Source organism: Pleurodeles waltl, chromosome 3_1 (assembly GCF_031143425.1).
Source record: "Pleurodeles waltl isolate 20211129_DDA chromosome 3_1, aPleWal1.hap1.20221129, whole genome shotgun sequence".
Lineage (NCBI taxonomy): Eukaryota > Metazoa > Chordata > Amphibia > Caudata > Salamandridae > Pleurodeles > Pleurodeles waltl.
Window position 1 is genome coordinate 1417224074 of NC_090440.1, and position 72089 is coordinate 1417296162.

Here is a 72089-nt window from a genome sequence, read left to right on the forward strand (position 1 = left end):
TGCTCAATGATCCTCCTTGTTCACTCATGTGCCTCATTGTAATGTTCCTCTGTCCTTGTCCTGGCATTCCTCACTGGGGTCAGTAGCCATGAAAGGCTGGGATAGCCGGAGTCACCTGCAAATATCGAGGGATACCTGTTAGCCACACACTCACCCTTAGGGCCAAACCCACCCCCATATACCAACATCAACTGGGTGGGGACCATGGGCTCACCTTTTAGCCAAACCCGGTTCCTCTGGAGTTGAGATATCACATATGGGATGCTGCCATTCATCAAGATAAACGCATCATGCACAGAGCCAGGATACTTGGCATTAACATAGGAGATGTACTGGTCCATCAAACACACCATTTGCACATTCAGAGAGTGAAAGCTTTTTCTATTTCTGAACACTTGTTCATTTCTGCGAGGGGGGGGGACAAATGCAATATGTGTACCATCAATGGCACCAATGATGTTGGGGATATGTCCCAGTGCATATAAGTCAGATTTCACTGTGGCCAAATCCTCCACCTGGGGGAATACGATGTAGCTGTGTATGTGTTTCAGCAGGGCAGACAACACTCTGGGCACCACGTTTGAGAACTTAGGCTGTGACATCCCTGATGCCATGGCCACTGTCGCTTGGAAGGAACCACTTGCCAGGAAATGGAGCACTGACAGGACCTGCACTAGAGAGGGGATACCAGTGGTGTGGCGGATAGTTGAGATCAGGTCTGGCTCCAATTGGGCACACAGTTCTTCGATTGTGGCCCTATCAAGTGTGTAGGTCAGGATAATATGCCTGTCCTTCATTGTCGCTAGGTCCACCAAGGGTCTGTACAAGGGGGAATGTCTCCAGCTCCTATTCATCCTTAGTGGTTCAACTCTAGGGTGAAAAAAGTGAGAAGAAGGTCATATTCACACATATTTCGACATTAATATGCAATTTTTGCATTACAGAAACAGTATGTGAACTCGTAAGTCAGTTGATGTGCCAATGGCTGCTGTAATGCAGTTAGGTGCCATTGCCTGTGCCCCCTTGAAGTGGCGTCTGCCTGACCTGTGAGGAGGGCCAAATGGAAAATTAGGTCATTCCGCTGACGTTGTGCGTGTTTCAGTCATCAGACCAGCAATCACCCAAATGAACACACAGAAGTGGCTTAGGCAAACACAAGCACCACACGTCATCTCACAGGCACTCACACAAGCACCATCCACATGCAGACACACCAACATCCACTGCCTCCATATGTCCCCCTCCTCCTCCTCGTCCACCTCCCTCCCAGTAGCGTCTCCACTCACACCTGGATGCACTACATCCTCATCCACTACCTCCATCACCAGCACGCCTATCACTACACGCCCCTCACTGGCAGTCACCATCCCCACATCCATGCACACGTCCCCTGTGTCCTCTCCCACTGTGTCTGTGACCCCTCTTCCCAAAGTACACAAACGCAAGCACTCAGACACTCAACAGGCATCCACCTCACAACAGCATCCAGCCCATGCACCTGCACCCAAACACAGCAGACTTACACCTCCTACAACCACTCCCTCTTCCTCCACACCCAAACCTTCACCCTCTTCCGGCCCCCGTCTCCCTAAGAAGCTTTTCCTCACCAACATTGACCTATTCCCTCCCCCCACCCCCGTCCTTCACCTCGGGCCAGGGTGGCCAGAACCCGCCCTGCACCTCAGCCACCCAGTCCACTGCCACTGTGGTTTCTGCAGCAACTGCAGGTGTGAGAGGCCCCAAGGAGTCACCCGTCTGCCCAGCCAGTGTGCCAGCACCTCCTGCCAAGGCCAAGAAGGATCCGTCACCTAGAAAGGGCAAGAAGGGGACAACAGCCAGCAAGGGGAAGGAGACACCACCAGCCAGCAAGGGCAAGAAAAAGATACCAGCTGGCAGAAGCAAGGAGGCACCACAATCTGCCAAGGGCAGGAAGGGGCACACAACACCAGCCATGGCACTTTAGCCGTCTGAGGCTGCAGGTGAAGGCCTAGAGGCTACCACCACCACTGCCAGCACCGCCACCTGCACAGTGGCCAGCACCGCCACCAGTACCGTGGGCAGCACCGCCACCTGCACCGCGGCCAGCACGTCACATGCACCACTGCCATCAGCACCACTGCCAGCAGCAGCAGCCCCTGTGGGCAGCCGCCGGGGCTGCAAGTGAAGGCCTGAAGGCTACCACCACCACTGCCAGCACCGCCACCTGCACCACGGCCAGCAATGCCACCTGCACCGCCGGCAGCACCACCACATGCGCTGCCGCCAGAACCGCCACATGCACCGCTGCCAGCAGCACCACTGCCAGCAGCAGCAGCCCCAGTGGGCAGCCGTCTGAGGCTGCCGGTGAAGGACTGGAGGCTACCACCACCACTGCCAGCAGCGCCACCTGCAGCGCAACTGGCGTCCACTGAGCAGCCATCACCGTAAGCGAGCAGCGTGTAGTGGTGACTACATTGGCTTCAGTGCATCCTGGCCCCTGCAACACCTGTCGGTCTAACACACAGATGAGAGACTGTGACCTTGCCCCATCCAGGATGAAGCACACTGGGCACAAGGCCTCCTCCAGAACCAGTGGAAAAAGGCATCCACTCAGCCCCTCCTTGCCAGGATGAAGCACACTGGGCACAAGGCCCCCTCCAGAACCAGTGGAAGAAGGCATCCACTCAGCCCCTCCTTGCCAGGATGAAGCACAATGGGCACAACCCCCCTCCAGAACCAGTGGAGAAGCCACTCACTTGAGAGACTGTGGCTTTGCACTCCCCAGGACTAAGCAGTGGGCAAACCACCCACTTGAGAGACTGTGGCTTTGCAGTCCCCAGGACCATGAAGTGGGCAAACCACCCACTTGAGAGACTGTGCCTTTGCACTCCCCAGGAGCAAGCAGTGGGCATGGAGCCCCCTCCAGGCCACTGGCATTGTACCATCTTCCGGCTGAGGTGACCCCCATTCCCTGTCCACCTGAGATACCTGTGTGTTTTCCACCTGATGCCCCTGCAGTTTTCTGTTCTCTCCATATTGAGGTAGGAGTCAAGTGTGGCCTTGGCCTATGTTTTATGGACCAGTGGGCCACGGACATTTTAGAGTGGGCATTGTCAAGACTTATTTATCTAAAATTGTACTATTACACTCATTTTAATCCGTTCCTATTGTCCTTGCATTATTCCTGAGGGTTATGGGGTGTATATGTAATGTTGTTGCACCTGTTTGTGTGTATGGTGTTGGTGGTGGGGGCGGGGTGCTGCGTATTGCATATGTGTGTCACTCTCTTTTTACTTCCCCCTCCCTTTTGTACTAGGTGCAGTACTCACCGTGGTCATCTTCGCTGGCGTTTGTGTTCCTGGTGTATGAGAAGGTACACCAGCATTGGGAAAAAGTGCAGCTCGGGCTCCATGGTGTTGTGGTTCTTCCTTGAGTGTTGAGAGGCGAGTCGTTTCCCTTCAGTGTTCTGTTTCCGCCGTGCTTTTGATGGCGTTGGTACCGCCCCAGAAAAGCTGGTGAATAGGCGTGTTGTAATGCTGTGGGCAGTACATTGTCTTTCGCCTGCCTGTTGGCGGTTACCGCCGATGTGTTTGTTGCTACCGCCATGGCTGTCGGAGTGTTAAAGTGGCTGTTGGTGTTGACGGTTTCCGCTGTGGTCATGATTCAATTTTTTTTTACTGGCGGCCTGTTGGCCGTGTTACCGCCACTTTATCACTGACTGCCAGGGTTGTAATGAGGGCCATAGTGTTTTATTCAATGATTCACGTTTGCAGGGTATTCCGGGTAAGAAAACTTTGGGGGATCCACTCAAGTGATGCCACCTTGAACACCCCTTGATGCCTACTTTTCAGAAATGTATGGGGTTGACAGGTTTTCATACGTGGCAGATGATCTCAGGACTAATTAGTACACCCAACTTTGTTATTTTTTAAATCCACAATGAGTTTTGTGCCTTTCCCTGGCAATGGCACTTGGCCGACCCACATAAGTGAGGCACTGTTTGACACTTGGGGGAATGCTTGGTGCTACGAAATTTGTGACTTCCTGCACATTCAGGAACTTTCCATCACAGTGTAAAGGAAATGTGTTTTTTTTGTCAAAGTTTGAAGTTTGCAAGGGATTCTGGGTAAAACATGTGGTAAGAGCCACGCAGGTCAGCTCACACTGGATACCCCAGCAGTCTAGTTGTAAAAAATGCACAGTTTGGGTAGATTTCCCTTGGTGCCAGCTGAACTAGGGTCCAAAACCTTGACCTCCCTCATTGGAAAAAATGGTTCAGTTTTCGGTGAAAACATTTTATGTGCCCATGTTGTGTTTTGGGCTGTTTCCTGTGCTGGGCACTAGGTCTACCCACACAAGTGGAGTAGCATTTTATTGAGAGACCTGGAGGAATGCTGGATGGAAGGAAGTTTGAGGCTCCCCATAGATTCCAGAACTTTCCATCATAGAAATGTTAGGAAAATTATTATTTTTTTCAAAGTTTGAAGTTTGCAAGGGATTCTGGGTAAAACGATGTGGAGAGAGCCCCACAAGTCAGCTCACCCTGGATGCACCTAGGTGTCTAGTTTTCAAAAATGTACAGGTTGGCTAGGTTTCCTTTTGTTCCAGCTGAGCTAGGGTCCAAAATCTTGAGCTACCCACAACGGGAAAAAAAGGGTCAGTGTTCGGTGAAAAAATTAGATGTGTGCATGTTGCATTTTAGGTTGTTTCCTGTCACGGGGATTAGGTCTACCCACACAAGTGAGGTACCATTTTTATTGGAAGACTTCTGAGAGCACTGAATAGTAGAACATTATACCTATTAGATTTCACTGCATTTGTACTTTTCGATGTAAGCCAGCATATAAGAAAGATGACATTTTGAAAAATATCCATCAAATCATATATTAGTATGGGTGCTCAAAAATTCAGATATGTGGAAATGACCACTGCTCCTAAACTCCATATCTTGCGCCCATTTCAGAAATACATATGTTTCCTTGATACCATTTTTCCCTTTGCTATTTCGCTATAAAAATTTGTCTATACTCAGTACTCAATGAAAGACCATTTACAGCGCAGCACAGTTTTTAGCTCTGGGTAACTTGGATTCTTGGAGAACCTACTGTCAAGTAGGCTCTCATTATTCTAATGAGACTACTGGATTTGAGTGGCAGAATCGCCTGCGCTGTGGGGGACTGAGTCTAACCCACTACAGGTGACACCTGTCGGCCTAATCCGGGTTTTGCTCCGGCTAACTAGCAGTGCCTCATCTCCACCCAAGAACTGGGATGATTTGGCAGCTGAGCGCATGACACAATTGAATCCTCAGGGAAATCGTGGTCACTCAGATTGCATACGTTTCCCTCAATTACATTAGTCTCACATATGCAAGGACAGTCAGAGGCAGTATACGTTTCAATAAGGTTTTAATGAAGCAACTGTATCTTAAATAATAAAGCATGTACTGCAATAACAAGGACGATAAAGCATGATAGGATTAGAATTGTGACAAGGAGAGTGAAGCATAAAAAAAACGCTACCCTATTGTCACTAAAATCAGTAAAATAGTTCCTACCTAGGCTTTGTTACAGCACAGCATGTTAAGCTCTAATTCTGCTCTTCAGGTTCCCCTGGGAAAACATCATCCCCCATACCCGAGCAAGAGGACTATAGCCTACAGAAGCAGCTGTAGCAAAGCCTTCAACAATCACGTTACAGTCATGGTCATCTGGCTGGAATCTCCCTCTAACGTGTATGGGACAGGGAAGTGTTTTTATAATAAAACAGCTGATGTTCTGAGAAAATGTTCCTATGTAAGGATATGCATGTTTCTATGAATACCAGGGACAAAGCATTACCATGTTTACTGGCAACCTATCTTACCGCAGCCTTGAGAAAACCACAGAGTGAAAGAAATGTCTTGTTTGAGAACGCAGTGCAGGCCTAGGCAAAGAACAGCTAGATAGAGGGAAATAAAACAAGACCGCAAATGTGGCTATTGCTAAAATAATAAACAAAGCTGAATAAAACATATCTTCGTTAAAGTGCACAGCGGCAGGCAGGGGTTTGCTAAAATAAAGTACATGGAGCTACAGTATAACTAAAAAGGCTACACAACACTACACACCTTTTTTTATCCCTGTAACCACAAGCATCTAGCGGATGTAATGGTATATAGCTTTTGTCAATCAGCTATGGACCTAAAAGTTACAGATGAAAATTTTGTTCCTAAATGCCCATTTGTTTCTACTCATTTTAAAAATGTATTTATTTTAACAGTCCTTTTCCTTGACACAACCTTGAAGGATCTACACATATGAGCCTTTGCTGAATTTGGAATTTTGCCTGCTTTTTTTAAATCTATAGTTTTTCTGGATCACCCTGGGTTCCATACTGATTTTCACCACAAACTAAGTAGGTTGAGAGCAAAACAAAATGGATAAATACTCAACCTCTTAGAAAAATGGCAAAACTGTGGTACAAAATTAGGTTTTTGGATTCAGCTCTGCATGTTCCTGAAAGCTGGGGCGATGATGAATTTAGTACAGCAAACCTTTTGTGGATGACGCTCTTAGGGAAAAAAACAGGAACTCTGTTTCCCTATTTTCTCCAAAAACTCAAATTTTGTATATTCTGCCTATTTGCCTAGTCCCCTCTAGGGGAAACCACAAACCAATGATGTTGAAAAAAAGGACACAAATTTGGCATGGATACCTTATGTGGAAAAAAATATATGAGACCCTATGTGCAAACTACCCCTAATAGCCAAAAAATTGGTCATTAATGGGGCATTTTGGGGGAGGTGGCAGGGAGGCCCAGCAGCTAACATTGGTTTCTGTGCTAATGTTTGAATGAACATTATTTGTTCTCCGCCAGTGGTTGCAGACAAGATAGTTTATTGTGCTACTCCTCCCTGTTCCTCTGAGCACAGGCATGGGGAGCAAGAACTGCCACACAACAGTGATCCCGAGGCCCTGACCCTCCCTAGGAGCTGTATGGTGTGAGTGTGTGTTACCGTCGGGGCCTATTCGCTGCCAGGGTAATACACCACTGGGGAGAACATTAGGCACTCACTGATGTTCAGACTTCCCTGAGGGTAAATCTGGAACCCTGGAGGGGTCCTTACAGTTATGTGCATACAACCATCCATTTTTGTCTTGCTGCCCCTGCAGCTCTAGTCCGCATGGAGTTTTAACTATGAAACTGCCTGAGTTGGTATGCATTTCATTAGCCTCATGGAACTTGGGGTCTGACAGGCATCATTTTCAACTTGGGGAAGCAACCAGGTGCATTTCTACAGCTTTACTGAGGCTATTTTGATGGGCCTTTACATTTTTACAAACTCTAGGTGTTGATTTTTACAGCTGCACTTCCTCCAATGAAGAAGACGACAGGGCCTGCCCTCCTGCCCTTTAAGTTCTTCAGAGCCAAGACTTGTACTCTGTCTGAGGTATAAATTCTCCTTGACTTGGGGTCTTCCTTAGCAATCCCCCAACCTTTTTTGCCTGACCTCCCCAGAATTCATGCCTGACTGGTAACTTGTAGGCTGCCAATGTGTCAATCAGGAATCGGAGAGCCACCTTTGGAAGCCACCGACCTACTGGACCAGTCCACGGAAAATCCAGACCTTAATGGTTCCCACAGTAAGTCTACCCTTTACTGTACCCAGAGGGAGTAGGAAGACAGGTGAAACTGGCACTGAGAGGTAGATCCACAGTGTCTAAATAAATTCAAGGCAAGAGTGTCCCACCACTCCAAACTCCAGGCCATCCATGCGTGGCCCATCCATCACTGGTGTCCTGCAGAATCCAGTTCTTCTCAAAGTTGAACCCTTGTGCATGGGTTTTTAAGGGTGAGGGGAAATTTACATAACTCCACCACAGTCCTAATGCTCCTGTGCAGCTTCTTGTGACTTTTCACATTATGGTTTCCACTGATCTCTTCTCATGGTCCTGAAAGGGCTCTAAGCCCTGCCCCTAACAGCCACTGCCAAACTGGTTCCTTCCTCTGAAAAATTGATAGCACCTACTGGAAAGATTGGAGACAGAAGTATGCCATCGCCCCTATTGTTTGCCTGGAAGGCATGCCCACACCCAGCTTTAACAGGCAAGGTGACATGTAATTATCTTATGCAGATCCTGCCTAACCCTTGTCTTCTCCCAGGAACAGGCTTAGTGCCTGATTTAGATTTCGGCAGACAGGTTACTCCATCTCAAACGTGACGGATATCCCAACCGCCAAAATATAAATCCCATTATTTCTTATGGGATTTATTTTTCGGTGGACAGGATATCCATCAAAGTTGTGACAGAGTAACCTCTCCGCCATACTTTAATTCGGGCCCTGAATCTCTTCCAAATGGTTCTATTGAGTGACTTGTTCTCCCTTATAGCCAGCAATGAAATTCCTTTGGCCCAACATGGTAGCTAAAAGCGCAAATCTAGTTAAGAACGGACTCAGAGAAAAAAGATCAAACTCAAACTAAATGAAGAAGTGCAAACATGGCCAAAATTGTTTTATGTTTGTACTCTGGGCATTTGTTTACATTCAGAAATAGATATCATTTTTTTTTCTGTAGGCCTAGCAACACCAAGTAATTATTTGGTGTTGCATTCACATAAAGTATAGATACTGATAAGCAACTCAGAGAACAGCAACAGGTAAATGGAGTAGAGCACCCTCCTGGTCATCCAGCACACCAAAAGCTACCCACAGGGTCAATACTGTATTATAACATTCTTCCAATAAAGCCATTCCTATGGGGTAGAGTGCAATGTTTCTGCCTATGCAGGGCCATGAATCGCTAAATAAATGTGACTATACTACAATACAATCAGCACATTCAGCAAAGCTTCCATGTACTCAATGGCATATGTCTAATTCCATATTTGTATGAAAACGGAATTATTCCACAGAATTTTCAAATCAAAGGTTTATCAGAAGGACGTAACAAAAAGTTTTATTCTTAAGATCAATGAAAAACAAAACAAACAACGAAAATGGGAAAACAGGCATTAATATGGGCAATATACAGAGAAGTGAGGTCAAGGGTACATAGAAACACTAATAAAACCCTTCACACTTTAATCTTGTCACCCAAATCAAAAAAGTTCTTATTTAAATGTCATTGAATAATCTATGTGGCGTTCACTCTCCTCATAAGTGACAAAAGTCCTCAATTTGTATCCAACAGTTTAAGGATCCAGTCCTAAGCAAATGAGAGGTGGAATAGCATTGACATTGCTGCCTGTGGCTGATGGTAAAAAAGTGACATGTGTGGTCAATGGTGGGGTCTTCTTGCAACATTGCCTGCCTTTACTTGGAGGTTTACAAGTTCTGTTTGTGGCTGATGGTGTATGAGTGTCCCTTGTGGCTGATGGTGTGTGGGAGGCTGGCCTGGTTTGTAGTGGGTACCCATGATGCCTTGCACCTTATACCAAGTCCAGTTATCCCTTATTAGTGAAATGTAGGCAGTGTCTAGAAGCCAGGCTCTAGAGGTAGCTGTAGCTGAGCAGCCAAGGCTAATTTAGGAGACATTCAAAGCTCATGCAATACCACTGTAGTCACACAGTACTCACACACATGAAAGAAAATACTCAGTTTTACAAAACTAAAGGTACTTTATTTTGGTGACACAAATGCTAACATACCATAGAGACTATACTCCTGTAGGAGGTAAGTAATACACAAATTATATACATTAGTATACAAAAACAGGTGTAAAAACAGTTAGAAAACAGTGAAAATAGTGAAAATCACAATAGTTAGGAGTGGGTCTAGGGGGAAACACAAACCAAATACTAAGAAAGTGGAATGCGTATGTCAGTTTCCCACCTAGGCAAGTGAAGTGTGTAGAGGGGTGTTGGGAGTATTAGAAAACACCAAAGTTAAGTAATAAAACCCACCCCAGAGCAACGCTCCCTGTAAGGAGCGCGCGCGGGCGCGCACGGACCCTTCCCTCCCCCACCGCGCAGGCCCCTTTCTCAAGCGCGCACGTTTTTGCAACGTTACGTCGCTGCCTGCATCATGTGGGAGAGAGGACATCAGCGCTGCGTTTAAAAAACAGAAGCAGCGCGAAAAAAGGGTCACTTCGTAGCCGAGCAGGACAGAAAAAACTGGATTAAACAGGTACGTGTATTTTCTGCAAGTATTTTCTGTGATTTTCTGCAAGTTCTGTGCTTCGACAGTGCAGGAAGACAGCGCGATCCCGCCAGATCTGGCAGCTATGTTTGTGCCAAACCCGGGTTCTGGGGCCGGTGTCCCAGTGGGTGCCGGCTGTAAGTAATGCGATGGAGAGCGGAGGGGACAGGTGCATTTATCCTATCCATTGCTCCCCTCCCCTCGCTGAAGTGGGGTAACGGGAGGAGAGGAGGAATAGTGCCCTCGTGCGCGAGTATGATATGTTGTTGTGAGAAACTCTGCATGAGCCTTCTTGCCCATGGGCATCTAATTACTCTGCACTTCCAGTGTGGCAAAATTTGTGGCCAGTGAAGCCCAGGTTAGGGAACTACAGATTGTAATTGTCTTGCGTGTACATGCATGCCTGTACCTGCTTAATGCTGCTGTTAAAGGTTGAGGTGGTCCTTACATCAGTATGTCCTCTACACTACGGTGACGCTCACGCCACCTTCCTTTGAGAACTGCAGATTCTAGTCAGCGGCGTGGTACTGATGTACTGCTGTTTTGTGACATGCACACTTTTTGGAAGCAGCAGATCAGTGACACACACACACTATTATTAGCAGCATGTTTTTACCAACAGCTGGTCTAACAGTGACACACACACTAAGGGAAAACTATTTATTGTGTGCTTGCCAGCGTACCATATCTCTGTCAGTCAGTGACAGGCACACTTTGTTTAAATTTATTTCTGGTGTGTCATTGATAGTAGCACGTCAAACAGTGACATGCACACTAATTGAAAAGATTTCTCGTGTGTAATTGAGAACAGGCTTTCTGCCAGTGATGTGCACATTGTTTACTAACTTATAAATGGACATGCACTGAATTATCAGATAGTTTAGGGGATTGTTATAATCCTAGTGACACGCGCTCTAGTAAAAAATAATATTATCTTTGAATTTTATTGAATTATAATCTAGTCGTCGTACCTTGAACTCCTCAGGGATATGCATACTTTGAGGTACATGTTGAGAGGCCTGTAGCGATTTGGACTTCACATATCTTGAGTGTCTTATTGGATACTGGTGCATTCAGGTGTCTCATCAGGCACCGGTGACATTGAGCATTTAGGTAAGCACCCATTGTTTAGTTGTAGGGGATCTAGAAAATTTTAGACTTATGAGTGAATATGTAGAATATACCTCCTCCCCCATTTGTTAATGTGACTGGGAGAACTAGCTTTGAAATGGGGCTTATGGAAAAAAGTATTTGCACATTATGCACAAGTTTGTGGGGCAACCTTAAGTGTAGGAAGGAAAACGTCTTTACTTCTTCATTGCTTAGGACTGGAAGGACAGGACACCCGTCACACCTGTACACCAGTCACACCTGAACACCTTCCAGACCTAAGTGATGAGGAGATGGGGGGTATAAATGAATTTGAGGCGTGCATAATGAAATTGGGCAAATATTATTTGCCAACAGTTCATATGATATTGGAGCGTTATCACTTTGTGAAGGATTTAACATGCACAAGAGTCAGTGGAGAATTATGTTACGCATTTAAGAAAATTATTGTCATCATGCAAATTCGAAGGGAATGTGGCAGAGCGGATCAGAGACCATTTCATGTTGGGCTGCAAAATATAGAAAATAAGGGATAAATATGGCAAAAATATGACTCCAAATTAGATGATGTACTTTTAGTAGCCAAGAAAATAGAGCATTCCTTAGCATGTGTGGACAAAAATAAAGAAAGCGAACCACGTTCACAGTATAAGTAAAAAGGGTGAAACCATTCCAAAGAATGAGTTAAAAAATTTACAGAAAAATGCTTCAGGTGTGGTGTAGTGGGTCACATGGCAAATGATAAGAAGTGTCCTGCTTGGAGTAGGGTGTATCTGTTAATCTTTTGTTTATGCAATTCAGGCCAACATAACATCCTAATTACACTGATCACTTTGGGGTGACCCTTCTAGTTTATTTCTCAATTCTGTGCAGGCTTGTCTTTTTGGGAATTGTTAGCCAGCAACTCTACTGGCAGAGTGGTAAAAGTGGTATTTTCTCGGAAATAAAGATGGTAGGCTTCACTTAGGATGCTAAATGACAACATTTTAATTTGTCCTGCAGATTAAGGAAGTCAAATCCAAGTGCTTTAGTTATTTGCAGGTTCCCTGCAATTATGTGGTGGGAAAGTACCATATTATGAGGCAGAGTTGACCAATTTGTGACAAGTCCAATTATGCGTTTACAACACCAGTAGCTAACTCACAAACAAAGACCTACTGGATGGCAAATTGTTTATTTAGGTTAAGCACTCGAATGCCAGTTGCAGCTGTCCCTTTCTAGCTGTGCTTTGTTGCTCTCACCTGTGATATCTCTGGGCCATTTTGTGCCCTTGTATGCTTCTCCCCTGTTGCTTTTTCATTGGTGTGCTTCTCCCTGGACAGTTTCCCCCTGCTCTCCTTTGCTAGATTTTTTTCTGATCACTTAGGGGGTGATTCTGACCGCGGCGGATGGCGGTCGCCGCCCGCCAAGCGGTTCCCGCCGAAAGACCGCTCCGCGGTCAAAAGACCGCGGCGGTCATTCTGGCTTTCCCACTGGGCTGGCGGGCGACCGCCGAAAGTCCGCCCGCCAGCCCAGCGGGAAACACCCTTCCCACGAGGAAACCGGCTCAGAATGGAGCCAGCGGAGTGGGAAGGTGCGACGGGTGCAGTTGCACCCGTCGCGAATTTCAGTGTCTGCAAAGCAGACACTGAAATTCTTTGTGGGGCCCTCTTACGGAGGCCCCTGCAGTGCCCATGCCATTGGCATGGGCACTGCAGGGGCCCCCAGGGGCCCCACGACACCCCATACCGCCATCCTGTTCCTGGCGGGTGAACCGCCAGGAACAGGATGGCGGTATGGGCTGTAAGAATCCCCATGGCGGCGCAGCAAGCTGCGCCGCCATGGCGGATTCCCATGGGCAACGGAAAGTCGTCGGTACACCGCCGGCTTTCCGCTTCTGGCCGCGGCTGTACCGCCGCGGTCAGAATGCCCGGCAGAGCACCGCCAGCCTGTTGGCGGTGCTACCGCCAACCTCCGCCATGGTGGTAATTACCGCCAGGGTCAGAATGACCCCCTTAGACTCCAACTGTGGTAGTGCAGGCTGAGCAGCATGGTTATGAGGTAAAGGTGCTAAAAGACACCACCAACTTTGACAGTGCTAGTTATAAATATGTACAACTCTCCCCTGCAATTTCGCTCATGGAGAAAATGGGTGCATATGTGGCCTTCCTGTTGCTTGCTGGCAAAAATGACCCTGGTGGCAACAGGTTTATATAGTGACTGCTACCGGGTGCAAAACCAGAGTGTATGATGGAGATATTAGATGTTGGCTGTTAAGACACCTCAACCGTGAGTCTTTCTGTGAAGACCACATTTTTGGATTGCCACGATCCGAAAGCTGACTGTGCATATCATGTTGAGTCCACTGCCTAAGTGATTGCGCCCTCTGCACAGGTAAGCAACCAGATTTCCCATCCTGGGAAGGCAAGGCATAGTCAGCCTCCCTGTATGCACGGTTAAGGAAAGCAGTGTCCAATACTGTAAATGGCATGCTGTCATCTTTTTCATTGACTGGCTTATTTTGCTTTAAAGGGGGCTGGTATGACCAAAGTCAGTTTTTGAACTGGAAAATGTTAAGTTATGGCTTTGAACACAAACAAATAAATTGCACAATACTGAGGGAACATCTGATGTGAAAGTACTAAATGCTTAGCCATGCACAATGTGCCTCTGATATGTGCAACACCATCAGCCTACCAACCATTGGCAAAGCCAGTAGGTTATACATATGCAAAATCGATTGGCTCTGACAATGTTTTACCCATGTGCACTAGCATGGCTGCATTTCAACGTGGCTAGAAAGTTGGTATTGTGGAATTGAGTGGCAGTGTTGTATATTGGAGTGGCATAGTGCATTATAGTGTTGAATTAAGTGGAGTACAATGCAGTGTTGTAGAATTCAGTGTCAGTATATTAAAGTGGAGAACAGTGGAATGGTGTATAGTGCAGGGGTGTAGTGGAGTTGTGCAGAGTGGTGTGGTCGGGACTGATGTAGTGGTGAAGAGAGCATTGGCAAATGTGTAGCATGTAGTGTTGTGGATTGGTATGCAGTGGTGTGAAGTGCCAATAGTCAACACGTTTTCATTTGAAATTGCCATTCAATTAGCACATTTTTTGAATCTGTACAGCGAAGTGTAACCTGCCTCACCTAGTATAATGGTTTGTTTTGATCATATAAAGTGTTTTCACTGCACTTCAGAAATAACCATGTGCTACATTTGTGTTCCTAATGCAAGTATTTTGAAATACTTGCAAGATTCATTTAAAAAGTTGCTGTGCTAAAAAAAACCTTTCTGTACGCAAGTATCTAGCAAGAATAGCAGTGTAAATCCTCACTTTGAAGCCAAAGAGAGAAGTTAACAAGCATCCTTGAAAGACAATTCATTGACCTCTTTGAATGCACAGCAAATGTGATGAGACACATAGGGGGTCATTCTAACCCTGGCGGTCGGTGATAAAGCGGCGGCCAACCCGCCAACAGGCAGGCGGTCCAAAAAATGGAATTCTGACCCTGGCGGGAACCGCCAACACAGACCGCCACATTAACACTCCGACCGCCACGGCGAGACCGACAAACAGCGCGGCGGTCACCGCCAACAGGCAGGCGGCAGACAATGTACCGCCCACCCTATCACAACTCACCAATCCGCCACCTTTTCCGGGGTGGGAGCCCCGCCGATAAAAACACGGCAGAAACAGACTACGAACGGGAAAACGCTCACCTATACACACTCCACCAGGAAGGAGGACAGCATGGAGCCCGAATTACACATCCTACCGGCTATTGTCTACCTGCTCATCTACCAGGAGTACGAACGCCGGCGCAGACGACAACGGTGAGTACTGCACCTACGACACAGGGGAGGGGGGAGGAGGAAAGCTTACGGGCACACACATACGCGATACACCCACCCCCCCAACCCACCCCCCCAATACCTACACACCAATGCAGAGCAACAAGTCAGAGTGACACCCCCCAAACCCCCCGGAAGAATGCAAAGACATAATTCAAACGAAGTTTTAAATTTATCGATAAAATAGGTTCATTTAAGTCATGGTTAATATGCCATATGAAATATACAAAAGAAATAATGAACATAGTGCAAAGTATAAACATAGTCAATAAGTCCTGCACAGTCCGTTCAATATCCATAGTCCGTGGGCCAATGTGTACAAACACATGGGCAAAGCCCACACAGGAGACCGGAAACCATTGGAGAGAACACTGCTGGGGCATCAGATGAGAAAACAACAGGCACCTCAGGGGGAAGGGAAAGGGGGGCACCTCAGCCACATGAGTCCACGACGCCAGATCCACGAGGGGCCTCCATGCCCACTGTACCATCCTGGGGAGTGCAAAGCCACAGTCCATCAGATGGATAACCGACTCCACTGGTATTGGAGGAGGCATGGTGCCCAGAGTGCTTCGTGAACACCTGCTCGACACAGAACCGGCATTGTCAATGGACCAGCGATGCTTGAGACGGCGGTGCCCAGCGGAGCGGTGCTTGACAGGAAGGCCCCAGTGGAGCGGTGCTTGACAGGAAGGACCCAGCGGAGCGGTGCTTGACAGGAAGGCCCCAGCGGAGCGGTGCTTGACAGGAAGGGCCCAGCGGAGCGGTGCTTGACAGGAAGGCCCCAGCGGAGCGGTGCTTGACAGGAAGGCCCCAGCGGAGCGGTGCTTGACAGGAAGGGCCCAGCGGAGCAGTGCTTGACAGGAAGGGCCCAGCGGAGCGGTGCTTGAGATGAAGGGCCCAGCGGAGCGGTGCTTGCCAGGAAGGGCCCAGCGGAGCGGTGCTTGAGATGAAGGGCCCAGCGGAGCGGTGCTTGAGATGAAGGGCCCAGCGTAGCGGTGCTTGAGGTGAAGGGCCCAGCAGAGCGGTGCTTGACAGGAAGGGCCCAGCGGAGCGGTGCTTGAGATGAAGGGCCCAGCGGAGCGGTGCTTGCCAGGAAGGGCCCAGCGGAGCGGTGCTTGACAGGAAGGGCCCAGCGGAGCGGTGCTTGAGACGGCGGGCCCTGTTCAGCGGTGCTCCTCACGGCGGGGCCCTGTTCAGCAGTGCCTGTCTTGGCGGGGCCCTGTTCAGTGGTGCTCCTCACGGCAGGGCCCTGTTCAGCGGTGCTCTTCACGGCGGGGCCCTGTTCAGCGGTGCCTGTCTTGGCGTGGCCCTGTTCAGCGGTGGCTGTCTTGGCGGGGCCCTGTTCAGCGGTGCTCCTCACGGCGGGGCCCTGTTCAGCAGTGCTCTTCACGGCGGGGCCCTGTTCAGCAGTGCTCCTCACGGCGGGGCACTGTTCAGCGGTGCTCCTCACGGCGGGGCCCTGTTCAGCGGTGCTCCTCACGGCGGGGCCCTGTTCAGTGGTGCCTGTTTTGGCGGGGCCCTCTTCAGCGGTGCTCCTCACGGCGGGGCCCTGTTCAGCGGTGCCTGTCTTGGCGGGGCCCTGTTCAGCGGTGCCTGTTTTGGCGGGGCCCTCTTCAGCGGTGCTCCTCACGGCGGGGCCCTGTTCAGCGGTGCCTGTTTTGGCGGGGCCCTCTTCAGCGGTGCTCCTCACGGCGGGGCCCTGTTCCGCGGTGCCTGTCTTGGTGGGGCCCTGTTCAGCGGTGCCTGTTTTGGCGGGCCCTCTTCAGCGGTGCTCCTCACGGCGGGGCCCTGTTCAGCGGTGCCTGTCTTGGCGGGGCCCTGTTCAGCGGTGCCTGTCTTGGCGGGGCCCTGTTCAGCGGTGCTCTTCATGGCGGGGCCCTGTTCAGCAGTGCTCCTCACGGCGGGGCCCTGTTCAGCGGTGCTCTTCACGGCGGGGCCCTGTTCAGCGGTGCTCTTCACGGCGGGGCCCTGTTCAGCGGTGCCTGTCTTGGCGGGGCCCTCTTCAGCGGTGCTTGTCCTGTCTTTCAAGGGAGCCAGACCTGGCCAAGACTCCCCGCTTAGTCGCCCTCCGACCTTGCGGTAGCGGGGCCCTCCTGTGATGGAGTCTTCTGCCCATGGGTGTCATCCGTCACACCCGGTATGGGGCTGGTGGGGCCCTCCTGGTGCGCTCGGCTGCTGCATGTCTTCCCCGCCCTGCTGCCCTTGCCCTCCTTCGCTGCAGCTCTCGGGCCCTTGCCTCCCTTAGATGATGTGGCAGGTGACGTGGCAAGGCCACTCTCCGTGGTGGCAGCCGTCTCAGGCTTTTCGCGCTGGCCCTTAAGTTTTCTTGTCCTCTTCCCATGGGGTGGGCTGGCTGTCCCCTTGCTGCTGGCCGATGTTCCTTCCCTAGGAGCTGGTGGACTCCAATAGCCCTGCACTATGGTGATACTAGATGCAGGGCTGGTGGTGGCTGAGGTGCTCTTTGGACTCTTACCAGATGGAGGGGGTGGGTCAGGTGATGCAAAGAAGTTAATTTGGGAGAGGAAAAGTTTTTTAGGAGCAATGGGAACGGTAGGTGCAGTGGGTATGGGAGTGGAGGAAGAGGATGTGGTTGTAGGAGAGTCAAGTGTGCTGTCTTTGGGTGCAGGTGCTTGGGCAGGAGGCTGTTGTGAGGTGGATGGCTGTTGGGTGGGTGGCTGCCTGCGTTTGTGTGGTTTGGAAGAGGGGTTGACAGACACAGTGGGAGAGGACACAGGGGACGTGTAAATGGCAGTGGGGGTGGAGACTGCATGTGTGCTGACTGTAATGGAGGGTGTGCTGGTGATGGAAGTACTGGCTGATGGTGGTGTGCATGCAGGTGTGAGTGGAGATGTCACAGGGAGGGAGGAGGGAGACGAGGAGTAGGGGGACACAGAGGTGGTAGTGACTGTTGGCATGTCTGCATCTGGATGTTGTTTGTGTGAATGCTTGTGGGATCTGTGCTGCTTATGTCTGGATGAGCTGCCCTTGGGTGTTGAGGTGTGTGCAGGCTGGTCTGATGGTGTGGATGGGATAGGCTGAGGAACAGGAGACTGGGACTGGGTGGAGGGAGTTAGAAGAGGGAGGATGGAGACAGGGACAATGGCTGCCGTCAGTGCTGAGGCCAGAGCGTTGAACGATCGCTGATGGACAGCCTGACCCGAATGAATGCCCTCCAGGTATGCATTGCTCATATGCACCTCCCTTTCCACCCCATGGATGGCATTCAAAAGGGTAGACTGCCCAACAATGAGCGTCCGGAGGAGGTCAATGACCTCCTCACTGAGGGCAGCAGGGGTAACTGGGGCAGGGCCTGAGGTGCCTGGGGCGAAGGAGATGCCCGCCTTGGTGTGCGAGTGGGCACGGGGCGAACGCTGAGGGGCTGCTTGGAGGGCGGAGCTGGTGCGCTGGGTGGCGGCTGTACCTGTAGTTGCGGTGGGCACGGATGTTGCCGCCACCGCAAGGGAGCTCCCTTCCGAGGATGTGTCGGTGTCGCTGACGTCTCCACGGGTCCCCGTTGTGGAGCTCCCCTCGCCCTCCGTCTCACTGCTGAACTCGGAGTCCGTTGTATGGCCCTCCGGGGCCATGTGAGATGCAGCTCCCTCGTGCGCCGATGCCACTTCTCCTCCGCCTGATGATGCTAATGCATACATGCACAGGAAGAAAAAGAAAATGGATGGGGGGGAAAATGAAGAAAGGTTGAGTGCATGCATTGGCAACACCGTTGGCGGAGAGGACAGACACAGAAGCCCCCTGAACTACGCTGCACAACCGGGGTACACTACTCAGTTCTTGTGACTAGGCCTACAGGTCTATGGACGACAAATGCACACATGGGTGATGCAGGACCATGGATAGCTGTACTTGGCACCCTACAGAGGTGGGGGGCGGGGGCACAGGGCCATGGCTAACGGAGGGGACTAGCCTACAGAAAGCGCCCTGGCCTTGAGTTACCCACAGCCCTCCTCCCCCACCCAGACACCTCCACTGCGCGCAAAGATAGCAGAATGTGCTGATACTCACCCCCTTGTGTCTGCTGTGATGTCCTCACGCGCCCATCCAAATCGGGGTAGGCCACCGCCAGGATCCGGGACATCAGGGGGGTCAATTGGCAGCTGGCACCCCTCCTACGTTGGGAGACCATCCCCAGCAGAGACTCGGCGGTCTTTCTGGTCCCGCGGCGGATGTCCTCCCACCTCTTTTGGCAGTGGGTGCCCCGTCTGTTGTGGACCCCCAGGGCCCGGACGTCCTTGGCGATGGCACGCCAAATGTCAACCTTCTGATGGGCGCTGAACTATTTGACATGTACAGGGTGGGAAAGGAAATATCATCACTTTTCAGCATGGTAGATGTGAGTGGCCCCCCCTCCCCAACCTTGCCATGTGGCACATGTTCCCATCTGTCGTGCGTTGCACTCCTCATTCGCTCCCCTCCCCACCATCTTACATACACCCCACTCAACACAGGCATGCACCCTGTGTACTAACCTGTTGGTCTGGAGGACCGTAGAGTAGCGCATACTGGGGGAGGACCCCATCAACAAGTTTCTCCAATTCTTCGGAAGTGAAGGCAGGGGCCCTTTCCCCAGTCGCAGCAGCCATTGTATCTCCCAGACCGAGGTCACAGCAGCACTTGCAGTATAGGTTCTCTCCTGTGGATGGTCAGGTCTCGAGTGATTAATCAGATAGAAAATGGCGGTCACGCCCGCGGCGGTGCGTACCGCGGCGGTGCATACCGCGACCGCCGGCGCACATCGTCATTGGCTCCTGAGACCCATAGGGTTCAATGTTAACCAATGCTGCTTTGCGCCGCGGTCTTCGACCGCCTACCGCCACGGTGTGCCACGCCAGCGCAGTGACCTCACATCCCACTGTCACACTTCACAGGTCAGGCAGCCGCCATTTCAAGGGCCCACATGGCATGATTTCTACTGCGTCACACAGGCCTAGGCCTCGCATTGCCACTCATACAAGCCGTTCCATGCATAGCGATTTGTGTACTGTGCAAGCTGTGTGAACGAACCTGTGGGTTGCTTGACTGTGTGCTCCATGTTGTCCTTCCTAGGCACCGTCCGCTGGGACTTGCGAGGAGAAGGATGAATCCTCCCGTGTACCGACCGCTGGTGGACCTGTCGACAATGGAAGAACGACATATCATACTTACATACCGGCTTGACAGAGCAACTATACATGAACTATGTGCCCAGCTGGAGCCAGACCTGATGTCCCCCATCCGCCAACCCACAAGGATTCCCCCTCTGGTGCAGGTTCTGTCAGTACTCCATTTTTTGGCAAGTGGGTCGTTTCAGACAACAGTGGCCATATCATCTGGGATGTCTCAGCCTATGTTTTCAAAGGTTTTGTCCAGAGTGTTGACTGCCCTGATGAAATACATGCGGAGCTACATTATTTTCCCTGAGGTGGGCGAATTGGCTACAGTGAAGGGTGATTTCTATGCCCTTGGACATATCCCCAACATCATTGGGGCCATTGATGGGACCCATGTGGCTTTGGTTCCCCCCAAAGACAGTGAGCAGGTGTACCGAAACAGAAAAAGTTATCATTCGATGAATGTCCAGGTGGTCTGTTTGACTGACCAGTACATCTCCCATGTAAATGCCAAGTTCCCTGGGTCAGTGCATGACGCGTATGTCATGCGAAATAGCAGCATCCCTTATGTGATGGAACAGCTACAGAGACACCGTGTGTGGCTAATTGGTGACTCTGGTTACCCCAACCTGTCATGGCTACTGACCCCAGTGAGGAATCCCAGGACAAGGGCAGAGGAACGCTACAATGAGGCCCATGGGCGAACTAGGAGGATCATAGAAAGTACCTTCGGGGTCCTGAAGGCCAGGTTTAGGTGCCTGCATATGACAGGGGGATCCCTCAAGTACTCACCAAAGAAGGTGTGCCAGATCATCGTGGCCTGCTGTATGCTTCACAATCTTGCATTGCGACACCAGGTGCCTTTTCTGCAGGAGGATGGTCCAGATGGTAGTGTTGTTGCAGCTGTGGAGCCTGTGGAGAGTGAAGAAGAGGAAGACGACGGGGACGACACGGACAACAGGGATACAGTCATACAACAATACTTTCAGTAGCACACAGGTAAGAAACAGCCACCCCAATTTACATTTACTTGAGGCCTCATGCGTCTCCACTGTCTGTGTTTCCCCCAGTTCCTGTAAACTGATTTGTGACTTTCCCTCCCCTTTTCAGAGCTGTATGACCCACTGCCTGACTTCAGCTTTGTTTGCCCATGGACTAAAGCTCATTGAAATTGGTATGTTGTCATCACAAAGTAACTGGACATTATTGAACCGTTATGTGTAATACATTTGTTAAGAATACAAGCAGACTCCTGTTTATTTAAGTGAAATAAGTGATTTATTTAAAGTGCTAGATATTGGTAAATGATTGGGAAGCGGGGATGGGTGGGGGTGGAGTAATGTCCATGGCAGAGTCCAGTTCTCAGTCGCACAGGTGCATTGTCCATATGCCTGTGGAAGGATGGAGCAGGGGCAGTTCAAGGTTGGACAGGGTGAGAATGTGGGACAGTGGGATGACATCAGGGGGTATCTTAGGCTGGCGGGGGTCTTGAAATCCTACTCTGTCTTCTTGTGAGATCTCAGCTTCCGCTTGCGGGGTGGTTCTTCTTCTGCAGGAGGTGGGGTTCTGGTGGCCTGTTGTTGTGTGGGGGCCTCCTGTCCACTGGCGCCGGCGGAGGTGGTTGGCTGTTCCTGGCTTGGGCTAATGACAGGGGCCCTTTGGGGTGCCACATGGTCCCGCAATGTGGTGACGATCTGGGTAAGGGCCAGGACGATGGTCCCCATTGCGGAACCGATGTTCCTCAGTTCCTCCCTGAACCCCATGTACTGTTCCTCCTGCAGTTCCTGGATCTCCTGGAACCGGGCCAGTACCGTCGCCATCGTCTCCTGGGAGCGGTGGTATGCTCCCATGATGGTGGAGAGGGCCTCTTGGAGAGTCGGTTCCCTGGGCCTGTCCCCCCCCTGTCGCACAGCAGCCCTCCCAGTTACCCTGTGTCCCTGGGCCTCTGTCCCCTGGCCGGTGTGCCCACTACCACTGCCCCCAGGTCCCTGTTGGTGTTGGGGTGGTGGGTCAACCTGGGTGCCCTGTAGTGGTGGACACACCGCTGATTGACGTGCCCTGGAGACAGAGGCATGGGCCCACTGGGTGGGAGCTGTGCTGGTGTTCCCAGAGGGGGTTGGGTCTGGTGTAGCCTGTGGCTGTCTGTGGGGAACGGACTGTCCAGAGGTCCCCGATGGGCCGGGCTGGTCGTCTGGCTCCAGGGAGACAGAGCTGCTGTCATTGCTGGGGGCCTCTTCTGGGGGTGGGATGGGCATCTCTGGACCCTCCGTGGCGGTGTGCTGGCGTTCGGGTCCTGCAGGGGTATAAAGGTATGGTTATTGCTTCTGTGTGTGGCATTTCATGTGATGAGTGGGTGTCCGTGTACCCAAGTGCAGGCATTCCCTTGTGGGGGCTTTGGTGAGGGTGGCTTGTGGGGGTGATGTGTGTGTGCAGTGGGCATGCTTTGGTGATGGGTGTCCATGCTTTGGGGTCGCATGCAGGGCTTGGTGTTGGGATGGGTGGGTTGTGATGGTGAGGCTTTTGCTAGGGGTTGGTGTGAGGGGGGAGGGGGTGAGGGTGGGGTTATGATTTGGCATGCAGGTGGGGTAGGGGTGGGAAGCAGTAGTGAAGATTTGCCTTACCAGAGTCCATTCCTCCGCCTACTCCAGCGAGGCCCTCAGGATGCAAGATGTGCAAGACTTCCTCCTCCCACGTGGTAAATTCTGGGGGAGTAGGTGGGGGTCCGCCGCCAGTCTTCTGCACCGCTATGTTGTGCCTTGATACCATGGAACGCACCTTCCCCCGTAGGTCGTTCCATCTCTTCCTGATGTCCTCCCGATTGCGTGGATGCTGTCCCACCGCGTTGACCCTGTCCAATATCCTTTGCCATAGCTCCATCTTCCTGGCAATTGTGGTGTGCTGCACCTGTGCCCCGAAGAGCTGGGGCTCTACACGGACTATTTCCTCCACCATGACCCTGAGTTCGGCGTCACTGAACCTGGGGTGTCTTTGGGGTGCCATGGGGTGGTGTGGTTGAGGTGTGGGGTGGCGTTTGTGGTGATGAGTGTGGTGCGTGTGGGGGTGTGTGGTGTTTGGTGCGTGGATTCTCTGTGGGTGATGGTGTTGTGTGCCTCTGTGTTGTGGGATTCTCTATTCTGTGCTCTGTCTCTGGCCTTCGTCAATGATTTCGGGTGGTAGGGGCTTGTGGGTGATGTGGGTGTGTGTTTTATATTTTGTTGGGTGTGTGGGAGTGGTGTTAGTATGTGTATCAGGTGTGTGTATTTCGAAGTGACCAATGTGGCTGAGTTTTCTATGGGTGTGTGTATTTTGACTGCGGCGGTGTGTACCGCCAATGGAATACCGCATTTGAAAGACCGCCGCGTGGATTTGTGGGTCGGAATGGTATGGGCGTATTTCTGTTGGCGTGACGGTGGAGGTTTGGTCAGCGCCATTTTTTCGCTGACCTTTGGTGTGGCGGATTATAGAGGATGTCGGGTTTTCGGCGGTTTGGCAGTTGCGGGTCAGAATGACCGTGGCGGTTTACCGCGGCCGCGGCGGTGTTATGGCGGTCTTCTGGCCGGCGGTAAGCGCCTTTTACCGCCGAGGTCAGAATGACCCCCATAGTATTAACATGTTGATGCATTCAAAAGCTATCTACAGGAATAGTTTTACAGTCCTTTTCATGGTGTAATGCTCTGCCTAATTTGCCCCCTTGCAATCTGAACTCCACAGCACACTTTATTAAATCCTCTTACTTTGCAGTCAGAGCATAAAAGTAACCAATAATTTTCAGGATAAAATAAGCAGCAAATTGTAAGGAGACATAAGCTGGCACTGGACTTCTGTTGTTGAACCCACAGCAAATGTGACAAGACAACAACAAGACGTAAAGGCACCTTCATTGCTCATTCACTGTCCGAATGAACAGAAAACGTTTCTTTTGTCAGCTTGCCAGAACGAGCCAGTAGGCCTAAAAATGGCTCACCCTTATCAATCCGAAAAGTCATAGTGAGTGGCCAAACAGATAACTTGAGGACTGTAAAGGCTGCATCATCGAATGTCTAACGCATGATGTAGGTTTCCAAACGGATGATAATAAGGAACCAGAGTTCATCTAAACTGAAAGCCCAGGTAACTACTCACTTGCTCTGGAACTGTCATGTATAATGTTTTTGTAACTCCTATAACCTGTGCTAAATATCTTCTTTCCAATTACAGCTGGTCAACATTTGGATTTGAACGGGCAGGTGTGAGTACCAAGGAAGACCAGGTAATTCTGTAGACGTTCCAGGTGGGATTAAGGGTCTCTACATAAATCACGTTCATGATCCACACCTTTGCTTCTATTACAGGTTTGTCGGATCGAGCAAGTTACAGATTTGAATGGACCGACATGTGTAGAAGCATAAGGACCAGATAATTATTTGGTAGGTACCTCATCTGGGTCACCTGGCACATTATAATATGACAACATGCATGCTGTAACTAACTGTTAACCATCTTTTCTTTTGCTGCAGCCATCTCAGACAGTACTGGTCATGGATGAGGACGGGCAGACCGGAGTAGCAGCAGAAAAAGTAGGTTATTATTTGCTAGTTTTTCCTTATGGTGCAACTGAGACATTGAAACGTTTAGGTGCTTTAATAATTTTTTCCTCTTGTACAGGCATCTTAGACCCTGCTACACAAATTTGAACAGGCACACATGAGTAGAAGCAGAAAGACAAGGTAATAATATGGCACATTTTCATTGTGGTGCACCTGGTACAATGGAATATGACAACCTACTTTAACCACCTTACCCACCTTTTCTTCTGTTGCAGGCATCGCCAACAGCACTACTCATATATTACTAAAAGGCGCATGTGAGTAGAAGCAGAAAAACAAGGTAATTATTTGGTAGATTTCACCTTATCAAATTACAACATTCTTCGACCCTTTTTTTTCTTTTGCAGGCTTCTTAGACAGTGCTAACATTGGTTATAAAAAGCAGACATGACTACAAGCAGAAAGACCACGTCATTATTTAGTAGTTTTTCCTTGTAGTACATCTGAAATACTGGAACACGAGCATGTTCTGTAACCATTTTTTTTCTTCTATTGCAGAGATCTTAGACAGTGTTACATACACAGGCAGGTGGGAGATCAAACAGAAAGGCCCAGGTAATTACTCGCTACTATCGCTAGTTGCAACATTTTCCAAGAGATAGCTCAGTCTTGTCTGGAAGATTGCGTTCAATAGGATAAAAAACAACTTTAAGTAATGTTCCTCACTTTAAATAATGTCCCTCTTTTTTTTGCAGGTTTTGCGGCACAGTAGGCTCAGACTGATTGCCACCAAAATGTTCAAGCGCAAAGTTGTGACTTCTGCAGAGAGCAGTGCTTCACCACAAAGGAGGAAATGCTGTCTTGCGTTCAAAGAAGAATGGCTGAAAGAAATTGTGGAGACTGAGACACAGAAGTCCCGGAGCAAGGTTCGCGTACAACTGGAAGAGCAATTTCTATACAATCCAGAAGTAGGCCTGATTTGCAAAGTATGTTCAGAAGCAAAGATTGCAGGGGACTTTTCTACTGGGAAGAAATGGAGTGATGGCTGGAAGCTGGACTACTTGAAACGCCATCTATGTAGCAAAGTTCATGAATCTGCTTTGGTGACACTGAGAAATAAAAGTGCTGCTGCCAGGCTGGGTTTTGGAGTGTGCACCATGCTAATGGAAACCGCCAGTGACAGAGCAAAAAGACTAGAAGTGGTTGAATGGCAAAGATCCCTGCCTGAGGAGATAAAGATTCTCATCAACAATGTGTTGCTAGCACTCAAAATGAACACGTCAATGTTATCTGTTCAAGACATCCTTGACCACATTGCATTGTATGTGAAGATACCAGACAGCTGGAGGAGGAAGAACTATGCCTTTGAGTTTTTAGAGGCCATCAACAGCGTGATACGCTCTGACTTCATGGCAGAATTTCGCAGTGCTTGGTATCACACATTGATAATTGATGAGAGCACAGATATTTCAGTTACAAAAATGCTCATCCTCTACTTTAAGTTCCGAACTGTAACATCAAAAGAGCATAAAACAGTGTTTGGGGGAATTGTAACTCTGAGTGCATGCAATGCTGAGGCTATCACTATAACCTGTAAAAGACCTCTACACTGCCAATAAGCTGGATCTTATGAAAGCGGTCATGTTCACACCAGATGGTGCATCAGTGATGCTGGGAAAGAACAATGGTGTTGCTACCTGCCTCAAACAATCCATTCCCCATCTAGTTGAGCAGCACTGTGTTGCGCACGGAGAAGATTTGGTAGTTGATGATGCCTGGAAAAAAGTGCAGATGATCAGGGAAATGGAAACATTACTGAGGACTGTCTACACTGTGTTCTTCCGTTCTCCGTTAAGGAAGTCCAAGCTGGATGAAATTGCTTTGGTCACTAAATGAGAAGCGGTCTCCTTTCGTCCACTCAATGCGGTGCGGTGGCTTTCAAGGCATTTTGCTGTTGGTGCACTCTTGCGTAATTACGAGGTGGCTCTCAAATACTTTGATCATGAAAGAGTTGAGGAGAATGACCCAATTGCTAAATATTGCTACAAAAAACTACCTGACTCAAACTTCCACATTTCCTTTTCAGCACTAAATGACATTCTGGGTGAACTTGCATCTTTGTGCAAGTTGATTCAGAAAAGCTCTTTGACCACCGTTGAAGCTGTACAGTATGCAAGAGCAAAAATTACCCAAATAAAGGAACAGTACTTGGGCGACACTGTCTTTTGGAGCAACACAGTAAGAGATCTGATGGCTTTGTACAGAGAGGACCGAGAGTATGATAGTGAGCCAATGTTATCTTTCATTAAACTTCTTTGTGAGCACATGGAAAGAAGTTTCCCAGAAGATGAACTGAAGGAATGGACAAGCTTTGATTTCCATACAGCAACAACATAATCACTGTTTGATTTTGGGACTGAGAATGTACAAAGACTTTTGTTGAAAAGTATAAGAAGGTCATGGTCCTGGGTGATTGTGACACCCCTGATGATGTTGTTCGGCAGTACAGAGATTATAAATATGTGGTGGCAGCACATATAAAAAACAGATTGTTTAGGACCTTTCAAGACATGGTGAATTTCACTCTGCGTAATGCTGCACAATATAGTGTTGTATCTCAGCTTGTTGATGTCTGTGCAACTTTCCAGGCTTCAAGTGCAGACTGCGAACGACGATACAGCCTCATGAACTCAATCAAGTCCAAATTAAGAAACAGACTAGAGGAGTCACCTAGATATGCTGATAAGGCCTAAGGCTTACCTCTCAAATGGGAAAGTTGACTTAGACCGAGTTTATCAGCACTGGAAGAATGGCAAGGACCGGCCAGAAAAACCAACATGTCACACATCTAATGTTGGCATCTGGCTTGTCTAAACTATGATGCGGCTCCTCCTACAGTCCATGTGTGGGTGGGATAGGAACATTTCTCAGCCTGTATCTTGGCAGGGGCATCATGGCATTTATCGGCAGTGCGTTCATCAAATTGTAAATGTTAACTAATTATACAACTGGCTGTATTTGATGTGCAGGGCCCTCTCCAGCACTCTGAGAGTATTCATTAAAGTTTCATAATGGTTCAACCTCCTGATTTCTGTTTTCTCTAACTGGGGTGTAGGTGGCACTTAACAGGTCATGTCCTTGGGGTGTGCTACCATGTCACAAAACTACCTTAATGCCCTATTGCATGGAGTAATGTTTATACAAATATCCCTTTTTTTGCTTTAGTGGTGTGGAGAGGCTAATGCCAAAGATCTTGGTAGCTATGCACTGCATTCGCAGGAATCGTCAATTTCTTGACGCATGTATCCTTGGCTGCAGCACACAGAGACCTCACACTCCCGCACACAGTGGAAAAAAATTAGAGGAAACATTGCTCATAAGTCATGAGCATGCAAAAATATCCTCAGGGCCATAGATGGTAATAGGGTTTTCTGACCAAATGACATAAAATACCTATAAAAATAATTTTAACAGGAAATAATTATTAATAAAGGCATGCTCCCTTATTTATGGGTGACCGTGTATTCAGGTGAAATACACATGTGCTAAATTGCAAACCAAACAGCAAAGTGTGCCATTCCTGTTAACAAGGGTTAAATTCTATGTCAGGACCGGAGGCGAGGATTATGCATAACTTTCTTCACTTTATTAATACAGTACATTCAAAGAACAAAGAAAAAATAAATAAAGGCTACATGTCCTATGAGACCCATGGTATCAGAGTCAGAACATAGTCCAATCACAGCACATTCCACCATAAAAATAGATATGATGTCCTTTCCTGTTTCTCTTTCTTCACTCCTAGTCAGTTAAGTGCAACACCCTTTTTTGTGACATTCTTTTAACCATAGAATAGTGTTTTTTTCATACAATTGTATATTGTTTCTTGCAATTTTTCTTACTAGTGCAGTAGGCTTTTGCCCGAGCGCTTACTTTCCTATTTTCCTCACAGGTCTTGCGAGGGTACCCACGCGCACCACTCAATGACCTGTCAGGTGCATCAGCAGCCTCTGAAGAGGCTTTGTGTGAGCGCTTCAGCTGGCTGCTACACGGATTTTGGGGAAGCCCTGTCAGGAAATTCTTTGAATTGCTTTCAGGGGCATCACTTCCCCGAACCAACCCTGGCTCATAACACCATTTTTGGTTTATTTGTAATACAATAACACCACCTGATTGGATTAATTCTTAGAGCACCAGGGAGGGAGCTACCCATACATATTCAAACTGGGTGAACATTTATATTATAAAAAAATGTGTAAAAATGAATTTTTCTTAATTACAAAAAATATAATATATATTATTATTGTTTAAAAAAATACTGTTTACAATTTCTGTGCGATCTCCCTCATAATATGGACTATAATATTGGCAATGAAAATACATCCTTTCAGGACGCAGAACTGGGGTGGCCTCTTCAACATCTTCACCCTGAGGTGAATCAAGTGCTTTTCATTGCTATTTCTAATGCACTGGCGGCTCTTCGGAAACAAGTTGATAAGCTTGCTAAGAGCATTCCTGAGGTTTTTAGTGAACCTGTTCAGCCTAAACTGTATTAAATCAGGGAGAATGAAGGCCACTAAGCGTGATGTGGGGCACCTAAAAGGTTTTGATAAACTTACCAAGACCTTCCATAAGTGTGTGCGCACGCTTAAACATTTACCCTACAGGGAGGAAGATCACCCTGGAGAAATTAGTGACTTCTTCATAAAAATTCCAGACCCTTTATATGGGGTCCCCCATGGAGGGGAGGGAGTATGAGATTCTGAATTTTCCTCTGAGGACCAAGAAATGAGTAGACCTTGGCATTGCAACTCTGTTTCCTCTGATTCTCCAGATGAAGACATCGGTCAATCTGACATGTTTACCCTTCAGATATTTATCGCTCCAGATTCCCTAAATGGGTCCCTGAACCTAAAGTGGCTGACTACGTAGCCAATAAAATCTGCAACCTTAAGAAAAAGATGTCAAGGTAAAAGTTAGGGCAGAATGTCCCAGACCTTCCCTTCCTGGCAAAGTAGCAATGACACCCGACATTGATCCTGAGCTACGTACTTTTTTAGCAAATATAGTAAAGAACCAAAAACGGGAATTGATAGATCCTAGAGGAGTTGCCAGGATAAACTTCTAAATGTTGTTGGCCCTTTAACAAAGATCAACCAGTTAGCTGAACAAGCTAAACAAACTGGAATTCCGTTATCTGTTGATATCATTGCCGGCTGGGCAGAAAGGGCCATATGCCTTTCGGGGAATGCAAACTCAGGTTTTTCGGCAGAATGTAGGAGATCCCTTCTCATTAAAATAGATCGTATTTATAGGCCCCTAACGCCACAGGAGCGTACATTTTAGTGATGCTCCTGTGGCGTTAAGCACATCGCCGTATTTACAAGGTGGCATTAAGCCACTTTTTGTGGCTTAATGCCACCTTGTAAATACGGCCCCTTCCCACACAGCACTGTGCGTGGAAGGGGCGTGCAATGGGTGTTGCTGTAGGCAAGGCACAGCAACACCCATTGCATTTTGATGCTGCCTCAGATTTATGAAATCTCGTAAACCCGAGGCAGCGCCAAAATCTAACGCCACTCCCAGACACGCATAGAAAAAGCAAAATGCCAGAAGTTATTGTTTATGTGTGGGAAGGTGTTCCTTCCTGCACGTAAACAATCATTTGAAAATGACTCTTTGGCACTTCTGTTTGTGCTGCATTGTGCAGCACACACAGAAGTCCCAAAGTGCCATTAGTGATTGTTCATGTGCAGCAAGGGACACCTTCCTACACATAAACAATCACACCCCTCAACACAGAGATCCTTGCTCGATGGTGTAAGGATGCCTGCATTGGCAGCTAAATTTTGCATCAGCACAGGGGGGAACACAGGGGTTCACCGTATTCCCTTAAAAACAGCGCATCCCTGCGTTTCTAAAGTGATGCAGCGTGGTGCTGCCAATTGTGGGGCAGCACCACGCTGTGTCACTTTTCTTTAAATCTGGCCATAGAGAAGTTTGTAGCAACCTTCTCTGCTTTAGACAAGGCCCAAACTTCTATAAAAAATATTTTTCCTGCTAAGGTTTTTGCTGGGGCTGGACGAGGAAGAGGTCACTCCCCTGGCCGTTTTTACCATCAAGGCCCCTCTAGAGGACACCCCAAAAGGAACAAAAGCTGAAATGACGGTCATCAAGGAACTTTCTATCCCTCAGGAGGTCCTGGCAGAAGCAGAACCAGCCGCAGTAGAGGAGGAACTAATGTACCGGGAGGAAAGTCTAGTAAGCATTAACCCTTCTTCCCTTAAAAAACTCTAAGGGGAAGGCTTCGGAGATTTGCTCACAACTGGGAAATGATGACAAAGGAATCATGGTTCCTTCAAACCGACCCCAGACCTTTAGGCCCATATTTATACTTTTTTAGCGCCGCATTTGCGCCGCTTTTTGACACAAAAACAGCACAAAAAAGGTATAAATATGGGCCTTAGTGTTCTCAATAAAGGAGATGAATCTTATAGATTGGAAGTGGAGGATCTTCTACAGAAAAGAGCCATTTTCAGGTCTGTTCTTTACCCAAACAGTTTTGTAGGCAATATATCTCTAGTAAAGAAAAAAAAACAAAGGCTTTTTCCCTGTCATAAACTTGAAAGAATTCAATGAGTGGATAATTATTGTCACTTCAAGATGAATCCCCAGCTGACAAGATATGTCAGACCGGGAAGCGATTGCAGTGGACTCTTTTCTCTAAGACTGGTTGAAGGATCTTCCCTATGCATTATCTCTGTTTATCATGATTCCCAGAGTAGCAGCTCAGGTAAGACGTCAAATAGCGTCTTTGGTGCTAGTGACAACGATATGGAAATCTCAAGCATGGTTCCCAGCATTGATGGAGTTATCTTGGGATCACCCTTTAAAACTTCCATCAATCCCTTCAATACTTTTAGATCATCAGGGCTCTCCTCACCCGTTAGTAGTTCAAGGCCATGTTTCCCTCATGGCCTGGAAGATTGCGGAGGTGTTGGAAAAACAAACATCCATCAAAAGAAGCTACTAACTTCCTACAACAAGCCTGGGCTGCAAGTACCGTCAAGGCACATAGATCGGCTTGGACCAGATGGAAATGTTGGTGTATGGAAAAACATCTCGAACCATTGGGGGCAGAACTTGCCTACATCTGGAATTTCCTGGCTGTACTTTCTCAATCGGGTCTAGCTTATTGTACAGTCAATTCTTTTAGATCAGCTATTTCTGTTGGACATATCTCTATAAACAATAAACCAGTAGTTGAACATTCATGGGTATGTAAGTTAATGAAAGGCATTCGCATTTCTAAATCCCCAGAACCCAGATACTCTGGACTCTGGGACGTTAACATAGTTTTAACTTTTCTCTCTCAATGGCAAGATAATAATTTCTTAAGCCGAAAACAACTATCAACTAAATTAGCTATTCTTTTATACCTCATATCCTGCAAAAAAGTTTCTGATGTTAAAGCCTTAGATTTGTCAGCTAGAATCTTCACTCCAGAGGTGTTACTTTCACAATGTCCAGAAGGACTAAAACTCATATCAGGTTAGTATCTTATCCTGCTTTCCCAGACCATCCTAAAATATGTGTTGTCAGATGTTGTACGGCATACAAAGACATGACATTGGATACCAGACCTGCAGGTGAGAATGAAATACTCATTGCATTAAAAAAAACATTTAGTGCAGTTTCATCTCCTTCTATTGCTAGAAGGGTTTGATGTATCATGACAGAGGCAGGTATTAAATTTCATAGGTTTGGCACACATTCCACGAGCAATGGCATCTAAAGCCATTCAGGTAGGTGGTATACTAGAGGACATCATGAATTCAGCGGATTGGTCATCTGAATCGAAACAATTATATTGTAAACCAATAGTAGAAGCCGCAACTCTCGTTATCAGTAAGCTTTAAAACACATAGGGGGTGATTCTGACACCGGCGGTCAAGGACCGCCGGGGCCGGGGTCGGCGGGAGCACCGCCAACAGGCTGGCGGTGCTCCGCAGGGCATTCTGACCGCGGCGGTACAGCCGCGGCCAGAAACGGAAAGTCGGCGGTGTACCGCCGACTTTCCGCTGCCCATGGGATTCCGACCCCCTCACCGCCATCCTGTTCCTGGCGGTTTCGACCGCCAGGAACAGGATGGCGGTGAGGGGTGTCGTGGGGCCCCTGGGGGCCCCTGCAGTGCCCATGCCAATGGCATGGGCACTGCAGGGGCCCCCGTAAGAGGGCCCCACTTTGAATTTCAGTGTCTGCTCAGCAGACACTGAAATTCGCGACAGGTGCTACTGCACCCGTCGCACACCTTCCACTCCGCCGGCTCCATTCGGAGCCGGCTTCATCGTGGAAGGGTGTTTCCCACTGGGCTGGCGGGCAGTCTTTTGGCGGTCGCCCGCCAGCCCAGTGGGAAACCCAGAATGACCGCTGCGGTCTTTTGACCGCGGTACGGTCTTCTGGCGGTCCCAGCCAGGCCAGCGGCTTCCGCCGCTGGCCGGGGTCAGAATGACCCCCATAATCCTCTCCTCTGGTCCTGGCATAGAAGGAAACATTTCCTAGCTAACGAGAAGGAAACGGTCAATTCTATTAAGGACAGAGAGGTGAGGATAATCCCACCTAGGCACTTTTTTCATTAAGAGCCTATCCCTCCCATGGAGAAATATACCTTTTGTTTCCAGTAATTAAATTATATTGGTGCCATTTATTCATAGACTTAAATGTTCATTTACATGCATATATTCTATTGTGTTATTTTGAAGGAATAAATTACTCTCTTTCAACATTATGGCCCTCATTACAACCCTGGCGGACGGTGTTAAAGGTGCGGTAATACCGCAAACAGGCCGGCGGACAAAAAAATGGAATCACAACCATGGCGGAAACCGCCAACATAGACAGCCACTTTAACACTCCGACCGCCACGGCGGTACAGACAAGCAGCGCGGCGGTCACCGCCAACAGACAGGCGGGAGACAATGTACCGCCCACAGTATCACAACCCGCGAATCCGCCACCTTTTCCGGGGCGGATTCACCGTGGATAAAAACATGGCAGAAACAGCTTGTGCAATGGGAAAACACTCACCTTCTACACATCCCACGAGGAAGAAGGACACCATAGAGCCGGAATTACAAATCCTACCTGCCCTTTTCTTCCTGCTCATTTACGATCACCACCAACGGCGGCGGCGAAGACAACAGTGAGTACTGCACCTACGACATAGGGGAGGGGGAGGCAAAAGTCAGGGGGACACACACGAAACACCCCCACCCCCACCCTCACCCTCGCACATTATAACACACACACCAATGCATGTCAAAACATCACAGTAACAACCCACAACCCCCCCAGAAGAATGCAAAGACCAAAGGAAATCAGTTCAAAAATTGTAATGTATCAAAATACAGTTACCAAATATATACATATATATATATACACATTCAAAAGTATATACATTACGAGAAGCACTGCAGGTATGCACATATCAATGTCCGTGCACCACTTGTCCAAAAATGCATGGGCGAGGCCCACAATAGATACCTGTCCACAAACGGAGAGAACACTGCTGGGGCATCAGATCGAAATACAACAGGCACATCAGGGGGAAGGGAAGGGGGGGCACCTCAGCCAGATTACAGCACCACGCCAGATCCACGACGGGGCTCCATGCCCATTGATGTATCCTGGGGAGTGCAAAGCCACAGTCTCTCAAGTCTCTACAGTGGGTGGGTTGCCCACTGCTGCATCCAGGGGAGTGCAAAGCCACAGTCTCTCAAGTCTCTACAGTGGGTGGGTTGCCCACTGTACCATCCTGGGGAGTGCAAAGCCACAGTCTCTCAAGTCTCTACAGTGGGTGGGTTGCCCACTGTACCATACTGAGGAGTGCAAAGCCACAGTCTCTCAAGTCTCTACAGTGGGTGGCTTGCCCACTGTACCATCCTGGGGAGTGCAAAGCCACAGTCTCTCAATTCTCTACTGTGGGTGGGTTGCCCACTGTACCATCCTGCGGAGTGCAAAGCCACAGTCTCTCAAGTGGATAACAGTCTCCACTGGTTCTGGAGGGGGAATGGTGCCCACACTGCATTAGGCTCCCCGTGACGGTTCCTGTTCCGTCACAGTCCCAGCTGTACATGGGATAACGATGATTGATGTGGCGGTGTTCCCTTGTCCAGCGGTGCTTTGCCATGTCGGTCTCTGATCTGTTCAGCGGTTCTCTGCCCTGTTCAGCGGTGCTGTGCCCTGTTCAGCGGTCTTCACCATGGCGGTGATTCCCTTGTTCAGCGGTGCTTTGTCATGGCGGTCTCTGATCTGTTCAGCGGTTCTCTGCCCTGTTCAGCGGTGCTGTGCCCTGTTCAACGGTCTTCACCATGGCGGTGATTCCCTTGTTCAGCGGTGCTTTGCCATGGCGGTCTCTGATCTGTTCAGCGGTTCTCTGCCCTGTTCAGCGGTGCTGTGCCCTGTTCAGCGGTCTTCACCATGGCGGTGATTCCCTTGTTCAGCGGTGCTTTGCCATGGCGGTCTCTGACCTGTGCATTGGTGTGTGGCATGACGGTCCCTCATTGCCCAGCGGGCTGTGGCAGCCGGGGCCCTCCTGGGCACTGACTCTGGTGGTGGTCACTGACTCTGGCGGTGGTCTCCTGACCAGTGACGATACTGCTGCCCTCCTGGGCACTGACTCTGGTGGTGGTCTCCTGACCAGTGACAATACTCCTGCCCTTCTGGGCACTGACCCTGGCGGTGGTCTCCTGACCAGTGACGATACTGCTGCCCTCCTGGGCACTGACTCTGGCGGTGGTCTCATGACCAGTGACGATACTCCTGCCCTCTTGGGCACTGACTCTGGCGGTGGTCTCATGACCAGTGACGATACTCCTGCCCTCCTGGGCACTGACTCTGGCGGTGGTCTCCTGACCAGTGACGATACTCCTGCCCTCCTGGGCACTGACTCTGGCGGTGGTCTCCTGACCAGTGACGAAACTCCTGCCCTCCTGGGCACTGACTCTGGCGGTGGTCTCCTGACCAGTGACGACGGTGCTGGCGGTGGCGTCCCGGCCACCGGGGAGGATGGCGCCCTTCTCCGCCGTGCTGCTCTCACCAGACTGTGCAGACTTCTTCTGGCCCTTCACAACCTTTGGAGGAGTCACAGCTGACTCTGCAATCCCCCTGGGTCCCTTGTGAGCTGTTTTGCTGCCAGGAGTCTTCACCCTGTCCCGCCGGCCACTTTCCAACTTGAGATGCTTACAGGGGGTGGACTGGCAGTGCTTTGGCTCTGTGTCACACTGCCTGCCCTGGTGGCCGGTGCACTCCACACACCTGTAACATGCACCACTGGTACTGGAGTCTTTTTGGCTGAGGCGCTACTATGGGACTTATGAATTGGAGGGGTGGGGATGGGGGCAAAGAGGTCAATGTTGCTGAGGGAGAGTTTCTGACGAACACTGGGATGGGTAGCTGAAGGGGGTCTGGGAGTGAAGGAAGAGGAGGTGGTTGTAGGAGGTGTCACTTTAGGTGTTTTAGGTGCAGGTACTGGAGGCTGTTGTGAGGTGGATGGATGTTGGGTGTATCGGTGCCCGCGTTTGTGTACTTTGGGAGGGGGCATCACAGACACACTGGGAGAGGACAGAGGGGACGTGTAAATGGGAGTGGGGGTGGTGAGTGTAGGTGAGCGGGGTGTGGTGCTGGGTGTTCTGGTGCGAGTCCTAGTGCCTGTAGATGTAGTGCATGCAGGTGAGAGTGTGGACGACACTGGGAGGGAGGAGGGAGACGATGAGGAGGGGGACACAGTGGAGGCAGTGGATGTGTCTGTGTCTGTATGTGGGTGATGCTTGTGTGAGTGCCTGTGGGATGTGTGGTGCCTATGTTTGCCTGAGCTACTTTTGTGTGTTGAGGTGTGTGCATGCTTGTCTGATGGTGTGCTTGGGATGGGCTGGGGTAAAGGGGATTGGGTCTGGGTGGAGGAAGTTGGAGGGGGGAGGCTATACACAGGGACAATGACTGCCATCAGTGCTGAGGCCAGAGATTGCAGGGTTCGATGAAGGGCACCCCGACCAGAATGAATGCCCTCCAGAAATGCATTACCGTGTTGCAACTCCCTTTCTACACCCTGGATGTCATTCACAATGGTAGACTGCCCAACAGTGAGTGACCTGAGGAGGTCAATGGCCTCCTCACTGAGGGCAGCAGGGGTGACAGGGTCAGGGGCTGAGATGCCTGGGGCGAAGGTGATGCCCACCCTCCTGGGTGAGCGGGCACGGGGCGAACGCTGAGGGGCTGCTGGGAGGGCGGTGCTGGTAGGGGAGTGGCTGTACCTGTAGAAGTGTGGGGAACAGATGGTGCCGCCTCCACAAGGGAGCTCCCATCGGCGGACGAGTCTGTGTCGCTGGTTGGTGATCTGGTGACCGACGTGAAGCTCCCCTCGCCCTCCGTCCCACTCGTGCATTCTGAGTCTGTGGTGTGGCCCTCCATGGCCATGTGGGATGCAGCTCCCTTGTGCCCCGGTGCCACTGTACCTCCGCCTGATGATGCTGATGCACACAAGAACAGGGAGAGCAGAGAAGGGGGGGGACGACAGAAGAAAGACAGGTTGAGTGCACGGCATACTGCTACCGTTGGCGGACAAGGCAGACACAGCAGCCCCCTGCACTACGCCGTGCTCCTGGCCTCTACAGATGCAATTCCTGGGAAATGGCCTACTTCGCAATGATGGACATCTGCACACATGGATGCCACAGGGGCATGTATACCTGTAGTTGTCACTCTACTGCAGTGGGGTGGGGTGCCACATGGCCTGCATTACAGAGGGACCTAGCCTATGTAAGTCGCCCTGGCCTAGGGAAACCCACAGCCCTCCTCCCACACCCAGACCCCTCAACTGTGGTCAAAGTCCCCAGAATGAGGGTGTACTCACCCCCTTGTTGCTGCTGTGATGCCCTCAAGCGCCCATCCAACTCAGGGTAGGCCACCGCCAGGATCCGGATCATCAGTGGGGTCATGGGATGACAGGCACCCCTTCCACGTTGGGAGGCCATCCCCAGCTGAGCCTCCGCCGTCTTCTTGCTCCAGCGACAAATGTCCTCCCATCTTTTCCGGCAGTGGGTGCCCCGTCTCTGGTGGACCCCCAGGGTCCGTACGTCCTTGGCGATGGCACGCCAAATGTCCTTCTTCTGGTGGGCGCTGACCTACATGACATGCACAGGGGAAGAAGAGAAGTCATTAGCAAGAGCACCGTCGAAGTGAGTGGCCCACATCCCTGCCCTTGCTATGTGGCACATGCATTCACAGTCCTTTATGTTCAGTGCAGTCTGCCCCCTTCCCTCTTACAACCAGCCCTCTCCACCCAGGCATAGCCCATACATCGTGCTCCCTGTGTACTTACATGTTGGTCTGGAGGACTGTAGAGTAGCGTGTAGTGGGGGAGGACCCCGTCCACGAGCTTCTCCAACTCCTGAGCAGTGAAGGCAGGGGCCCTTTCCCCAGACGCAGCAGCCATTGTCTCTTCCAGACCGAGGTCACAGCAGCACTTGCAGTATAGGTCCTCTCCTGTCGAAGATCAGGTCTCAAGTGATTGAACAGAGAGAAAATGGCAGTCACGTCCGCGGCGGTGACATCCGCGGTGGTGTGTATCATCACCGCCGGCGAACTTCATCATTGGCTCCTGGGACCCATAGGGTCCAATGTTAACCAATGCAGCTTTGCGCCGCGGTCTTCGACCGCCTACCGCGACGGTGTACAACGCCAGCGCAGTTACCTCACATCCATTGTCCCACCTTAGAGGTCAGGCAGCCGCCATTTCAGGGGCCCACATGGCTTATTTTGCAACTGCGTCACACATACCTAGGCCTACACGCGACAGACATACAGGAAGATTTTTCTCTTTGGTGTCGTGTTCTGTGTATCTGTGGGTACATACCTGGGATTTGGTTGACTCTGTGGTCGCTGTTCTCCTTCCTAGGCACCGTCAGCTTGGACATTTAAGAAGATGGTGGAATCCTCCGGTGTAGCGACCGCTGGTGGACCTGTTGACAATGGAGGAGCGACATTTACTCATCACCTACAGGTTTGACGGTGCCACTATCCAGGAACTATGTACCCAGTTGGAGCCAGACCTGATGTCACCAATCCGCGATCCCACAGGAATCCCCCCTCAAGTGCAGGTGCTGTCAGTGCTCCATTTCCTTGCAAGTGGATCGTTTCAGACTACAGTGGCCATGGCATCTGGGATGTCCCAGCCTATGTTTTCCAACGTGTTGTCCAGAGTGTTGTCTGCCCTACTGAAACACGTAAGGAGCTATATCGTTTTCCCCCAGGTGGAGGATTTGGCTACAGTGAAAGGTGACTTCTATGCCTTTGGACATATCCCCAACATCATAGGTGCTATTGATGGGACCTATGTAGCTCTGGTCCCCCCCACAGGAGTGAACAGGTGTACAGGAACCGGAAGAGTTATCATTCCATGAATGCACAGATGGTATGTTTGGCAGACCAGTACATCTCGCAGGTAAATGCTATGTTCCCTGGCTCTGTGCATGACGCTTACATCCTGCGCAATAGCAGCATCCCTTATATGATGGGTCAACTCCAGAGGCACCGGGTGTGGCTATTTGGGGACTCTGGTTACCCCAACCTGTCCTGGCTATTGACCCCAGTGAGGTATCCCAGGACCAGGGCAGAGGAACGCTACAATGAGGCCCATGGGCGGACTAGGAGGGTGATCGAACGCACCTTCGGCTTCCTGAAGGCCAGGTTCAGGTGTCTGCATATGACAGGTGGTTCCCTATTCTACTCACCAAGGAAGGTGTGCCAGATCATCATCGCCTGCTCGATGCTTCACAATCTTGCTTTGCGACGCCAGGTGCCTTTTCTGCAGGAGGATTGTCCAGATGGCGGTGTCGTGGCAGCTGTGGAGCCTGTGGACAGTGATGAGGAGGACGCTGAGGAAGAAGACATAGACAACAGGGAGTCAGTCATACAGCAATATTTCCAGTGACACACAGGTGAGAACAGTTTTGTTTTTACCATTACATTCACTTTCACACGTCTACCTCTATCCTGTCTGTCAGTTCATAGCAGTATTTGGTCACTGAGTTGTACCTTTCCATTACGGTTTCACAGGTGTGGTTAGCAACGTGTGTCATCTGCTTGCATCCTTCAAGGACTTGTGATGTGTGACATAGGTATGTTGGCTTTACAATTGGAAAACGCACGTTGACACTGTCATTGATTATACATATTTACCAAATCACAGACTGACTCCAGCTTGTTTTGTGGTTCAAGGGTGTTTATTTCAGTGCTCAAAAATGGAGGGGGTTAGTAATATGGTGATGGGGACGGTGGAGGAATGTCCATGGCAGAGTCCAGTCCATTAGTCACACAGGTGCACTGCCCATATGGGCATAGGAAGTGGAGCTGAGGCAGTTCCAATCGGGACAGGGTAACAAAGTGAGACAGTGGGAGGACAATCAGGGTGGTCTCATTTCCTGGCAGGGGTCTTGCCATCTTGCTCTGTCCTGTTCCTGGATCTCAGGGACCGCTTGCGGGTGGTTGTCCGTCTGCAGGGGCTGGGGTGCTGGTGTGGTGGTCCTGTGGCGGGGCGTCCTGTCCACTAGCGCCGGCGGAGGTGGTGGGCAGTTCATCATCCATGCTAGTGTCAGGGGCCCCTTGGAGTGCCACGGTGTCCCCCATGGTCTTTTGTATGTCCTTCAGCACCCCTACGATGGTGCCCAGGGCGGAGCTGATGGTTCTGAGCTCCTCCCTGAACCCCAAATACAGTTCCTGGCTATGGATGTGTGCTGTACCTGTGAGCCAAATAGCTGTGGCTCTACCCGTAGGATTTCCTCCACCATGACCCTGAGCTCCTCCTCGGAAAACCGGGGGTGTCTTTGGCGTGACATGGGGTGGTGTCGGTGATGTGTGGGGTGGTGTAAGTGTAGTGGTGTGTGGTGTTTTGTGCGTGTAATGTTGTATGGGTGATGGTGTTGTGTGCCTGTGTGTGGTGGGGTTCTCTGTTGCTGTGCTCTCTGTCTCTCTGTCCTTCGTTCGTGAATTCTGGTCTGTGGGTGATGTGGGTGTGTGTTTTATATTGTGTTGGATGTGTGGGAGTGGTGTTTGTATGTTTATCAGGTGTGTGTATTTTGAATTGTCCAATGTGGCGGTGTTTTGGAGATGTGTGTGTATTTTGAGCGCGGTGGTGTGTACCGCTAATGGAATACCGCGGTTGAAAGACCGCCATGTGGATTTGTGTGTCGTGATACCATGGGCGTGTTTCTGTTGGCGTGACGGTGGAGGTTTTGTTTTCGGCAGTTTATCACTGACCTTTGGTGTGGCGGTCTTGTGTGGGTGTCTGAATTTCAGCGGATTCCAAGATGTGTGTCATAATAGCTGTGGTGGAATTCCGCGGCCATGGCGCTGTTTTGGCGGTCTTCTGCACGGTGGTAAGCGCCTTTTACCGCCAATGTTGTAATGACCCCCTATGTTTTTTATTTTAATATAACCTTTTTAATTAATGAACTGGATATTGTGGTTTATACTTTGCAATCTACACAGGCAATAACCAAGGACTGGATTAGAATTACGTTCAACATTAACTTCCTCCAGTGAAGAAGAGGAACAGGAAGGTACGTTATATCTGTTTGTATGGTGGATTGTGCTGAGATTGTACTATGTTTGGACTCTGATACCACGGGTCTCATGGGACGTGCAGTCTTTATTTTTTCTTTGTACTTTGAATCTGCTGTATAAATAAAGTGAAGAAAGTTATGCATAATCCTCGCCTCTGTGTCCTTCTTGTTGGCTAGAAATTTATTAATTATAACGTAACAGCACGTACAAACACAGAGTAAGATATAGTCTATTTCTTTATGGATTGTTACGAATTTGGAGGTGTACTCAAATATAGTAGTAATTTTAAGACAATTTAAATCATTAATTTTAAGAAAGGCAGAAAGCATAAATAAATGCAAATTTGTGAAAATAAGCCAAAGATACTCTATGTTAGATAAGGAAACACAGGAAATGCAACAATAAAAGCCTTGTAATGTAAAGTTTCACTCTGGACTTAATGATAATAAAACTAGAATATAAAAAATAATAATGAATAGCGAATAATGAAAGAAACGTAGATATGATGCTAAATAACAAATTAGAAAACCGAGCTCATAAAAAAACCTTACATCTGCCAAAAATTCAAGCGTTAGTGCAAGAGCCATAAGGGACCAACTACCTAATAGAGGGTCTCATCTAAAAAACTTTGATACAGTGACCAGAAAGAGGTGTGCAAAGACTAAACTGTCACAATGGTGGCCATATTATGAGTGGCTTGAAACACAGCCAATGACACAAAGGTAAGGTATTTTCTATGTAGGCTACTGGAAAGCTTAAGTGTGAGAGGTGGCAAAGGGTCAATTGAACACCCAATCTCAAAGTTGTGTGGGTCAGTGTGGCACTAAAGCATAAACTAACTGAAACTAGAATCTAAACTCAGGTGACCATGCTTGGGAATGGCTACCAATAAACTAACCAAATCGAAAATAGATTTGAAATCGCTCAAGCCAGTGTGGCGCAGAATTGGAAACCCACTGACACTAGACCGTCAACCCTGTCGGCCATGTTGAGAGTGGCTCAAAAATAAACAAGGAAAGACACCTAAAATACATTTTGAAAGCGGAATAAAACATAAATAAGTAAATGGGCAACTTAAACACCGTTAGTGCTATAATACCTGAACAACAAACAAGGATGGCACTACACATGGTTTGTAAATAATACAACTGTTTCAAAAACACAAATTAGATTTGGAAACATTTTTGAGAAATTATATGAGACAGTAACATTAAGGTTCCATCAAGCATTGTGCATAAAGAGTCTCTTTATATGTACATAAAACCATTAAGAGTCATGAATTTATCAGTCACTTGAAAGGTAATCAATGTGTATGGGTGTACATCTAAACTTGAAAGGCAAATTTCTAGTAGTGTAGGTTTTGATGTTATCAATCACCTCAGGAACAATACTGACAGCAATCTGTTACACTATGAAGCATGATAAAAACAATGTAGATTATTAGTTTACAATGTCGCTAATGTGGGCCATCCCACAGCTATGTTTAATCCATTAGTGACACTATTAATTCTCCATATCTATTTATGTTTGCATACTGTGAGTAACCGTTCTATGATACTAATTCTAATTGGTGGTCTGATCACATCTATGATCCACCACTTCATATCTCAAGAAGAATGGTTTAGCTGAGTGTAGTGCTCAATTAATGGGTCGTGCATTGGACCAAGAGGAAGGCGTCACTGGTTGCCAGGGGGGCAGGAGCCCTTTAATAGAAATTCGCGCTCCCGCTCACACGGGTCGCGCATTGGACCAAGAGGAAGGCGTCACTGGTTGCCAGGGGGGCAGGAGCCCTTTAATAGAACTTCGCGCTCCCGCTCACGCGGGTCGCGCATTGGACCAAGAGGAAGGCGTCACGGGTTGCCAGGGGGGCAGGAGCCCTTTAATAGAACTTCGCGCACCCGCTCACGCAGGACGCGCGCGGGCGGCGCCTGGGCAAAGCCCGGGCCAAGGGCGGGCTCATCCTGCGCCCGTAAGAGGCTGGGCTGGGCCACCCCTCTTTCATTCTCAGTGAGGATTGACTGCTTAAATTTATTTAATTCCCTGTGCGTAATTTGGAGTCTCCTTTGTTTTTAGTGGGCTTTTAAAAGCTTAATTAGTCTGTCTTGCTTGTTGCTACGCTGCTGCATTGTTTTTGACTACTGTAAAAATGGGCAGGAAAAGAGGAGCATTATCTGGTCCTCTGGGGGGTGGTGGAGGCAGTAGCAGACAGGGATGTGGCTCCACCACATTAGACTCCTTTCTTGCTAGAGCTGTCGGGGTTGTTACAAAGGAAATTGATTTGGCAGAGAGGAGGTTATCCATGGAATTGGAGGATTGGCACCAGGCCCCAACAGATAATGGTCCTCGTGAGGCCGTGGATGTGGAGGTGGTTTTTTTTATGGGGGGGAGGCAAGGTGCTGGTATGGCTGAGGCTGAGCCTGAGCCTGTCCAGGCTGAGCCAACAGAGTCAACAGAGAATTCTGGGGGTTATGGCCCCTCTAGAAGAAGTAAAAGATTTTTATTATCTTCCTCCCCGGCCTGTCCCATGGATAAATGTAGCCCTCCCCCGAGGAAAAAAAAAGCCTTAAAAAAAATGATACCCAAGACGAAAACACCTTTCCTGGAGTTCCCTAACGATGCTAGCAGTGATCTTGCACCTTGTCAGCATTTGGGGTATGATGCATCCAATATACTGACCACATTTCGGGAAATTATCCAGGAGATTTTGTCTCCTGTGGTGGCGAAACTATCAGCCATAGAAAAAACAGTATCCCTGATCTGTGCGCAAGGAAGTCAAGGAAGGCATGGCGTAGGCTGTTGTATGGCTTCGACTAGGCATCCCCGCGCCGGTAAGGAGTTGTCCCTTCCAGAGGTAGCCGCAGGACCCTTGGGGCTCATGGGAAATTCATCTTACTTATTGGTCAATCCTGTAAACTCTGGGGGTCAGGGTGCCTGTGTTGAGACTGCTCCGACTGCACCAACCTCTTCATTAAGGACAGAGAGGACTGTCAATATGTTTAGCTGCAGTAGGCAGCCTGATACGGATTCGGTGGCAGCCGGTGGGGGAGGCCGACTGCTGTCTGGAAACGACAACTTGAACCCGCCAACGACCAGGCCTTCCCTGGCCTGCTTGGATCTCCCCCCTGCATGTGCCCCCTATGTGGTAGTGCTGACGAATGTGCCTGCTCTTGTTTCTGGGGCAACTGAGTCTACAAACCAACTCATAAATAAGGTTGGCCATTGGCTGAGCAACAACTGTGATTTTTCATGTAAGGACTTCAGGATATTTTGTTTGCCAGAAGAATTGGTTGGGTCGGTCCTAAAAATAAGGTGGGGAATGACGACTGTATTATTATAAATGTCAGATATCCTGCCCTGACTAAAAGGCTCCTCTCTAGCCATCGTTCTCCTGTCCTTAGTGCAGGTTCTATGGGTATTGTTCCTTTGGGCTATTTCTACGATCACATGCAACTGAATACTGGGGTGTCTCTTGGCTTTGGTAGGAATCCCCCCCTGGGTCAGATCAGCCTGCAGCTAAATAGCAGAAGAACTAACAGCAATCTATCCTTGGAAGGGGTGGATTGACAATGCGCCAAGGCGATGGCTGTACAAGAAGAGGTGCCCCCACAGTGTAATCTTATTTCATGGAATATTGCGGGCTATGACGCTAAGTTATCTGATCAAGCATGGGTTGGGTGTGTGGCTAACTATGATGTTATCATGCTTCAGGAAACTTGGTCGGAGGGGCTGTCTGTGTGGGATGGGTATGACAGATATGCAATTCTAGCTGTGCAGTCTCTTGATGGTCGCTCAAAAGGTGGCCTGGTTACCCTAATTCGCCTCTCAAAGATAGAGTGGGTGCTTTTCAAATTAACTGTAGCCATAAAGGTATATTGCTGGTATGGGTACTCTTCTCCAATCATTTGAACATATTATTGGTCAACTTTTATAATGCTGTGTGGGATGTGTGGTGCCAAATTGGGGCCTTGTTCTCCGTGCTCCAGATTATGAAATATAGAATGGAGAAGGTGGGGTTGGAATTTCGTGCCATCATGTCTGGTGACTTTAATGCCAAATTGGGCAGGCTCAGCACTGTGGTTAATCCCTTCATCCGTGACTGCGAGGACTATTCAGCGCATGGTCTGCAAGACCCTAGAGGCAGGGATCTACTAAAGGAACTCAGGAAGATGGGCCTCTTGAATTTTTATGATATTGAAGCAGTAGGCACCCACCAACTTCCAACCTATGTGGGAAGAGGGTCTGGATCCACCATCGACTACATTTCTGTGTCTCCTCCTATGAGAGACTTGGTGATTGGGGGTAAAGTGTTAGGTGAGTGCTTTAGCGATCATAATCCCCTTATACTGTCCTTTAAACTCCCTGGGGCCCTACGTTTACTAGGACGAGGCAGGCCTGTATCGGTGGCTTGGGTAGAAGCAAGTAGACTCCCAAAAAGTTGTAGGAAGGGTTGTGGGGGATAACTTACATCTATTTATGGAAATACTCCTGACAGAAGCACCAAATCCCACGACTGTTATGGATGCGATAACAGTAGTAAATGCAGCAGTTAGAGACTGCCTCTTTTCAGTAGGCAGCCACCCCAGTAAACGCAAATGTGGCTGGTACGACAAAGCCTGCTATGATGCAAGGGCAAATTTAAAGATGGCTACCAAGATTCACCCTAGAGTTTGGGTTCTTGTAAAAGAAGCTAGAACAAGGTATAAAAGGGCCCTGAGGGATAGTAAGCTAAAATATAAAGATAAAGTCTGGGAAGAGTTAGAGCGTGCTACAGCTCTGAAGGACCCTGGCCTGTTTTGGAAAGTGGTAAATAGAGGTTCCTTTGAAACAGAAACTTCTGAGGGCCTTTGCAGTAACATCGCCTCGGAGGTCTGGGTAACTCCTTTCTGTAGAATCTTTGAGGGTACCCCTTTAAGTAATATTCGGGAGAGTGTGTATGATGTGGCTCCTAACCTAGCAATCAGGTTTTCACTCCAGGAGGTTATTGATGCGATACAGAGTAGCGCATGTAATAAAGCTCCGGGCCCGGACTCGATCCCCATGGACTTGTATAAAGCTAACCCTCAGCTATGGGCACCCATTCTCCTAAATGTCCTTAATGCAGCCGTCACTGTGGGCATTCCTGGCATGTATAGTCCCAGTGTTTAAAAAGGGTGATCGCAATGATCCTAAGTCTTATCGCCCCATATCACTCCTGGATTCCTCTGCGAAGATTCTGGGAAGGATTGTCCTAAGGCGACTAGAAGCCTGGATGATAGGAAATTATATTTAAAGCCGGTAACAGTATGGCTTTAGGGAAGGCCTCGGCACGCAAGAACAATGTCTCAATTTACTGATGATGATCGGTAAATACACGCAGGCCAGGAAAGGTACCCTTTATCTTGCATTTATGGACCTTAGCTGTGCTTTTGATAAAGTAAACCGGTCTTTATTATGGAAGAGGGTAATTCAGTCAGGGCTGGATCCTAATATTGTAGAGCTTCTCCGATATCTCCATTCTGGAACAATTGCGAATGTGAGGGTGGGCCCAAATGGGGAATGCTCGGAGGCTTTTAAGCTCTCAAGGGGTGTGCGCCAGGGGTATGTCTTGGCCCCTACCTTGTTCCTTCTATATACAAATGGACTGTCTGATTTTCTGATGGAACATTGTAGGGATGTCCCGAAGGTCAAGGGTATTGATATTCCTGTTCTGACGTACACGGATGATGCAGTTCTCATGGCCCGCACGATGAATGGTCTTCGAGAAATAGTTAGAGCTTATGCAATTTTTATGTCAGCTTTGGGTCTGGAGGTCAATTTTAAGAAATCACATTTTATGGTTTGTGGAAAACCCATGAGCAGGGTGGGGGGGTTAAGGGTGGAGGATCAAGTTATTAGCAGAGTCCATGAGTTCCCATACTTAGGGGTCATTTTTGATGAGAAAGTATCTTGGAAACCCTGTATTTCTAGAAGGATTGTGCTTTTTCATGCAACAGTTGGTGCAACCTTTGACTTCGTGGTTAGGGTAGGCAGTAAACCTATCAAACCCCTGCTTGAAATTTATAGGCGGAAATGCCTACCTGTCCTCCTTTATGGCTCGGCACTCTGGGGGTGTAGGGATACCTGAGCCCTTATGGTGGAAGAAAATCGTTTTTGCAGAAGGCTTCTGGGAGTTGGACAAAATATCCCTGGTATTTGCCTTCACCTGGAACTCGAGCTTGAGTATGTATAGGATACTATCCAGTTGGCCGCCCTTTTGTTATGGATCTCAGTTTGGAGTAACGAACACGCCACTCTTAATAGGGATATCTTAAGGGACTGTTTGGCCTGCGACAATGCAAAGCATATTCCCTGGCTGTCGCACATAAGGAAGATGGCACATGACTTGGGGCGGCTTGAATTGTTTGATTACCCTGAGGACCTGACTAGCTACGATAAGAAATGGGTTAAGGATAACTTTCTGAGAATCCAGGAGACCAAGAGGGAGGGGGAGGCTCTAGGGAAAAAATCAATCAGGGATTTTATCATGTTAAAGATGTGGGTGGGTCCGGAGCGATATCTCTTAGAAATTAAGGATGTGAGGGAAAGGTCTCTCATAACTCGATTTCGCTTGGGGATCATTAGAAGTAATTTGTGCTTCCCTTTAGGTCAGTATGGGGAAAAATGTATTAGACCCTGCCCCTGTGATGGGGTGTCCCATCAGACCTTGATCCATTTTACATTGTTCTGTGTCTTTTATGCACCATTTAGAACTCAATTTTTATTACTGCTCCTAAGGCCCAAGGGTTTCGTACAATATCATCCTGCTTTTATGTGGTTGCAAATGGCCTCAGATGTATTGGTATGGAAGGGCCTGGGATCTTTCCTGAAGGGAGCTACTACCTGGCGTAAAAATGTAGAATTTTTTGAATGATTTCTTTTATTTTACTGCTTTTATGAATGAGGCTTTTATTTTTTCCTCTTTTTTATCTCTCATATATATGTATACGTTTATATTTATGATGGGTGTTTTTACTATATATGGTTTTTATTGGTATATTAATAATGTATTGGTGATTATCTGCTGTAATGGATGAATTTTTTTGTTTTCATACCGAATAAAGTTTTCTTCTTCTAATGGAGCATGTGCTGTTTTGCCTATGCACCTTAGCATAGCTAATCATTCAAAAGATCCCACCACTGATATGAACAATTTGTTTGACCCGTTACCAAAAAAAAAAACTTGATGGTGGTTGAGTCAAAAGAATATTTTTTCTTAATAAGTCTGACTATACTGTCTCTGTTATTTATATTATCCTTAAGATTCTCTTGTTTCCTGTGGAGGCAGTTATTTTTATTTGATCCCATTCTCTTGGCTAATATACCTGATGTTAGTCCTTGATTTTCTCCTATTTGTGCCATACGTTAAATTAATCTCCGTTCTCTTTCCTCAGACCCTTAAGTGTTTCCTTTGTAGAGCCTCAGTTTATTTCACTATCATTTTCATAGTTTTAGGCAGTGGTGTAACGAAATTGGAGAGGGTCCCCCAACAAACAACAAGAGGGGGTCCTCCTCCTGACTCACTCAGGCCAGGTGCAGTGCTGAGGAGGTGCCCTGGAGCTCAGGGGCCCGGACGCACTGCAGGGGCTGCGGGGGCCTTTGTTACATCACTGATCATTTATATTTTCAATGTATGTTTTCAGCCTCCAATGTTATCATTATTCAAGAGGCTTAACATCTGGGATATTAATGTTTTGTTATTGTCCCTTGTCAGAGTCTTTTGTTAATGTTTCATATTTTCATATTATTGCTGTCTATATGTGTACCTTTTCTATGTTGTTGCCCAATATTTATGTTTACTTTTCTATCCCGTGATCTCTGTATTTATTTATCCATTTTTTTAGTTAGCAGTTTCATGTAGCATGGGCATTGCTCAACTGGTATTAGAATGCTTTATAGTAGAGCAGATTCCACCTGCATACAATTTTTAATGGTGTACATAAGAACAAATGAAAGTACAGTGGTTCAATATCTGTATTATAAATTATGGTTGCTAGCTGCATAATATTGGAAATGAAAGATTGATCAAATGATCTACAAGGTTTTGGAAATGCGTGTTCATTGGCATGGGCACTGCAGGGGCCCCCAGGGGCAACCCATACCGCCAGGAACAGGATGGCGGTATGGGCTGTCAGAATCCCCATGGCGGCGCAGCGAGCTGTGCCGCCATGGAGGATTCAAATGGGCAGCGGAAAACCGGCGGGAGACTGCCGGTTTTCCACTTCTGACCGCGGTCAAACCGCCGCGGTCAGAATGCCCAGCGGGGCACCGCCAGCCTGTTGGCGGTGCCCCCGTCATTTTAGCCCTGGCGGTCTTGGACCGCCAGGGTTAGAATGACCCCCAAAGTGTGTACACCTAATATGACTGCCATTTTCTTGTGGTGTTTTGTGGTAGAACATGTCATCTGAGAATAATGGAGAGATCAGCCAAGACATTCTGGTTCACTTCAGAATCTCTTTTGCACGTAATTGGCCATGTGTGCCTCACTTTGGTCAACTGCATGCATCTCTCTTCTACGGTTGTGGCTTCTCTGTGCAACTTTATTTCATATCCTTATTCTCTCTATATGTATTTTCCCAATGCCATCGATCACTGTGTTTGTGTGAGTTTTCTTTTTGATCTTATCAATATATATATGTATGCTGTGCTTTTGGGACCTGATGGGATCTTTGGGCTAGACGTATAAAACCATTTTGCGTTTGCAAACCCTGTCATTCACTAAATCAGAGAGTTTGCAAATACAAAACCCTTTTTAAAATGTACTACCTCCATTTTGTGAGTTCAAAATGGATTTCCAATCCTCAAATTTGTTTAACAACCCATGATTCTCAATCAGGAAGGGGTATGAAAGGAATGTTCTTTCTTAATCACAATTCATAATGCTATGAATCACAGCTATGCAAGCGCAATTGCAGTCGCAATCCATTCATCAGTTACCGCATCCTTAATGGAAGTGGCATCAGATCTGCAAAGGAGAAGGGGCCCTAGCGAGTCCTTCCAATTTGGGAATCACGTTGCAGTCTATCAGTGGGGTAATCAGTGGTCCCCAAATGGTAAACTTGTATTTTTCTTTAAAGCATCACTAGTTTCACTAGTTTCTTTCAGGAGCAGAAGCTGTATTAAAAAGTTATGGCCCAGATTTAAGAGGGCCTAGTGCCTCCTTCCTCCACATTAGCGTCATTTTTATGACAGTAATGTGTCCCAAACAAGGGCACATTTGCCACACCATATTTACAAAATGGTGCAATGCATGCATTGCGCCAGTTTGTAACCCCTTGCGCCACATTATGCCTGCGCTAGAGGGACCTCAAAAATGGCTCAGTGGAATCAGTGGAATCTAAGAGATTTCAATGTGCCATTTTTAGCATCTGTTATGATGCCTGCACAGAGCAGTTGTTAAAAGGGGACATACCATTGTTTTCAGTGGGCCCCTATGTACTCTGCCGGATTAGCGCCAAAATGTTGCCACTAATCCTGCACAGTACATCAATAGTGTCAAAAATGTTGACGCTATTGGTCCTACCCTGCGGCATAGTGCACCTTATATTAAATACGGTGCAAACATGGAGGTGGTAGGGGGGCGCTAAGGGGTGCAAGAAAACTTCCATGCAAACTACCACCATCCATCTACTTGTAGCCAGTCACAGGGGGTCACACATAGAATCCTTCCTAATTAATATTTAATTAAGCAGGTTATTCAGTGATCCCCTGCAACTGGAGATTTTGTAACGTGACCTATTATTACATAGGCCGCAATGCAAAAATAAAGACTGGTGGCAAATATTTGGGGCCAACTTTTTGGAAGAAAGGTCAATTTTTGCGATTCACTATTTGGTAATTGCGAAGACTCATGTTCAGTGTGTGTTTTACACATTTTGTGACTCCCAGTGGGTCGTAAATAGACCTACCTGATGAATATTAATGAGGTAGGTGTTGGTTTGTGACTCTTTGGGAATCACAAAAATCACAGGGATGGTGGCCTGCTAGGGTCAGCAGACCACCATGTCATTGCTTTTCAATAAAGCACTCTTTTTTTAAAAAGATGGCCCCCTTTCCTCAAAGAAAAATGGGATGTGTTTCAAAACGGAAAATGAAAAAGTTTTGTTTTACTTTTTTAAGAGTAGGCAGTGGACCCCTTCCCATTTGTGAATGGGTTACCACCTACTTGAAGTAGATGATAAAATGTGAATGTTTTGTGACCGCATTTTCATTGCAAAGCATTCTTACTTACCACTGTGATTCAATATTAGGAAGGGACGCACTGAACACAGCCCATCCTGATTCCAAATCGCAAACCCAATTTGCGTTTCGGTAATATGTTATTAAGGGCCAGATGTAGGAAAGCTTTAGAGACTCGCAAATGGCGAAAAACGCCGTTTGCGAGTCGCTAAAGCCCATTTGGTATGTAGAAATGCATTTTGCGAGTCGGAATCGACTCGCAAAATGCATTTCCGAGTCGCAAATAGGAAGGGGTGTTCCCTTCCTATTTGCGAGTCGCACTGGTATGCAATTCCATTTGCGACCGCGAAAGCGGTCGCAAATGGATTCGCAGTTACCATCCACTTGAAGTGGATGGTAACCCAGTCGCAAACGGGATGGGGTCCCCATGGGACCCCTTCCCCTTTGTGTCTGGCATAAAAAATAATTTTGCAGAGCAGGCAGTGGTCCAATGGACCACTACCTGTCCTGAAAAAGACCAAAACAAAAGTTTTCGGTTTATTTTTCAAAGTGCAGCTCGTTTTCCTTTAAGGAAAACGGGTTGCACTTTTTAAAAAAAAAACAGCTTTATTTAAAAGCAGTCACGGACATAGAGGTCTGCTGACTACAGCAGGCCTCCATCCCCGTGAGTGCCCTGAATTGCTATGGGGTCGCAAATTGCGACCCACCTCATTAATATTAATGAGGTGGGTCTTTGCGACCCCATAGCGACTCGCAGAAGGTGTCTGAGACACCTTTCTGCATCCCAAATTGCGACTTGCAATTTGCGAGTCGCAGGGACTCGCAAATTGCAAGTCGCAATTTGGGAAGTTGCTTTATCTGGCCCCAAATCGCAAATATGGCTTTGTGCATTTTAAAAAGCCTTTTTGCATTCTCAAGCAGGCCGATTCTGCAAACATAAAAATCCAAACATAAAACATAAAAATAATTTGTACATGTGGCCCTTGGTGAGCAATTTGCAACCACTATTTGTGACCTGTCTTATCTGTTCCATAGTCTAGGTGTTTTTTCTTCTTTTCTGCTTCAACTCTGTATATCTCTCGTTTCTATGTAACGTGCAACTTACGTTTATCTACTCTCTCTGTCCTCACGTACGTATGTGACTACATTCTATGTTATTGACACCTACACGTCATCTTCCCTTATCTTTCGCCTCAGTTGTTCTCCCAATCAGTTTGCTGTCAAAGAGCACGACAAAAATACGGTAATTCCCTCTACAAATCTGTTGCTATAGAGGGACTGCCTATCTGGCTTCTCGGTGTGATATATCCTAATTAAAACTGGTAAACTAACTAAGTTCAAGAAGGTATACCAGTTAAAACTATTCCAGGTAGCAGAACAATGTCACTGTAGGGACTTGCTTTGTTGCCAGTTGATGGTCCTCCCCTAAAAAAGTATCACCATCTCTTTAGGTTCAGCTGTCACATAATAGGAGGAACTAATCAGTAGTGTGGTAGGTAGGCAAGGAGGTGTAACTTCTGTAAAGGTGGGGACCTTCCTTTTTTGATAAGCAGCAACGTTTACAGAGGGTTTGGATTGTTACCAGTTAAAATGATAGTCCTAACCAAGTTCTGAAAGAGTGTTAGAGAGAGTAGGATAGTTAAAAAAGTAAACAAAGGCTTTTATTGGATTGTGCAATGTAATGTTAGGGCACTGCTTTCCAATTGACTTGAATATTTGGACAGTTTTGTTAACATTTCAGCTAACATTTGGAAACTCCCTACGTTGAACCAAACTCTGCAGGTGGTTTTGCAAATATTTTGCTCCATGCATTTCACATTTTGGCACCATACGTTCCCCTGCCATCCCGTGAGTTCTGAATATCCTCACACTGAAACCTATCAGAGGAGTGATTTTGTTCTGTTGCTTTCTCTGCCCTGATATATAAACCTCAACATCCTACCAAGATGTAATTATTCGAGACTCAGGTTCCTACTAATGGGACCTAAGGAGGAATGCTGACTGTGTACTGTACAATCAGGGAGCAGGTAAGGAGGCGCAGCCAAGCGAAACAGGCTCAATAGTGGTATGTCAGGTGCTAGACATTTAATGGTAAATGAGGTAGCTGAGGCTGGAGAGCACTTCAGGGAAAAAGAAACACTGATTATACGTCTAACCTTAATGAGTGTTGGAAAAGAGGACTAGTGGCTTCAGAGCCCTCTAAAAACAGATGTCGGAGACCAGTAATATAAGGAATTGTTGGGAAATTAATTCTGCCTTCATCTTCAGAAACTGACACAATGACTGGAAATAGTTCATGTTGTGACTCATTCATTCTTATATTTTTAACTCTTTCGGTTGGGCTGTGCTGTAATTTGTTGTTGTTTGTTGTGATATGCCACGAACAAATAAATAAATAAATACAACTTTGCTATTTTCTTTTGGGTCATTCCAAGTGTTAGATTGAAAGTAGTTCTAACCAGTGCATCCATTTTATTGCAATCATGTACCAATACATTGGTTAAAATGCAGACCCCAGTGCAAACGCTTAGGCGGTCATTCTGACCCTGGCGGTCAAAGACCGCCAGGGCGGAGGACCGCGGGAGCACCGCCGACAGACCGGCGGTGCTCCAATGGGGATTCCGACCGCGGCGGTAAAGCCGCGGTCGGACCGGCAACACTGGCGGGCTCCCGCCAGTGTACCACCGCCCCATAGAATCCTCCAAGGCGGCGCAGCTTGCTGCGCTGCCGAGGGGATTCCGACCCCCCCTACCGCCATCCAGATCCCGGCGGTCCGACCGCCGGGATCCGGATGGCGGTAGGGGGGGTCACGGGGCCCCTGGGGGCCCCTGCAGTGCCCATGCCACTGGCATGGGCATTGCAGGGGCCCCCGTAAGAGGGCCCCTAAATGTATTTCACTGTCTGCTGCGCAGACAGTGAAATACGCGACGGGTGCAACTGCACCCGTCGCACAGCTTCCACTCCGCCGGCTCGATTCCGAGCCGGCTTCATCGTGGAAGCCTCTTTCCCGCTGGGCTGGCGGGCGGCCTGAAGGCGACCGCCCGCCAGCCCAGCGGGAAAGTCAGAATTACCGCCGCGGTCTTTCGACCGCGGAACGGTAACCTGACGGCGGGACTTTGGCGGGCGGCATTTATTGGTGCTAAAGCTACCATACCACATGACTCCTGCCTTATAAAAGACAGGAGCATGCCCACCACTCAATGGCCAGCACCGGGGACAAGGGTCCCCTGGGCATGGCCATTGCCCCCAGTGCCACGTCTGGGGGGGGCTATTTCAGGGCCGCCAATGGCACTTTTAGGAAAATACAGAAATACTTACCTCTATGTACCTATACTTACCTGGGATGGGGTCCCCCATCCTCTGCTGTCCCTCTGGTGTGGGAGGGGGTGTCCCTGGGGCCTGGGGAGGGCTCCTGTTGGCTTATTCCATGGAGTTCCACCATGGAAATAGGCCCAGGGGTCCCCTACACCTGCCCTGACCCAGGCGTTAAATAATGCCACTTAGGAAGATTAGCACCATTATTTAGGCCTGCATCTCTCCCGTGCACCATTTTTACACTGGAGGATAAATAAGGCGCTAGGGCCTTAGAATAATTTTTTGTCCAAGAACACCTACCTGCATCTAATTGACGCAAAGTAGTTTTCCACTGGCAAAAAATGATTTTAACTCCAATATTTTGGCGCTAGACATGTCTAGCTCCAAAATATAAATATGGAGTTAAGTTTGCTCTGAATTAGCATCACAAAAATTGACACTAATTTAGCGCAAACAGCGTATAAATATGCCCCTCAGCATATTGCTAATTGTGGTCAGTGCTGCCTCTTAAAGATGTGGAACCACATGTCTACCTTTCAAAGATAGGGTTGTGCAGCAGAAATTTGAGGGTTGTATGACATAGGTGGTCATTTTGAACCTTGCGGTAAACTACTGCCACACAAAGCCTGGCGGAAATGACTCTTATAAAGGGAATCACTCACAGGAGGCCCACAGAACACGCAAACGCCGACATGAAAATAAAGCCAGTGCATCTCCTTGTCATATTTCTCCAGGATGGTGACCTCCGATGAACTCGGTAAGTACCGCAGCCTAGCACACATGGGAGGAAAGGGCACAATTACACAGCCGCCCACTCCACCCACACTGCAAAGCACACCCACCCCCTTTGCACAGCCCAAGCCATAAATGCCGTAACAAATTGTACTTACCAGACACAAGCCAAAAAATACCTGCATCAATGCACACACCTGTGCACACCACACCCCCACAGTGGAATGCTGCACAATGGGTCAATATTGAGCCAACAGGTCTGCTGGGCACTAAAATTTACTTGAACAGGAATAAAAATAAACTTTCAAACAAGGCCATAAGCCAGTCCATATACTAGTACCGGAAGGGCAAATATAGGCCACACTTGACTTCTACGATGGAAAAATCCTCCACTGAGAAAGGGGCATCGATGGGGCAGCCAGGCACTTCAGGGATCAGGGGCAGAGGTTGGTGGAGGTGGGGGCTCAGGTTTGGAAGGGAGGGTCTTGGGCATAGGTTTTGGAGGTGGAGAGGGTTTGGGCTTGTCCTTGGAAGGTGGAGGAGAGGGCCTGGACGGGGGGTGGCAGAGGGACTAGGGGAAACACAGTCCTTCTTTCCTGGGGAAGGGGAACAGAAATGGGAAGGGCGGACTGGGGAGGACTTTGAAGAGGAAGGAGTAGACTTGGTGAGGCCAAAGGAACGTTTAGGTATAAAACGGGGTGGGTCAGTGCGTTCAAACAGGTCAACTCGGGAGAGGAAAAGCTTTCTAGGTGCAGCAGGAGGGGTTTTGGAGACAGGTGTGGGAGTGGAGGTAGAGGGAGTGGTGGTACGAGGTGTAGGTGTGCTGGACGTGGGTGCAGGTGCCTGTTTAGTATGCTTATGTGTGGTGAATGTATGTGGAGTTGATGAGTGTAAGCGTTTGTGTGTTTTGGAAGGAGGGTGGGTGGACACAGTGGGGGAAGTGGATTTTGGGCTGCCTGCTTTGGAATTTGGGTGTGTGTCTGCATGTGGTGGGACGTGTGGTGCTTGTGTTTGTCTGTGTGCTTCATGTGTGTTGATTTGGGTGCATGGCCATCTGTATGTGTGCTTGGGATAGGTGAAGGGAGTGGGGTGCTGGAAATGGTAGAGGTGGTCGGAGGGGGGACAGAAAGACCAGGTACACTGGCTGCCATCAAAGAGGAGGCCAGAGCCTGAAAAGATCTCTGTAGGCTTGGAGAGAAGGAGACGCCCAACCTCCTGGGTGAAGGGGCATAGGCAACTCGGTGGGGAGCTACTGGGAGGGCAGTGATGGTGGGGGGGTGACAGAAGATGGCAAAGAATGGGTGGGGCCAGTAGGGTCCACCACCACCAGGGAGCTGCCATTGGAGGAGGTGCCGGACTCACTACCTTCAGTGTAGTCAACTCCGCCGTGGTGCTCCCCTCTCCCTCCAACCCACTGGTCCCCTTGGCGTTGGTGGATTCTGCCTCCTGGGTCCCGTGGGCTGCAGCATTCCCACTTGCTGGTGCCTCAGGTCCCTCGCCAGATGATGCTAAAGCACACAAGGACACAAGAGCACATGGGGGACAAAACAAGAAAGAAGTATGTCAATTCCAGGAAAAATATTCATGTTAGAACACATACACTCCCACCCATCTCAGGCACCAACCCTCAGCAGACACAATGATATGAATGTGCCCCTGACTGGTTGGCATGATCCCACAGTACACTACATAACCATCCTGGCCCTCTAATCCGCTATACTTTGCAATGGGAAACAATGAGAGACGATGCCAAGACAACAAATCTGCAAATCCATGAGGCCACATTAAACCAATAGCCCAGACAGGGGATCCTTCACAGGCCTACATTCCCAGCCGTATCTACCTAAGGACACTATCCCATGGACGTAGAGGGGGGCAGGACTACAGGAACACCACCGTCTATGGGCCTGGCACCATAATGCATGCACCCCATAGCAACTAATGTCACTCATCACAGTAGCATCACAACAGTGTTGATACTCACCCCTTGTGGCTGCTGTGCTGCCTTCAAGTGCTCATCCAAATCCAGATAGGCCACCGCCAGAATGCGTGCCATTAGGGGTTTAGGGTCTGACGTGCACCCCTCCCTCATTGGGAGGCCGTCCCCAGCTGGCCAACTCGGGTCTTCCGGGCCCAGCACCTCGGGTCCTCCCACTGTTCCTGCAGTGGGTGCTCCACTGATTGTAGACCCCAAGGGTCTGCACTTCCTTGGTGATGGCTTGCCACAATCCTTTCTTCTGATGGCCACTGATCTGCATGGATACACAGAGTAAAGAAACAGATGTCAGTGTGTGTGCCCCATACACAAATGCCATGCCAGTCCAACTTGACATGGCCCATGGAGACATACATATAGACAATAGTGAAGCTCAAAACTGCCAGACACACAACAGGTAAGCATTCACACATCCAACAAAAATGCCTACAAGCATCCACCACATTCAAGGAGAACAAATATTAACTCACCTGTTCCTCTGGTCGCCCACACAGCTTTGCATGCAGGGGAAGGACTCCATCCACCAGCTTCTTCAGCTCCTCCGTGATGTAGGGCGGAGCCCGTTCCCCTGTAGCATGTGCCATCTCAAGGACCAGAGTCAGGTCACAGCAGCACATGCAGTGGAATTCTTCCCTACTCAAGGTGCAGGAGTCAAGTGGCAAGGGCATGGCAAAATGGCGGTATATACCATGGCGGTGTGCAGGATCACCGCTGGTGGTGATCATGATTGGACCTGCTTCCCTATTGACAACAATGTTCTCCAATGATCAGGTGCACGGCTGTGCACACCACCTACCACCATGACGACTAATGCCAGCGGAATGAGGTCACTTCCTTCACTACAATACCTTTAGGGCAGGGGGCTGCCATTTTGCATCCACCACGCCTTCATAGTCTGGCCGGGCTCCTAGTCCATGGCTCCATTCCATCTCCCCTTTGTCGACTACTGTTGTGATTACTGGTCCTCCTCATGGAATCATTTTGGGGATTGTGCCTACACTGTGATGCAATAAAATCATAAACACCTCACCAAACATTGCCCTCACAGGAATGACACGTCCTTTGTGTCTGTGTGAGGGACAATTGTGTTGCATGTACAACATGAACAGTGGGACCTTGTTATGGAAATGTATGTCCAAACTCAATGTGTCTCTCTTCCTCCCCCATATGTACAGACCCATGTGGCGAGGGCGGGCCCCATCTGTTTACAGACCCCTGGTAGACCTGGCCACCATGGAGGAACGTCACATCATCATTACTTACCGCCTGATTCGAGCCACAGTCCAGGAACTGCACGAATGGAGCCTGTTCTGATGCCAGCAAATAGGAATCCCCATGCCATACCTACAACTGTGCAGGTACTGTCTGTACTACATTTTTTAGCCACAGGCTCATTCCAAGTGACAGTGGGCATGGCAGCCGATGTTTCCCAGCCAATGCTCAGCCACATCCTGTCCAAATTGTTTAATGCATTCATGCAACATCTGCAATGTTATCCAGTTCCCCCAAAGGGCTGATCTCAAAATCATCAAATCAGGATTCTATGCTTTGCAAATATCCCCCATGTGGTGGGTGCCATTGACGGTACCCACATAGCCCTAATACCCCCAAGAGTAAATGAACAGGTGTTCAGAAATCGTAAAACTTTCACTCCATGAATGTCCAATTAGTGTGTTCTGCTGATCAGTACATTTCTCATGTCAATGCAAGGTTCCCAGGATCAGTCCATGATTCCTATGTCCTGAGAAACTGCAGTATGCCACACATGATGGGACAGCTACAAAGGGACAGAGCTTGGCTTATAGGTGAGTGTGTATGACACTGTACTAGTGACATCCCTGGCAGGCAGGCTGCATGCAAGTAGTAAATGTGTGTATTAACCCTCTTTCACCCACTTTTCTAGGGGACTCTGGCTACCCAAAAATGCAATGGCTCCTGACACCTGTGAGAAATCCCAGGACAGATGCTGAACTCCATCATGATGAAGCACACGGTAGCACTAGGAGGGTGATAGAGCGGACCATAGGACTCCTGAATGCAAGATTTTGTTGCCTGCATCTCTCTGGAGGATCCCCGTGCTATGGCTCTGACAATGTGTGTCAGATAGTGGTGGCCTGCTGCATGCTACACAACTTAGCTGTGAGGAAATCTATCCCACTTCTGGAAGAGGAGGAAGCTGTCCAACCACCCCTGCCACCTCAGAGGATGGATGAGAGTGATGAAGAAGAAGAGGGGGAAGACCAACTCCAGAACACAGCTAATCAGACTATACTTCCAGTGACTCTGAGGTACATTTCCTATTATGCAAATGGGTTTCCTGCATTGTTTCTGGGAGATTTATGTACTAAGGGCCTGATTTATACTTTTTTAGCGCCGCATTTGTGTCATTTTTTTATGCAAAAATGGTGCAAACTTACAAATTTCATTTATATTTTCTAAGTTTGCACCACTTTTGTGTAAAAACATGATGCAAATGGAGCGCTAAAAAAAGTATAAATCAGGCCCTAAGTGCTGTGGTGTCCCTTACCAGTGATGTGGCTGCTTTATGAATGAAGAAACAGATGTGTGTTACTGCAATGGAATGAACACGAAAGTCTGTTACACCCCCTTCTGCAATTAAAGCGGCATTATGATGGAAATTGACTAAAGCATATACATTAACATTTGCTTGCTGACATTAAATGAGGACAGATTTTTTGTGTGTACAAGTGTATATATTTACATGAGTGATGGGACAGTGAAAGGGAGTGGGCACATGGTGAACAGTATCCTCAGGTACATTTCCACAGGTGTTGGTAGCACAAGGGCAAAGTCTATGGGGCCAGTGGAAGATGGTGAAATGGCAGGGGCATGTCAATAAGGTAGCTCAGTGGCACACAAGGGAGACATTCAGGACAGAGTCAATTCCTGGCGGTGAGCTTCGTCTGGGCTGATGTTTGACTGGGATGTCTGGGTCTGAGGCAACATTTGCGAGGGGGTGCCTTGGCTGCAGGGGAAGGAGTGCTGGTTTCCTGTGAGACCTCTGGCAGTGCCAACACTCGAATAGCTGCTGCAGATGTTGATGGCAGGGCAGTGTCCTGGCTAGAGTAAGGGGCCTGCAGGTGGGTGGAGGACACAGGCTGGAAGTTGATCTGGTGCTACAACACCCCTGCAATGGAGGCCATGGAGGCATTGAGCTGTTTCCATTGCTCCGTGGCCTCCTGGTGGTGTGCTACCTGCAGCCTCTGATTCTGCTCTAAGGTGGCCAGGATCTGGCCCATCCTGTTCTGGGAATGGTGGTATGCTCCCAAGACCTCAGCAATGACCTCCTGGGCAGCAGCATCCCTCCTTGGGCCACCCCTGGGCCACTGATACCCTCCCACTGGCCCCAGCCCCCTGTACCTGTGTCCCCTCCACAGATCTGGCAGTCCCACTTGCACTGGGCCCTTCATCATCCTGCCTGGTGGTGGGAGGAGACTCGGGCCTCTGCAATTTGTGGGCTGCCAGTCCGTAGCCTGTAGACGCTGTTGGGGGGGCGTTGAGCCCGATCTAGTGGTGGTGGCTGCGTGGTAGGGGTGGCAGTGGTGTCCTGGGTGGGGCTTCTGGAAGGTGACTGTCCAGGACTGTGGGATGGGCCATGGATTTCCTCTGTGTCCAGACACCCCTCGGCACTCTTCTGAGTGGGGCTTTTGTCTTCAGGTGGAGGACTGACACTCCTTGACATCTCTGTCCAGGGGGCATTGGTGGTGGTACCTGTGTGTGAGCAAATAGAGATGTGGATGTCCTGCACTTTCTTGTCCCTTGCAGCACTGCCCAACAGTGATTGGTGGTTATATTCCCATGTAGTATCATGCAGGGTCCCTTTGTGTTCTTTTTGAAGCATTTAGTGAGTGGGTGGTGGTGCATTCTGGGTGTTGTAATGCTCCTGACATTACATGCATGGGTTGGTGACTGTGCACGGGGGGCTGGATAGTGATTTGTATGGGGGATGTGGGCATGCTGGAAACATGGATAGGAGTGTCTGGGTGTTGTGTTCTCGGTAGGGGATGGGGCATGGTGGTAGTGGGAGGGGTGGGGTAATACATGCATTACAGGTGTGGTGACTGCCAGGGTATTATCATTGACTCACCCAAGTCCAGTCCTCCAATGAGTCCAGTGAGGCCCTCCGAGTGCAGGATAGCCAAGACCTTCTCCTCCCAGTTGGTGTATTTGGGGGAGGAGGTGGAGGACCACCGCCAGTCTTCTGTATCGCAAAGTTGTGTCGTGATGCCATGGAGCGCACCTTCCCCAACAGGTCATTCCATCTCTTCCTGATGTCATCCCTTGTGTGTGGATGGATTCCCACTGCGTTGACCTTGTTGACGATCCACTGCCATAGCTCCATCTTCCTGGCCAAGGGTGTCTGCTGCACCTATGCCCTGAATAGCTGTGGCTCGATTCTGAGTATCTCGTCCACCAATGTCTTTAGCTCCCTGTTGGTGAACCGGGGGTGCTTAGGGGATGCCATGGTGTGTGTTGTGGGTGGTGTGTTGTTAGTGAGTTGGTGACGGTGCTGTTGTGTGATTGGGAATGTGGTTTGTGATGGTGGGTGTGCAGTGTTTGTGTTTTAGTGGTGATTTTTTGTGTGTGACTTGTGTGATGGTTTGTTCAGTATATGCGTATTGGGGTGTAAATATGTGTTGTGCTATTGGTGTAAAAGAGGATTGTGGGATGTGTATGTGTGTGTTTTATAGTGGTATGGATGTGTGTCAGGTGTGTGCTTTTCAGATCGGCCAATGTGTGCATTTGTTGTTGGCGGTTCCTATTGCTGACTGTGGCGGTTGGTACCACCAATGGTCATTCTGCTTTCACTGTCCGCCGAACTGATCTGTGCATCATTATTTGGTGGGCGGGGGTTTGTATGCATGTCGGTGGCGGGGTGAGGTGTCCTATATTTCTGCCGTTGTTGGCCCTGGCGGTGGGTGGAGGTTGACAATTTTTGGGCGATTTTCATTTTTGGCATCTTTATACAGTGGTATGCTTTCCACCGCCACTGGCGGTCTTTTATTGGCCGTCAGTATGGCGGTCGACGGTGTTTGCAGCCAGTTTCATAATGAGGGCCATAATATTGAGAATAAAAATATTGCAATACACACATTTCACCAAAAACATGTTAAGAACCAAGGGCCAGATGCAGGAAACGATTAGCGAGTCGCAAACGGCAAAAATTGCCGTTTGCGACTCGCTAATCGCATTTCCCGATGCAGAAATGTATATTGCGAGTCGGGACCGACTCGCAATATGCATTTCAGAATCGCAAATAGGAAGGGGTGTTCCCTTCCTATTTGCGATTCGGAGTGGCATGCAATACCATTGTCGACCGCATATGCGGTCGCAAATGGTATCGCAGTTACCATCCACTTCAAGTGGATGGTAACCCACTCGCAAATTGGAAGGGGTCCCCATGGGACCCCTTCCCCTTTGCGAATGGACCCAAAACCATTTTTTCAGGGCAGGTAGTGGTCCAAGGGACCACTACCTGCCCTGAAAAAATACCGAAACTAAAGGTTTCGTTTTTTTTTTTAAGTGCAGTTCGTTTTCCTTTAAGGGAAACGGGCTACACTTAAAAAAAAAAAATGCTTTATTGATAAAGCAGTCACGAACATGGAGGTCTGCTGACGACAGCAGGCCTCCATGTTTGCGAGTGCCTAGACACGCTATGGGGCCGCAATTTGCGACCCACCTCATTAATATTAATGAGGTGGGTCATTGCGACCCCATAGCGACTCGCAGACGGTGTCTGAGACACCGTTCTGCATACCAATTTGCGAGTTGCAAATTGCGAGTCGCAGGGACTCGCAATTTGCAAGTCGCAAATTGGCATTTTCCTACATCTGGCCCCAAATTACTGTGTTTGCATACATTGTATGCAAACTATAGAAATATTGAGGAAAAAAATGTAGTGGATCAGAATATTGTCATAAAAGAGGTAAGTATACTGATTGATCTAGATATAGCATTATATTTAGCGATATATTTAGCATTATACTTAATTTAATTTAGACATTAAAGTTTAAAATGAGAACACAATTAAAAAATATATTTTTAAAACATTTATAAAACAAAATAAAAAAATTCAATATACAGTTTAAAAATGAAAACCTTATTTAACCCCTTAGCTGCTGGGCCTTCCCCCCTCTAGTGCTGAGCCGTTTATTGGCTATTTGGGGTAGTTTGCACTTAGACCTTCATAACTTTTTGTCCACGTAAGCTATCCACGGCAAATTTGTGTCCTTTGTTTCCAGCCTCCTAGGGATTATAAAGGTACCCAGAGTTTGTAGATTCCCCTGGAGGAGAGACAAAATACAGCTAGAATTGGGAAAAAATGGCTGCAGATGAAAGCGTGTGGTTTTTCGCCTGAAAATGGCACCAACAAAGGCTTTCAGGAACAGGCAGACTTGAATCAGAAAACTACATTTTTCACCACAATTTTGGCATTTTACTGGGACAATACCCAATTTTTACTATTTGTTGTTAGTGACAGAAATGAGGGTGAAACCAATGCTGGATCTCGGACAGCTAAACACTTCTGAAAAGTAGACAAAATTCTAAATTCAACAAGGTGTCATTTGTGTAGATCCTACAAGGTTTCCCTACAGAACACAGCAGCGGAAATAAGTAAATATTGAAATTAAGATTAAAAAAAAGCCATTTCTGACCACATTGTCTTCTATAACTTTTTACCGCTATGGCAGGTTTTTGAAAGGAAGATATTGTTACATCTGCTGGACTCTTCCGGTTCTGGGGATTATATAGGACTTGTAGGTTCATAAAAAACCCTAGGTACCCTGAGCCAATAAATGAGCTGCACCTTGCAATGGGTTTTCATTGTATACCATGTATACAGCAATTCATTTGTTGAAATATAAAGAGTCAAAAATAGGTATCAATGAAATCTTTGCATTTCCAAAAAGGGCACAAGATAAGGTGTTGAGAAGCAGTGGTTATTTGCACATTTCTGAATTTCGGGGTCCCCATACTAGCATGTGAATTACAGGACTTTTTTCAAATAGACTTCTTTTTTACAAACTGTCTTATATTTGGAAGGAAAAAATATAGAGAAAGACAAGGGGCAATAACATATGTTCTTCTATTCTGTGTCCCCCAAGTCTCCTGATAAAAATGGTACCACACTTGTGTTGGTAGGCCTAGTGCCCGCGACAGGAAACGCAACATGGACACTTCACATTTTTGCTTTGAAATCTGATGTGTTTTTTGGAATGTGGCTAGCTGTGGATTTTGGTCTCTAGCTCAGAGGGCACCTAGGGAAACCTACCAAATCCGTGCATTTTCTAAAACTAGATACCTGGGGGAATCCAGGATGGGGTGACTTGTGGGGCTCTCACAAGGTTCTGTTACCCAGAATCCTTTACAAACCTCAAATTTGGCAAAAAACACTTTTTCCTCACATTTTGTGATGGAAAGTTCTGGAATCTAAGAGGAGCCACAAATTTCTTTACACCCAGTGTTCCCTAAGTCTCCCGATAAAAATGGTACCTCACTTGTGTGGGTAGGCCTAGTGTCCACGACAGGAAATGCACCAAAACACAACCATGTGCACATCATATTTTCTCAAAAGAAAACTGATCTGTTTTTTGCAAAGTGCCTAGCTGTGGATTTTGGCCTCTAGCTCAGCTGGCCCCCTGGAAAACCTAGAAAACCTGTACATTTCTGAAAACTAGACATCTAGGGGAATTCTGAAGGGGGTGACTTGTGGGGCTCTCACCAGGTTCTGTTACCCAGAATTCTTTGCAAACCTCATAATTTGGCAAAAACAACACATTTTCCTCACATTTTGGTGCCAGAAAGCTCTGGCATCTGAGAGAAGCCACAAATGTCCTTCCACCCAGCATTCCCCTAAGGCTCCCGATAAAAATAGTACCTCACTTGTATGGGTAGGCCTAGTGCCCGCAACAGGAAATGCCCCAAAATGCATCATGGACACATCAAATTTTGACATTGAAAACTGATGTTTTTGGGAAAGTGTCTAGCTGTGGATTTGGTCTCTAGCTCATCCGGTACCTAGGAAAACCTACCAACCTATGCATTTTTTAAAACTAGACACCTAGGGGAATCCAGGATGGGGTAACTTGTGGCACTCTCACCAGGTTCTAATACCCCAAAAAACACTTTTTTCTCACATTTTGGTGATAGAAAGTTCTGGAATCTGAGAGAAGACACATATTTCCCTTCCACCCAGCATCTCCCCAAGTCTCCCGATAAAAATGGTACTTCACTTGTGTGGGTAGGCCTAGTACCCATGTCAGGAATGGATCACACAATGGTCAATCTTAATCCTTACAAAAGGGCAACTGTTGACCTGACGCAGGCACTAGGTACATGCGCTCAAGTGAGGAAGCGCTTTTATCAGGACAGGTGGGGAAACACTGGGGGGTAGGAATTTTGTGTATCCCAGCATATTCCTGTAGTTTGTGTGACAGAAATGGAGGAAAAAATTGGGTTTTTATTAAACATTTCACGTTTGCAGGGTATTCCGTGTAAGAAAACTTTGGGGAATCCACACAAGTCACACCTCTGTGGACTCCCCCGGGTGTCTAGTTTCCAGAAATGTTCCGGCTTGGTAGGTTTCTGTACATGGCCGCTGAGCCCAGGAACTAAAACACAGGTGCCTACCTTACAAAACCAGGCTGTTTTGTGATAGATAATTTTGAATCTCCACAATATGATTTGGGCGGTGGAATTTGAGGCTGAACTAAATTGCTCAGCTCCCAAGAGAGCACTCTCCCTGTGCTTGCCACCACATGCACCTGCTCTCTGCGTTGGGCTAACCCGCTATTTTCCCACTGCACAGACTGTGCAAGCGAAGGGACAATAGTACTGTCCTCATCACCTCCCTCAGGATCCCTGGAAGAGGAGTTGTCTGAAAACTGACTCCCAGAGTCTGCGCTATTGTCCTGTCCCTCAGATGCTGTCTCAGTCTCTGATCCTACGTCAGAGTTATCCACTATAACCCGAGTTAGGACTTGAGCAGCAGTCATCGAACGAGATGCCATCTCTGCTACTGGCTAAACTGTCGCTCTAAAACACTAGACTACGTAGACAGTCACTAAATTGCTGGTGGGTGTATGTGTGATGCATGTAACAGTAAAGGTCAGTCACCTTGCCATTGCTTCTTCCCTCAATCAGCACATTCTCCCAAGACACTCAAAAAAAGCAAAAAAGGCACACTTTTACTTCACCTTGTCACATACCAATCGTCACAGTCTTTAGCGCTTCTGGCACCCAGTCCAACAATCATTATTGGTGCTCCCACTCCCATGAATTCCCTCACTACCACCCAGCAAAAGTGCCCTTCATCTCTCCATAACTCCCCTCACACATACATTTCATTTGTATTATAGCGCAAGTAATGGCTGACTATACTAATCCACTCAGCTATTTACATAAAATAAAGATTTGATTTTTGCAGCAGGAATATAAACCTTCTGCGCTAGTTTATGGCATCAAAACTGCCACTAGACAAAAGTCAGGTCCTTTTGTAGCAGAAACATAATCACAAGAGTTACTTGACTTTTTTATTGCTGCCTAAAAGCTACAGTTGAAATGCATCAGTTGAAGTATGCGCAACGATTTGAAGACGCAAGCTGCAACTGTGAGAGAACTGGTGGCAAATATATATATATATATATATATATATATATATATATATATAGATATATGTATGTAAAGAGATCACTTTTATATGTGGGTGTGGTTTTCCTGGGGGCCGATTGCAGCCCTCAGGGAAAGCACACACGAATTTACAAAAGTGATTGATATATATATATATAGACATATCTATATATAGATATATCTATCTATATAGCTGTATAGACATATCTATTTATAGATATATATATCTATATTTATACCTATATCTACTTATGTGTATATCTAGATCTATATAAATAAATATATAGATCTGAAACCATACAACTATTAAAAAAAAAAAAATCCCCACAGGGGGTCGCCCCTGTCAATTTAATTTTTTTCTTCTTTTTTTAAATATTTTTTTTAATTCTTTAACCCTCAGGAGCGAGGGCGCAATCGCGCTCCCCAGGGATAAATGTATTTTTTTTTTTTCAAATAAGCCCCAGTTGCAGCCCGTTCTCACAGCGGGCTGACCCCCCAAGTGAATTCCCAGGTGTCTAGTGGGGTTTTCTGGCCCTCGATCGCAGTCAGGAAACCGTTTCAGGAAGACCTTGTTTGAAAGGGGAGGACCTCCCCTTTCAAACAAGGCCTTCCTAAACAGTGGGGAGGCCCGTTTGGGCCCGTTTCACCCACCAAAGCAGGAATCGGCCTTAACTCTGCTTCTTGCTCTGGTGGGGAAAACAGATTGTGATGTCAGACGGTCACAAAAGGGTGGGTGGGGATACCAGGGGGGAGACATGGAAGCTCTACCGTATCTCCTGGGGTTGTTTTAAAGAAAAACAATCCTCTGGTGTGACGCACCGGAGGATGTTTTAATTTCCTCCCTGGTTTCGTCCACTGGTCGTGACCCGCACCAAGGAGGTAGTGCGGGCTTCGACCGTGGCCGACGCCCGCAACTAACAGGTTAAACAATTATATACACAACATATACTATAATAAATAAAAACTAAATTATTAAAATATCGAATAAAATATAAAAAATGACTGTATTTTATAAAAATCGGTGAAAAATATTCAACTAATAGAACTATGTATGTATTATCACTCCTAACTAAACAGTAGAAGTGAAGGTTTTGGTCATAGCAGTGTCAGATTTACTATTCCTAATTCAATTTTAGCAAAATTAAGGACAGTGTTGGACTTTGTAGGGGTCAGATTTTCTATTCCCACTCCAATGTAAGCAAAATTAGGTTCTTTGTTGGGTTTTGAAGGGGTCAGATTTACTATTCTCACTCCAATCTGACTAACAGTCCGGAAAGTATTGAACTTTGGAGGGGTCAGATTTACTATTCCTACCCCAATCTGCACAACAATCAGTAAAGAGTTGTCTTCAGAGGAGGTCAAATTTGCTATCATTATTCCAATGTAAGCAAAAGTAAGAAAAAAACTGTGGGACATTTAAGAAGTCATACTTACTATTATCAACCCAATTCTAACAACAGTATGGAAAATGATGGAGTTTAAAATGTTCGGATTTACTACACCAAGTCCTAACTGTTTTAAGTACAACATTTACATTCTAATACAAATTTAAAAATTGCTTTAAGAAACAATATTTGTATTAAATATAAAATAAAAAATATGTAAAACATTAAAATTGTATGTTACAAATAAAGTAAAACATTTCAAAAATGCATTAAAAATATTTTCAATTAATCACAATACAGACTACCATGCAAAAAATAAACATAAAAAAGTAGATTTAAAAATGTAATAAATGACACATTAATAATGTTAGACATTTAGGTATATAAGTAAATGGACATACCAATTATTTAAATTAACCTCAACAAATACAATAATAATTTTTTATTAATTATTCTGCATGTTAAATTAGCAATAAAGAAAACATAAACAAAAGAATATAATTTAAATATTTAAAAACCTTGCACCCTAATCCACTACAAGCTCAACAACCTGCTATTAAATTTACACTTCTTAATTATGTTTTTTTCTAAACAATACATTTCATGTAAAAGTATTTATTCTGAAACAAATCAAACACAAATATAATCACAATAGTAATAACATATACTTCTACAATAATTGACATTCATCAAGCTAATTAAAAACAATAACATGTACACCTGTAGTTAAGAAAAAATATTCAACTTTGACACAATATTTGTGTCTCGCAATCTATATAAATACATATTTTATTCAATTGTTATCATCAACAGTAATAATGCTATTGTCATGGGAAGTCGGTGAGCCATACATTGAGATACAAATACAATCTATACCACACTTAGAAGTTTTGTTTCAGTTTGTTTGTATGAATAGCAGGTTCATAAAAAAGAACAGAATTCTGCAAGGCATGTGAGTTTTGTGACACAGCTGACACCTCTTTTCCTTCAGACAAACTATCATCTTGACTATTCCTGAAAATAGGCAAGCCATTTATCATCTGTTCACACCACTTTCATATTGTAGTCTTTAGCCAAGAACCATTCAGTGACATCTGTATTCCGTAGTTTCAAGGAAGGTACTTTTGTAAGCTCTATAATTGTCTGCATTATCATGGGCTCTGGTGGCTGCCCTGGAAGTCTTGCCCATCATCGTCGTACCACTGGTGTCATTTAGCAAAAGAAAAGAACTGTCCCAGGCCCACCTAAAACTCCTGCCTCACCTCCTCAAATGTAATTAAAGTGTTGTCAATGTACAAATCACACAGTTTGCCGCATCCTCCATCAATCCAGCCCAACATCTCAGCTGTGCATTTCAAATCTAGTAAGCTGATCATTCCATAATTCAATGCTTGACCAAAAAGGGGGGCCCTCCACTGTTTTCCTCCAGAACCCATTTCACTTCTGAGACATCAGTACTATTAAATAAGGGGGTACCCTGTGTCTCCTGTCTCGTATCATTCACAGTGTTGTTTACAATATTTGTTTCAGAATACCAATTTAAAGAGGGTGCAGAGACCACCCACAAGCAGTCCTCCAAAGGAACAACATTTGAGGGTGCACTGGCTGTGCTACCTTATGTGTAGGACAGAACAAGCGTGTATCAACAGGGTCACTGACGTACTGCTCACTTTGTAGCACTAACCATGTGCAAGGACAAAGCAGGTCTCTCATATGCATGGGCCACGCCACCCATGCAAGTGAGTGAACACCCTCTTAGGATCGTGCCAGTGTCCTTTTTGCTTCAGTGAGATTCATATTATAGAAGCTGCTGCAGAAGAATCTGCAGCCCGTTCTGTAATGCCAAAGTACCCTTGGCACAAAAAAACAGGTGCGGTCATTCATTGAAAACCTGGGGCGCTTGTCCCTTGAGGCACCACTCATCACCCATAATGGTTTATTAGTGTGCATACATGGTGTATCTCCTGAGACATAATAGGTCAGTAGTCTAAATACTCTCCAGTGATACCTGTTTTAAAGAGGTTACCCAATTAAGACAAACAAGGCCAACTCAGCCTTCCATTCTTCTGGGGTCTAACAATTCAATAACATTAAGGCCCATGGTTATACTTTTTTAGTGCCACATTTGCGTCATTTTTTGACACAAAAACAGAGCAAACTTACAAAATACAATTTTGGCCATATTTATACTTTTTGACACAAAACTGTGCCGATGCAGTTTTGCGTCAAAAATATTACCGCTGGCTAACGCCATTTCTTTGCGTCATGTGAGCGGCAAATTTATACTTTGATACATGACGGCGCAAACCATAGGTGTGAGTCATTTTTTTTTACTCAAACCAATGCGTCACATCGTAAAGGAAAACGATGTTAACGCGGCGAAAATTACTGTGAGCCGGTTTACGACGTCGCAAACTGGATATGTGTGTTTTTTCTGTAATTGCGTCAAAAAGCGGCACAAACACTGCAAAATGTGCTAAGGAGAACCAAAATGGATCCCAGAATTTTGCACAGACCCCAGGAAGATGACAACAGACCAGGAACCATCCAGGAGGACCCACACAAGGCCCAGGACAGGGAGAAGAAGAAAAGAAAGTGTCGCTTCAGTGCAGAGGAGCAGGAAATTCTGGTTAAAGAGGTGACAGAACACCAGCACCAAATGTTTGTCACCTCAAAGTTGCCAATTGGTAGGAGAGAGGCAATATGGCAACAAATTGTTGACAACATCAACAGTGTGGCAGAAGTATGGAGGACAGTCATCGAGTGCAAGAAACGCTGGCATGACTGTAAGCGCAGGACCAAGGAAAAGATGGCCAAGAACAGGAAGGCAGCACTGCAGACTGGAGGTGGGAGTCCAGCACCGCAGGAGGCCCTGGACCACATGGAGGAGATGGTGGCAGGCGTCATCCCAGAGGAGATCGTCACAGGGATTCAAGGAAAGGACAGCGCAGACTACCAGGAGACAACACACATGCAGGGTTAGTCGCATGGGGAATTTAAATGCACAAATGTCAACTGTAAGTGGGGGTGGACATACCTACTACACATTTCATGTAAGTCATGATATTCAGGGAGTGGAAAGGGTAAAGGGGCGCAGCACGGGGGCATGGCCGGTTCAGAGGAAACCTGGGGCACAATACTACACAACACCAACAACCTTTGCATGGGAGTATGCTGCCATGCCAAGGTTGTTGCAAAGGTTAAGCCAGAAGGGCAGGGTACAACATAAAACTGGCAGCCCGTCACACATCAGCCAGTATTCTCCCTACATTAACTAGGGCCAAATTAACAACTTCTGGCCATATCTGCAAGTGGAATCTAAAATCGACAACAGTTGCCACTACCACCTCTGCTGTGTGTGCAGGTCAAATAGCTAATGGCAGTAACATCCCCATGGATAAAACACACCCAAATTACAGGGTTCAGGGTGACAACGTTAACAATCCACTGAAATCAGTACAAATGTTCCAATCCTGTCAAATGTGATTGTCCAAAGTGGCTACAAACATCAGCCATTG